We start from the raw sequence: 72089 nt of genomic DNA, 5'->3' as shown, positions 1-72089 counted from the left end.
CGCATAACTATGGCCAGTGGTAAATCTAGAAGGTTACCTTTTATTGCTCTGTTGGTCATTAATAAGGCCCGTATTTCACCAAGTATTTTTAGCCTAATTTTTTTTTATTAAGTTGTCTATAAATACTCATGTTTTCAAATGTTCTTGGAACCAGTTTTAACATCTTAACTTGTTTCCTCATTAATTAGTGGATTGAATAATATCTTTGAGCCATTTCATATTTTCAAGAGAGTTAAAAATGAATGCAAAGCCAAATAATGCATAATAAGATAAATAGCACAAACTCCTTGCCCTTGAGTACTTGACAGGAAAAACTAATACTTACGTGACTAACTGCAAAAACAAATTTTATAAGTTCTAAGAGCAGAGTAGGAGTAGTGAACACAAAGTTATTCTGAGTGAAACTTGAGAAGAAGCTTGAAAGCTGAGAATGCAGAGTTTGTGGTTTGGAAAGGCGTTCTAAACAGAGATGAAAAATACCCTGAGTGATAGAGGGAGGACTTAAGCCTATGTCTGCCTGACTCCCAGGCACATGCTGTTTTTCTTTTTTTTCTTCATCGTGCTATGCTCATCCTTATCCTTTTCAGAGGACTTGAATTTCTACTAATCACCTTTAGTTTCTCTGGCCATGATATCCCTCATTTAAGAAACAGGGTTGTGGGATGAAGGAATATAACATATTTACAGTCGCTAAGATTTCTTCTCATTATAATGTTCTAGTAATTATGAAGTCAAAATAATTAGCTTTTGTCTATTACCTTCAGAACATTTAAAAAATATTGCCAAGAAACTACTGCTACATTTTTTTTCTTGGATCTGTGTGTGGATGCACAATAGAAAACTTATCTCCAATGACATGTAAGCTTAAACTGACTTTTCCAATTAAAAAAAGTCAATGAATATATGAAAGTTCAACTTTAAATTATTATGCCTTTTGAGTTTTGGTTCAAGTCTAAAGCTTGTGGAAACAGATTTTTATGTTAATATAAAAATTGTTAAAGGGCTTCTTCTACTTCTCCTCATGTACCTTCAAACCCATCATCTTTTTATTCTACATATTTAAATCTATATATTGGGAAATTTATTTTTGTGAAGGTAGCAGTAGCACATTTATTTTGTCCTATTTGTGAAATGCCACCAAATCATGAGATCTTCTCCATGCTATCCAGCTCAGAGGTGCTTAGGAAGGGGCAAGAAGGATGGATGACAGGTCATATTAGACTGAGAATACGTCAAGTTTATCAGTTTTATACTCTTAAAGCGTCACTTATCCTTCTTGATACATATGAAAATTAAAATTTTTCATTCACATTCATGGTTGTCTGATTCAAATCTAGCTTCCTCAAGAACACCATAAGTTCTTTGGGGACAGGAAGTGAATGATAGGCATATATTAGGCACACAAAGAATATTTGAATTAATTAGTAAATAAATGAATAATGAATTAAAATATCCAGGGGAGTGTGTGTATGTGTGCATGCTTGCACGTGTGTGTGTGTGTGTGTGTACGCGTGGACACGTGTGTAGGAAATTTAAAATGAAACAAAATACTTGTAAGTGATTCAGTCTCTTGAATTTGTTGGGGAGGAAGACCTTCCTCTGCCCTATGATCCTTCTAGCTGAACTTAGAATCAAATTCACATGAGACAGATTAACAAGAGAAAATAAAATTTAATAGATGTGTCTAGAAGGAATCCACACAGGCATGAAATTCCAAACACAGTGAATTAACAGGAAACATATATGAGCTAAGGAGAGGAGTAGGGTTTCAAGATACAAAGGGAAAATGCCCATTAGCAAGGTGAGAGGAGATATTTGGGAAAACAAGGTTGCCCTGTTACATAGATAGGTTCCTTAGGTAAAAGGGAGTCTCCGTTAATAGCTGTCTTCCTGGTGGAGACTCTCCTTTCCAGTATAAATTTAGGCAATTGAGGGGGAGTGCTTTTCTTTCATCTCTTGGGTTTTTATTACTTTAACTCAATTTAATGCCAAAGTGACCTATCTCAGGAGCAGCCTGTCCTGGTACTCTACAAATTATCTTTCCCATTTCTTGTTTGCAGAGTTTAGCTGGTATATTTTAATATTTTAGCATTGTTTTATATATTAAGGGTTCTAGAGATTTTTTGAAACCTATCCACTATTTTCTTTGCATTCTGCTACTGCAAAAAAAGCTTGGGTTAACATTTTTTTTTTTACATAAAATATTTATTAAAATCAAAATTTTAAAAAGTCTGTTAAACTTTTAACATCAATCTAATTGTACTGTCTATGGTATATATCTTCCTTAATCTTAATGAATCTTCTCTTTGTGCCTGGTACCAATTATCACATATCACATGCTTCTACTCACCTTCTCCTTCCCTAATTACTCAAGTCTCACAGTATTTTAGTATTCACAGAACATTACTTATTTTTAAGATACTTTTCTTCACTTAATAATTCACTCATTCATTCTCTCGTTGAATAAAACACACAGAAAGTTGTGTGTAACATTGTGCCAAACATTAACAAAGTTATAAAGATAAATTGTATATATTCCTTGATTTATAGAACTTATAAATACATAGTTACAATAAGATAAAATATATAATAAAGATTAGATTTGATATTCAGACTACAGTTTTAAATTTATCTGATTTATGGGTTGTGATTATATATACTTTTTTCCTTACAGCACAGTTTTTTCTTCTGAACATTATGCTATATGGACATTTTATATAAGTGGTATATGAGTATAAATGAAATAATACATTTCTAACTTTAAATGGCCTGGGGACTTCTTGAAATGCAACCAGAGCTGTCTAGCAAATGAACTTAAAATCACATAGTTCTTTCCAATCAAATGCATGTATTCAGTAAGATGGAAAAATTATAAGCTAGAGGGCTGACGTCTTTGAACTTACAAGGGTATTCTTTCCTAGTATGAGACTGTTTGGACAAATGAGTACCAACATTTTCCTTTATTGCTAATATTATCCCACAAAGGACGTAGAATACTATTTATGGCTAGTTATTAACCTTTGCCTCTATACAAAAGAAATAGTTTCTACCATGATACAGTTTAATGAAAGTTCTTACTGTAAATATTGTTATTTTGGAGTCTGTAAAGCAATCAATTAATCCTACAAATTATTTTTAAAAATGTGTTGGGATTAGGGAAGATGTCACTGTATATAAACGGGGCAACAGAGCAATACATGCAGCATTAGATAATAGCTGTATGTTGCTAAGAGCAAGTATGATGCTGTATCTTAAATTAGACATAAGTAGTGAAAATGTAATTGGCAGATTCTGTGTAAATATGTTAAGTAATAAGGCCTTCTGGAAAACATAAAAAATGATTTTCCTAGACTCTTGAATCATATTCCAGATGATGACACACTAAACTTTCACTTGTTAAAAAGAAAGATTTTAGTAAAATACGCATTGGATGAAGAACAACAACAAAAATCATTTATGTACTATGTGTACTTGAGCAAGTTTATTCACCTGTCCATGCTACAGTTTCTCAGGAGTATGTACGCGATGCTGATTGTCTGTCTAGTGCTTAAGGCTGTCTTGAGGCTTACTAAAATAAGTGTGTGTAAAGAGCTTGGAGTCTTTTTGATGAAAAGTGCTACCTCTGTACTAAGTATTTTTGTTGTATATGAGGTGAATGGTAGATTAATTGCACTGATTTTTCATACCAGAGTTCAAAACTTTGCAAGAGAAAGTGAGTTGGTAATCTTGGTTTAGCCCTACCACTGGGCATGCTACAGAATTATTATTTTATCAGATTCGACTTTGTGGCTAAGAAATGTCTACTAAGGGGCATCTGGGTGGCTCAGTCAAGTTAATAAGCATCTGACTGTTGGTTTCGGCTCAGGTCGTGATCTTGTGGTCATGGGATCAAGTCCCGTGTTGGGCTTTGTGCTCAGCGTGGAGTCTGCTTCAGATTCTCTCTCTCCCTCCCACTCTCTGTCTCTCTGTCTGTCTCAAATAAATAAAGAAATATCTAAAAAAAAATGTCTACTAAGGTGATTTGAGGGTAGTATAAAGACAATTAGAATTTAATAAATATTTTTTATTCCTCTCAGATGTAGTTCTACCTAAAATCATGGTATTTATATCAGATTGATACGTATGTAACATTTTAGAGTTATAAATCTGATGCGTGAACTCTGAATATGCATTTTCATTGGAGGGGAAATAAATGTGTTTCTGGGTATTGCTGAAATAAGTGGGTGGACTTGGGGTATAGAGGCTGTTATGCTCACTTGTGTGGGAGAGCAGGAGTAGCTCAATTGATATTAATGTAATTCGAGAATAGTAATTGGCAAACTAACATTGTAGGAAGGAGTTTCAAAATTTTTGTGATATTATGAAGTGGTTCAGAGAGGAATTTGTATTTTGTTTTGAGAGAAATGCAAGATGTGAGTCAGGAAATAAGAGAATATGCAAGGTGGGTTGGACGAGCAGGAGATGATATGACCAAGAATAACTGTAGTGTCATTCCTACTTGTGTACTATTTTAATGAGGAAAGAGGCCCTGGTATGGGATGAGATCTATAAAAAAAAAAAAAAAGAAAGAAAGAAAGAAAACATTAAGGTAGTGTTTTTCAACTTTGGTTGTACATTAGTGTCTCTGGGAGAGCTTTTAAAAAGGTTCATGGTCAAGCCTCAGCTCAAGATGAAATAAATCAGAATCTCTGGTGGTTGAGACCCAGGCGTCAGTATTCTTAAAAGCTTTCTCAGTCATTCCAAAATTCAGGCAAGGGGCAGATGGTGATCTAAATGCTCCTAGATTCCCATTGCCATCTCCCATCCATCCCTGTGCAAACCACACATACCTCCGACTGGGTTTTTATCAGTCGGCACAGATATCCCATCTGAATGGAGATTTTATTTTCTTGTTTTTAAAGTAACATTGTTAACTTTGTTTTAATAAGTAATACAGGTTATCCAGAAATGTAGATGAGCCATAAGCAAAAGTGTTATACATGCACCATGTAGAAATAACTACTATTGATATTTTATTTATACCCTTCAAAACATAGATTTAAACAAAATGAGATTATACTGTCTATATTTTAATGTGCTTTTTATCTTTAATATATTGAATATGTCTTCATGTCTGTCCGTGCATTTCTGTAACATTGTTTTCACTGGATGGGTACACCATAGTTGTAGTTGTTGTTGTTGTTTTAAGCAACCACTGTCTGTTAGATATTGACTTGCTTTTCAGATCCTCAGTATTCTTTTTTTTTTTTTTTTTAAGTTGCACTTGACAATTTAGAGGATGGCGATATTTCAAAACATTTAAACTAAAATAATTTGTCCAATTTATGCTCATCTAATATGTGTACATTCTTATGTATCTCCTGTAACTCTGAAGCTTGAGTCTCCGAGTTAAATCCTACTCTCCCTTCTGTTTTTGCCCCTTCTCTTCCTTTTTCTCTCCTAGCTTCCCACTCCATTTCTCTATCTTTTTCCCTGTCTGGTTTTTTGTCATTGTCTGTCTTGCTCTCTCCCACATAAATAACATTGTGGTATAAGGACTTTCAGTATACATGAGATGAGGCAAATATTCAGGAGGTGGTAACTAAATATGTGTGAATATGGATGTTTTCTCAGGGACCTAAAAGTTATAGTATTTTTAATTAAAATAATAGAAGACCTCTCAAGAGTGATATTAGACTGGATTATGACCCCCTTAATATGGTGTTTGAGTTTTTTGTGATCTCTAGCTAATTTTATTTTATTTTTTTTTCATTTTTTTTTATTTTAATGATTTTTTATTATATTATGTTAGTCACCATACAGTACATCCCCGGTTTCCGATGTAAGGCTCGATGATTCATTAGTTGCGTATAACACCCAGTGCACCATGCAATACGTGCCCTCCTTACTACCCATCACCGGTCTGTCTTTCTTCCGCTACCGATCATCCTAGTTCTTATGTTCCATAGATGAGAGAAACCATATGATAGTTGTCTTTCTCTGCTTGACTTATTTCACTTAGCATTATCTCCTCCAGTGCCGTCCATGTTGTAGCAAATGTTGAGAATTCGTTCTTTCTGATAGCTGAGTAATATTCCATTGTATATATGGACCACAACTTCTTAATCCAGTCATCTGTTGAAGGGCATCTCGGCTCCTTCCACGATTTAGCTATTGTGGACATTTCTAGCTAATTTTAAAGTAAAAAATTGAATCAATAAAATTTTCAAAAGGAAATTTCAAAAAACACATCCATATATTTTTCTAAGCCTGTGAGATGGTGATGCTCCATCATTGATATTTCTTTGCTGTATCGTACATATATATGAAATCTTTGTTTCAACACATCTCCAGAACTTCTGTACTGATGTGTAGTATAGCTAGCTACATTAAATGAAGTTTGGGTTTAAATTCTATCTATTGAGTGTCAATTGTGAGTACCCTAATAAAACATTGGTTCATATTCTGAAAGTATTCAGGTAGTTTTACTATTAGAAACAAATGCCTGAGGGACACAATTACAGTTTTGTACATGTCTGTTATCATCTCATTATTTGGAGCTTACCCTAGAACTTTTTTAAAAGATAATTTGAGCCTTATTTCATTTATATTACTATATAATAAATGTATATCATGATAACATGACAGTGTAGGTTTGATTTCAGTAGAAGCTTAAAAATATAAAGGTTTTCTTTTTAATTTTAAAGTTATATAGGCTCGAAACAATTCAAACAATACAGAGGTATATAAAGAGAATAAAATAGAATATGCTTTCCTTCTTTGTTCCAGACCTAAATTTCTTAAAATAACTGGTGTTAACAGGTTGGCACATGTGCTGCCAGTTTTTTCTCTGTGTTTCCAGTAACACAAATGCACTTTTCTATCTTTTAAATTTTTCTACACATAAATATGAATATACTAAGATTATCACTCTGCAACTTGCTTTTATTTTTTAGCTTATCACTTTATTACAGTCAGTTTTCCAGATCAGTACATATGAATCTAACTTATGAAAAGCATAATTAGTTTATATTCAATGAGAAATATATGCTATAATTTGCTCAGCCATTTCTTACTCAAAAACATTCAAATTATTACGTTTCTTTTCTACAACAAAAGCGCTATAGCAAACACACTTTACAAACGCTGGTGGCCTTAGGGCATGCACATTTTCATTTTTATTAAATAAAAATACAATATATAGCTATCTATAATATCTATAATTGACTAGTATATAAACAGAAAAGAGTAGCTGGCTTTTGGGGAATATTAAGTCATTTTGTCTGTCCTGAAATCGTTCTTTTCTCTGTCTTTCTCTCTCTCCTGCTCTCTTCCTTGCTTCCTTTATTCCTTCTATTTTTCTTTGCATTATCCCCATATTTTTCTTTTGTGATTTATGTTTTTTTGTAGCTTGAAACCTGTATTATAGTTCCAAATAAAATTGGTTTTCAAAATTAGGAAAATCTCTGATCCTCTGTTGCTTTTAGACCAGTGAAGAAGAAAGAACTTGAGCATAATATATTTGTTTACCATGAATTTTTAACAGTTAAATTGCTAAAAGACAAGATATGAGATTGCAGAAGTAGTAAAATTACCCTTGAGATGGTAATTATAAAACTAGAAACAAGACCTGCTGGTATCTTGACCAGCTATGGAATCTTGGGCATCTTGAAGGAGTGGAAAATATGTGTTCAGCATCCAAACACCCGACTTCACAAGATGGCTCAAGTTCATACTAGTTGTATGATAATCAACAATTAATTGAATTTTTCTTATCTTCAATTTCCCCACTATAAAAGAGAATAAAATGGTTTTCGCGGTAATACTGTCAGGTTAGAGTTAGATAATACAGGTTATCATGCATATAAAGTATATTAAATACTGGCCTACATCTACTAAAGAAATGAGGAGAAAGAGAGTATCAGAAAACTGTTTATTTGAGTTAAATACCTAGTAGTGCAATTGCTGATTCATAGGGTAGCTCTATTTTTAACTTTTTGAGGAACCTCCATACTGTTTTCCAAAGTAGCTGTACATAAGCATAAATAGAATGGTTTCCCAATTATATGTACTACAAGAAATTCCATGACAAAAGAAATTCATAGTACATTATTCCTGACTGGTTTTTACAATCCACATATTAAGGCTGTCTTCATTCACTCATTTATTCACTGATAACTATTTACTGAGTTCTGTTGGGTAGTAAATCATATACGGAGTATACAATACTGAGCCAAGTGGATAGGAGATCTGGCTTCATGGGCTGGTAGTTTAGGAGAAGAAATGAGTATTATCAATGTGACATATAAATGTATAGTTAACCAATGGCTTTGATTGTTCAACCACAAAAAAAAATGGAGCAGTTTTGCCCCATATTAAAATTCTGTTATAGTGAAAAGACTGGTACTCACAAAGTACTGGAACAAATGTAATCTCTACTGAAATCTTTCAAAGTACCCAGGGGACATTCCATTCAGAGCACGAAGAAAACTAGAAAGAAAAAGTTGCAGACTGAATTGTATTGTTTGATTAAACCATTTGTTTGTATCTCCATTTTCTATCTGACAAATAGTAATACCTAGACATAATTCTGTAAATGAAAGCCATCTTTATCTGCCTCAGAATCACCAAGAGGATTAAATCAAGAAGAAAGTCTCATAAAATCCTACAGTAGTGGCCCAGTCACCAAGTTCATTTAATTATATACATTACATAATGGGACATTAATGGATAGCACTAATCCTTAGCTGTGATGGGTTTTCCTGTTCTGGATAAGAACTCAGAATTTGAAGAACTGTTAAAAATAATCGAAACCCAATATTCTCCCCATTGTTGCATATTAGGTGCACTGTTGCTGAGAGATGGGCAGATTGTTGCATATTAGGTGCACTATTGCTGGGAGATTGTTTTTGTGAACTTATGGAGCATAAGAAAATCTGTTTACTGTTTTCCTGCCCTACATTGTAGTAAATCACTCCATGACTTTGTGAAGTGACTTGTACGTTGAGAAGTTCTATATTATCAGTTTGTTCAGCAGTCATTTGAGAAATTGAAACAAATCAGATCCACCAGAGACTATCTCAAAAATACAGAATGACAGTTGATATAAATTTGGAGATATATGTGGCCTATGATCCAGAACTATTTGTCTTCATGGGGCATAACCTTTCTGGTGAGAAAATCCATTCAGTTTATCAAATTATAGACCAGAATTTTGTTTTGTGAACAAAGAGATTTGGGGAGTTTAAGGGATATTTCTTTGTTAGCTGGTGAGTTGAACTTTTTTACTCAGGATATTTCTTCTGAAAGAAGTAGAACTTACTTTCTAAGATCTATGCAGTCTTTTTCACTGAGTGCTACCATAAAACCCTTACTGAATATTTTACTATTTCTTAGATGCTAGAAAAATTTGTTGTTATGTGACCAATGACAAAAATACTGAAACTGCCCTGTGTCATGAACTTTTCATTTCCACTATACTACATCAGAGAAACTACTGGACACAATGGTTATTGGTTTCTGGGAGATGCCAGATATGAGCCAAAACCATGTCAATGACTCATCTTTGCTCTTTGCTTCTGAGAAGGAAAAATGTACTATGAGTTCTTGATTCTCAAAACTAAGACTGATTTCTCTGAATGGTAAACTGGAAATGTCACTTGAAAGACTTTCAAGGAACTTGAATTCTACCCTTAGGTTTGTTACTAATGAGCATATCCCTTAGCTTCCTCAATCCTAGTTTTCTCACATGTAAAATGAGAGGATTGAGTGTGTGAGTTCTAGTCAATTATGGGGCTGATATTATTTAAGATTCCTTATAGTTTGGGATAGTTTCTTCCTGAAAAGGAGACTACTTTGTGCATTTAGCCTCATCATGAAATGATATTTTTTTTACTAAGAAATATATAGATTTAGGGATAACTCAGGATATTCCTTGCTTTGTGGGTTATAGATTAGCCACAGTATCAGAAATGGGCCAACATAACTGACAAAGTGAAGAATTGTAAAATTTAATTAAGGATTTTACCTTTAATAATTAATTTAAAATATTGATTACTATAAATAATAATACTATTACTGTTATCTTCTGTAATAGCAAAGACTTTGGTAGCACTGATGAAGTAAATATAAAGTAGACATCACAAATATTTGAAAGAACAAAAGTTCACAATTATAAATTGTAGAATGTTTGAATGAAAACTCGTTGTACAATTTAAACTGTTACTGTGTCTTTTCCTATGCCAGGAAAATCCCACCTGTTCACAGTTTTACATGTTCACAATGGAACCCCTGTGCACAGGCAGGTGGAAGTTAGAGGTCATGGTCCCAGCTGAAGGGATCATCTCTGTTAATTTAGAGACAACATTGGGCATGTAATAGAAATATTAGATCAAAAACAAATTGTGCTTGCCCTGACAAGTTGCATTTATAAGCCCTGGAGAGATGGGATCCTCTCTGCTGACTCTGCTTTTAAGAAGCTTTGTAATTTAGTGCTAACCCCCTCAGTGGTAAGTGTTGGCCCACCCCTAGCTTAATTATTTAGCAGAGAAGGATTCAGCAATTTGGCTTATTTCATTGGTGAGTACTTTGTTGTTTTGTTTTGTTTTGTTTTCCCTTGATGGTATATTTTTAAGTATTTGGAATAAATTACTAACTGTCCAAGAATTTCCTCCTTTTCTTCTCCATCAGTTTTATGGTTAGCGGGATAATTGGGTATTTCATTTTTAACCAAAACATTTATCGTATTGTTTTCCAAAGCTGTCAAATTTTATTTAGCCTTTGGCTGTGTGACTTTAACCAGAGGTATTTGTGATTTACAGCACCATACATAGCATGTTTATTTTTGCAATTCATTATAATAGTCAATCCTTAGAAATGATAGTAAAATGTTTATAATTTTTATAAATAAAAAATGGTTTGTTACCCCATATTCAAAAGGAAAAAAATGTAGTGGCCTCCCTGTTGAAATAGATCATCATTGTTTGAAACAACACATGTTAAAATACTATTTATTTTTAATGATAGATGCATCCTACACATTCTCGATCAGCATTCCTCAAAGTTATCCATAGATTACCTGCATAATAAATTGAAGAATGTCTTTAAAAGGTAGATTTTTTTAACCAATTGAACTGCTGATTTAGAATTTGTGTCTTTCTTTTTCTAGCTTTATTGAGATATAATCAACATATGACATTGTATAAGGTTAAGGTATACAACATGATGATATGAAATATGTATATATTGCACAATTATTACCATAATAGCTTGAGTTAACACTTCTGTCCCCTCACATACTTTCATTTTGTTGATGTTGTTGTTGTGATGAGAACTTTGAAGATCTCTCTTAAAAGCTTTCAAGTATACAAAACAGTGTTAAGTATGGTCACCATGCTGTACATTAGATACCCAGATCTTATTCATCTTGTAACTGGAAGTTTGTACCCTTTAACTGCTTTCACCCATTCCTTCCTACCTTTCTGCACCTCGCAACTAGCAGTCTACTCTGTTTCTCTGAGTTTGATTTTTTTTGTGTTTTAGATTTAACATGCAAGTGAAATACACAGTATTTGTCTTTCTCTGTCTTATTTCACTTAGCATAATGCCCTCAAATTTCATCCATGTTTTTGCAAATGGCAGTATTTCCTTCTTTTTTTATGACTGAATAATATTACTCTGTGTGTGTGTGCTGCATGTGTGCGTGTGTGTGTGTGTGTTTGTACACTTTATCCATTTGTCTGTTGATGGACACTTAGGTTGCTTCCATATGTTAGCAATTTTGGATAATGCTGCAATGGAAATGAGAGCAAAGGCTTTTTTGAGGATAGTGATTTCATTTAAAGGCAGATTTCTTGACACTATCCAGAATTACTAATTAAGAACCTTTGGTGAGTGGAATCCGAGGCTCTGTATTTTTCATAAACTTTCCAAGTAATTCTCAGGAACAATAAAATTTGAGGGCCATTTGTCTATTTAAATGTCTGTTTTTTTTTATATAAAGAAATTGTGATCCTGCAAAGATATATAATCCCACCCCCCATTCCACAGCTAGTTAACAGCAGAACTTGAGTCAGAATTTAGATTTCTTTATTCCCAAGATAATTTCTGGAGAGAATATGCATCTCTACATTTTATCCTACATACTTGGTGGAAAATGAATTTTATAAATAATCTTTTATATAGTTAGGATAAAACTAGCATTTTCAAAAAATTTTCCCCTTAGGTTTATGTCTCACATCTTTTTTACAGACTTTCTCCCAGTAAAATCAGTCTGCTTTCTTTTCTTTTCTTTCTTTTTTTTAAGAAAGAGAGAGAAGTGGGAGGAGGTACAGAGGGAAAGGGAGAGAGAGAACCCTGAGCAGGCTCCACGCCTAGCATGGAACCAGCCATGGGGTTCTGATCTCACAACCCTGAGTCATGACCTGAGCTGAAATCAAAGGTCTAGATGCTTAAGTGATTAAGCCAGCCAGGTGCCCCTCTTTTTTTTTTTTTTTTTTTTTTGAGATAAAGCTTTTTATTCATGAGTTCTGATTGGATATGCCAATCTCAAGATTACTTGTCTTGTTCTAGTTTGTGTCTTCTCCATTTGTATTAAACAAGATATGCCAGGTCATGCTGTAACATGTAACAGTAACAAATGAACATGCCAATGTAACAATGGTATATCACAATGAGTTAAATTTTTCAGTCATGCTACATGTCCAAATTGGTTCAGCAGCCCTGCTTTATTCTGGTGCTATTAGTCCTATTCAGCAAATACTTCTAGTCCTTCCCTCTTAAGAACATGGTAAGATTATATTTACAGGCTTTTTTGTGATTGTGTTGGAAAATTGTCTAGTTCTTTATGACAAGCAGAAGTTGTGGGCATTACACTGGAACATTTAATTGCTGAATTAAACCTCCACACTTCTCTGACATTGCAAGTAGCAATGTAGATGATAATGACTGGTTCCTCAGCATGGCTCTCTGAGGCCCTGTGATGAACAAAGCTTTGCTAGAGATCCACAAAAGATACATTGCACAAGGGAAAATAAACTTTTGTTTTAGCCTCTGAGATTGTAGGAGTTGTTTGTTACCTTAGCATAACATGGATTGTCTTGACTATCCCCTTTTAGCCTGTTGGCCAGAGCTAGTCATAGGACTCCGACACACTACAATAAGGCTAACAAGTTTTTAATTTTTTGAGAGGGGAAAAGAGCTAGATATTAGTAAGAACTAGTAATGTGGTAGACATCATTGTGTAAACCTGATATTTTTGCTCTTTCGGAATTTTTCCATGATGTAAAACCTGGCATAACATAACAACTTTCTACATTTGACATGAAGTCAAGGAATCAAAATGAAGTAGACAAAAATGCCTATGATAAAATGAGAGCTACTAAAAGAAACAAAAATCACAAATACATTATTTTATAAGCCTCATAAATAAATTTTCAGAAATTGTGATGGAGTTAATGTCTTTAGTTTATTAAGAACTCTTGAAAATCAATTTTTAAAGCTCAGCACAAGAATAAGATTCTTTAATGGATTATGAAGGGAAGCAAGTGTTATATCCGTTCCTTTTGGAAGTAGAAGTCAACAAAAAACAATAATGCCCCCATCAAAGCTTTTGTCACAGGCAGGCTTTTAGGCCAAAAAGGCCACTGGCATTTTGTAGGTTCTCCAGATAGAGTTGTCTCTTCTTTTCTCTACTCTACTAGGTGTTGTGACTATAGATCATGCTATATTTTAAGAACAGCTAAACATACATACACATAAATTTGCTAACAGTTATTTAGAACCAGAAAAGGATGCTCATAAACTCCATGTACCAACCGTCATAAGAAGATTTTCTCATGTTTTTCTCATAAGAAGATTCTTCAAGCCTTTGTATAAACCTAATTGCTATTATTAAAAATCAATTTTTAAAAAAGTATAAATGATATAAAACACAGGAAAAAGATAGTTTACATCTTGAACACACAGCACTGATAAACCTCTGAAGAAAATGTTTACTAACATTCTCCTCAAGGAAATTTAAAAAATCAAGTATATATCCTACCCACCAAATTGCCAAAAAATGTTTTAAAAGATGTTAAAAAGCTAACAAGGGCTTAGTGGAATAGGCAGACTTGAGTGAAGTTGATTTAATTCAAACATCTGCAAATAATTTGAAGATTAATTTAAAAACATTTATGAAAATTAAAAATAGAAAATATATCCTGGGGAAACATTCAGAAAGAATACAAAGATACATGTTTGAAGATAGTCACTGTAGCATCATTTGTAAAACTAAAAAAAGATATATTGCTTATAAATAGGGGATAGTTTTAATAAATTATGGTGTACACATACAATCAAGATCTGTTACAGGAAGAGAACAGAGTATGTACAAATTCTCCCAGTAGTAGAATGTTGAATATACAGGAGAAATAAATGCTGTTAAGGCCGTGAAAAAGTTAGCTAGAGGGAAGATTATAGAAGGTAAGATAATGCAGGCCAAATCATAGACGGCTTGTAAGCCACTGTAAGAATTAAGGCTTTAACTCTGACTGAGATTCAAAGCGCATTTGATGAAGTGATCAAAGAAGTGACATGACCCAAATAACCAATTAAAAGTGTCACTTTCCCCATTGCATAGTGAATTGACTAAAACAGCAAGATTGGAGGCAGGAAGATTCATTAGGTGGCTTTTTCATAAAGTGAAATAAGGGATGTTGATTACTTGGAACAGGATGATAATGGTGAAAGATCTGAAATGATTTAAAGATAGAATATTTAAGATGGATACTGTGAGTGGGAGAAAAGAGTTGACAGCTGAGTCTAAGTCTCTAACCTGACCAAGTGAAAAGGTGCATGGAAAAGACCGAGGAAAGAATAGGATTATGAGAAAATCAGAAATTTAATTTGGGGCATGTTAAGACTTGCTTATTTTGCATCAAAAGGATATGTCAGGCAGTTGGATATACAAGTGTGACTAAAAATAGATATTCTGGAGTCATCAGTGCATACGTGACATTGAAGTCTTCTTAAAGTAATGACTCTGCATGATTATCTAGAGAGAGTACAGATGGAAAAAGAAGTATCCAAGGACTGTATCTTGAAGTACTCATACATGTAGAGCTTGATGAGATGAGCAGAACCAGCAAATCATAAAGAAAAGGAGCAACTGTGAGATTGGAAGAGAACTGAGTGAATGGCACCCAAATCCCACAATAGACGGTGTTTCAATGGGAATTCATGAAAAACTCTGAAATACAGATTATAGTCAAATAAGATGGCTAAAAGTTGACAACTTCATTTGACAATCTGGGGATTATTGGTGGCATTTGTATGAGCATTTGGCAGTGTGGTAAAAATGAAAGATTAATAGCAATATTTTAAGGCCGTGGAAGAAAAGGATGTGGAAAGAGTAAGAAAAGATTTTCTATAAAGAAGCAGAGACTAAGGACAATGGATAGCAGGGTATGTGGGGTGAAGGAAGGGTTTTATTTTTGCTTTTACATGAGAGATAATAAAGTATGCTTATATGCTGCTGATGATAATGCAATAGAGGGGAAAAAATTAAGTATACTTAGGAGAGAAGAAACAATGATTGTGAGATAAGTTCCTTTGCAGAAGCAAAGAATTTGGTCTTTATTGGGAATACAGACAGATGATCCATAATGATAGAATTGAATATAGGATATACAAATTGCAGATAGAGGAAAATTGATAGTTACAGTTATTGGTGCAAGTGGAGTAGTCTTCTACATGATTCTGTTTTCTCAATAAAATAGGAAGCTAGGCTGTCAGCTGAGGATGAATGAAGGGGTTGGACAGAAAAGAGAGGAGTGATAAAGGAGTTGAGATTGATGCAAATGAGAGATTGTTGTTTCACCTTGTAACAATAAAAATCACTAAGATCAATATATAATAAATCCTGTGGGATTTATTGAAAGACTTGAAAGACTGTTGCAGCTGGACAGATAAAGAGTTGAAGACTGGAAAATGAAATGATTGAAATAAAGATTATAGATGAGGCATAGTTATTAGAGATGAAAACCTCTAGATATGAACATGAGAGTAGGCTGTTTGAGATAGTGTGGATGACAAGATTATTAAAGGGCAGAGGGCCAAGGAATTGAGAAGCCAGCATTCTGGAAAATTACTAAGGATTATGACTGAAGTTGGGCTGGAAAGAGTAATAGTAGTCCATGTGTTAAAATCTTCAGGAACGTGGAAGAGGGAACCCAAGTTGGTGTCACTGCCTAGAACATAGATAGGGGGGCAGATGGTAGAATCTTACAACATTAGCTACAAATCTGGGCATTTCAGGGAACAGAGAGAAATCATGGTCTGAAAGAGGCTTCAGAGAGCCATGGGAATATATCTTAGCATCAGGCCTAGAGTTATAAGGGGCATGGGAGAGAAAACTCACAATTTGAAGAGGATCACTGGGGAAGCTATGGAAGGGAAGATCCAGGACCCAATTATTATTTTTTTTAATGATTTTTTATTATATTTTGTTAGTCACCATACAGTACATCCCCGGTTTCCGATGTAAGGCTCGATGATTCATTAGTTGCGTATAACACCCAGTGCACCATGCAATACGTGCCCTCCTTACTACCCATCACCGGTCTATCCCATTCCCCCACTCCCCTCCCCTCTGAGGCCCTCAGTTTGTTTCTCATAGTCCATAGTCTCTCATGTTTCATTCCCCCTTCTGATTACCCCCCCTTTCTTTATCCCTTTCTTCCCCTACTGATCATCCTAGTTCTTATGTTCCATAGATGAGAGAAATCATATGATAGTTGTCTTTCTCTGCTTGACTTATTTCACTTAGCATTTATCTCCTCCAGTGCCATCCATGTTGCAGCAAATGTTGAGAATTCGTTCTTTCTGATAGCTGAGTAATATTCCATTGTATATATGGACCACAACTTCTTAATCCAGTCATCTGTTGAAGGGCATCTCGGCTCCAGGACCCAATTATAACTAAATTGTTAAGGGGATGCTCAGAGAACAGGCTGAATATCTGAATTAATCTACTGGAAACATGAAGTCCACAGGGCTGAACAAAAGCAGAACAGCTTTAGGATTCAGGGTAAGTAGGAGATGGAGTCAGACTGAGATCTCTAGTGCCTTACAGAGAAAAGAGCCCTACTGGTAAAGGCTTCTTGGAGTCACTAACATAAACAGACATGTGAGACATGATTGTATGAGTTCTAGTCTGTGAGCCAGATTGTGGTGGAATGGCAAATGTGTATAGTAGGAGAAAGAGGATGGTGTTACTGGGAGACCATGATGCTGTCCTTTCTCACATCTGCCTAGGTTTGTGTGAAAGCTTTGAGAAGAGACAGTGTTACCGAAACAGGGAACTCTGCATATTTCTCTCAAAATGTTAACCATTGTTATTGATGTGGTGGCATTATGCATAATATTGATTTTCTCATTTCATTTAAAATTTTTAAATAATTACTTTTAATGAGTATTTATTATGGGATATACATATATACTTATGGAACAATGTGTGGGGTGAAGGAAGATTTTTGTTTTTGCTTTTACATTAGAGATATAGCATGCTTATATGCTGATGGAAATAATGAAATAGGGAGGTATTGCAATAGAGTATGCATTGATAATGTCCCATAGGTATATATGTATATCTCATATATGTGTATTTGTGTGTATATCCCATAATATGTATGTATGTGTGTGTATGCACATATACCTATGTATTCTCATTTTTATACTTAAGTCGAAAATATTGGCCTAGAAGAGAGAAGACACATTGAGAGCTCTGAATAGTTTTTTGTTTTGTTTTGTTTTGTTTTGTTTTTGTTGTTGTTGTTGTTTTTAGGTATAAGTCCTTACAGCACTATTTTATTTCAGCTGTATTTCAAATTACTTGGCTAATATTAAACCCATGTTCAGGGGCACCTGGGTGGCTCAGTCGTTAAGCATCTGCCTTCTGCTCAGGGCGTGATCCCAGCGTTCTGGGATTGAGCCCCACATCAGGCTCCTCCGCTGGGAGCCTGCTTCTCCCTCTCCCACTCCCCCTGCTTGTGTTCCCTCTCTCACTGACTGGCTCTCTCTGTCAAATAAATAAATAAAATCTTTAAAAAAAAATAAATTAAAAAAAAATAAACCCATGCTCATAGAGAAAATTATCAGCATTTCACCTAAAGTTGTTGAAATCTGAGACTGAATGGAGCTTAACAGTCATATTTATTGATGTGTCGTTTGTTAAATACTGAACAGATGTCTTATTTAGCTTCTCTGCAATGATGTCTGGATAGTTTTAGGAAGATTTCTAATAAATTGGAAGCTGTACAGAGATTTCTCCCAATACTGGTCTCTACATCAGAGTTTTTATTTCTTAGATGTTTCTTACATCTCTTAATTCCTGTAATCTGGAAACTTTTCAGCACTTCTTATTTCTTTCCTAGTCTTCAATGTTATTGGGAGGGTTATAAGTAGGAGCTCTGGAATTACTCTCATAGTCTTTGAATCCCATTGATGCCTAAAACATATGATTTTTGCCCCCAAGGAATTTACAATGTAATCATCAAAGAAAGACATGTTCCTAATATAAAATAGAAGTAAGTAGGTTAAAAATAATATTGGCTGAAGTGAAAGAAAAATATCATGGAGTGAATGACATTTGAGGAGGAATTTTATAAATAGTGTTTCAGGGATAAAAATGGTGTTAGTTAGAAGGGAATTTCAAGCAGAGAAATGACTTTAGTGAAGATATGAAAATGACAGATTGCTTTAATGTTTAAGGAAGAGTCTAAGATAGTGGGAGTATGCACTGAGTTGGGGAGAATAGAGAGATGTGGTTAAAAATATCTTGTTGGGACGTGAATACCAGCCTAATAATTCTGATTTGTTTTGCTATCCATTTGACTTTATGAGTCATTAAAAAGAATTTAGTATAAATGCTGATAGCTGGTATAGCTCATTCTAAGGTGGTTTCTGCACAGGAGAGGTACCAGTAAAACATTTTCATTCAGCCATTTATTTTACTACATGGTCCCAGACAAATGGTTTTTTCCTTGATTTTTTTAATCTTTAAAATCAATTGGCTAGTTAAAAAGGAATTAATTGGCTGATTTGAAACAAGTATAAATGTACTTATTATATTAGAGTATATACACCCATAGTAGGGACAAATATCAAAGTAATAAGAAAATTTGAGCCAATGATGTTCTCTATCTAACAGTTTTTGTTGGAAGAACATCCCTCTGTCATTAGGGAGGGAATTAATATTTTAGAAGTAGTGTTAGCAAACTTGTTCTGTAAAGGGTCAGATATTAAATATTTTGGTCTTTGCAAGCCAAATAGTCTCTGTCACAACTACTCTACTCTGCCTTTGTAGAGCAAAAGCAGCTATTGATAGTATCCAAATGAATGGTTATGGACACCTTCCATTTAAACTTTCCTTATAAAGTCAGACAGTGGGCCAGGTTTGGCCCCTGTGATATGGTTTGCTTAACTTGGTGTAGATTATTAGGAACAGATGTGGGAAAAGTTGAAGAAAACTATTACATCACTAAGAGACCATCATATAAGATGAATGTTTAACTAAAAGTTTACTCTAAACCAATCAACAGGAATCCATGCAGGAACCAGAACTGCCTGTGGTACCGATAATTCCAACTCAGGGCTGAATTAATAGTAAGCAAACATTCTATTTTTATGCATATCTCATATTGCAGGGCAAAGAGAAAAATCTGTTTAACTTAAATAAAAGATGGATGCAGTTTAATGATGAATACATCCCATAGGAACAAGCCCAGAAACTACCATAGAGCAGTTTCATGAAAAATAAAATTTCAAATAAGCAATGAGGATAGTACCAGGTACTTGTTCTCATTTTCTTTATGGATGATCTTATTTTTTCTGTCAGAAAATCCCTATGAGAATGAAATTCCTAGGGATAAATTTAATCAAGGAAATGAAAGATCTGTATACTGAAAACTATAAGACATTGGCAAAAGAAACTGAAGAAAACACATGTAAATGGAAAGGTATTCCATAGTAGTGAATTGGAAGAATTCATATTGTCCATTCTCCCCAAAGCCATCTACAATTTTAAGGCAATCCCTATCTAAATTCCAGTGACATTTTTCACCAAAATAGAGCAAAGAAAGTTTTTAATGGAACCACAAAACTCAGAATAGCCAAAGCAAAGCTGTCTTGAGAAAGGACAAAACTTCCTGATTTCAAACTATACTACAAAGCAATAGTAATCAAAACAGTATGATACTGCCATGACAATGGATGCATAGGTCAATGGATCAGAATAGATGCCCCAGAAATAAACCCACCCATATATGGTTAATTAATTTACTTCAAAGGAGCCAAGAGTATGTAATGGGAAAAGGATGGTATCTACAATAAATGGTGTTGGGGGGGGGGGAGAATGAGAAAACCTATGAGGTCAATAGTTACATCATCCCAATCTTATAAATAAGGAAACTGAAGCACAAACAGCTGAAGAATTTTCCCTGTCCACATAGCTAGAATTGGTAGAACCACATTTTTAATCCAGCCAGTCCATTTCAGGAGCCAATACTCTTAAACATTGCCTTAGACTGCCCTTAGGTTTAAGTCCCTGCACTTTTTGAAATTTGAGCTTGTCTGTGAAAACAAGTAAGATTTACTTAATCATGATAGGTAATGTTTGTTGATCACTTAATATATGCCAAAGCCTTTCACAAATTATCTCTGATCTTCCCAACACTACTTTGTGGATGAAAATGAAGACACAGAATCAAACCAAAGTGACATAAGCAGTAATTAGTAGGTCAGGATTCTAGCCTGGAGAGTCTGTCTGTAGAGTCTGTATTATTTAGAGCAGGAGAACTATTCTGAACAAAGACAGTAAAAGGATGTGCAGAGACTGGGCTTTCAATTAGAGAAGGGAGGTATTAATTCAGAAGGAGCAAGAGACTGATTTTTCCAGGCAGAGTAGTTCCCAGATTATTGAGCAAAATGATGGAGGCCAGATTTTTTATTTGTTTATTGTTTTGTTTTGTTTTATAAATAAGATAATTGAGAAGCACGGAAAAGTTGTGAATCAAGGAATGCAAGATAAAGTTGTGTTCAGAGAGACTGGTTTGATGGCAGTAAGCAGAGGAGACTAGAAAGGAATGTGAAAGCTAGGGGATCAACAAGAAATTGTGAGTTTGTGTTCCCTATAAAAGAATGGGAGGTATAGAAATTGATAAAAAGGAATTATTCTGAGTCAAACTTCAAAAGAAAATATGACTTGAGATTGGTCATTGAAGTTAAATGGTTTAAGATTAATTCAATATTAATTCAAATGCTGAGTTTGGGATACTTGACAAATGATTTCATCACAGAAAACCTGAAAAATTTTAGTTAAAGAAGTTAATTTGAATTGATGGTTATAAGTTTGGTTGAATTAGTCACAGAGGTAGTAAACAAGGGGATGTTCTTTTTGCAACTCAAAATCTACAGATGGAATAGAGTCTGAAGGGGATGAGGAATGAGTAAATCTGTTTGCATGTGAGAACACCATCAGATACCTCGGTAAGTGATACTTCAACTAAGTGATGTGAATTGAAGGCCATTTTTAGGAGAAAATAAGATGCTGGTTTGAAACCCAAAAAAAAAAAAAAAAAAAAGTCCAAGTCTGAAAATTCAGATTCAAGGAATGTTCAATATGATGTGATCAGTGAAATACTAGGAATACCTGATTCTTCGAAGAGAGGGAGGTCAGCATGAGAACTGAGGCCAGTGAGAAGGATGGTCTTCATTTGGAAGTGAGAGAAATAAAACCTGTGAGAAAGAGTGTAGGACGACTGTCAGAAATGTGGGAAACAGCAGGAAAGGCATATTTACTTTCCCCCTGTGAAAGGTAAGAAAGGCCAAGTTCAGTGCACCAGTGTGTGGTTAACAGTATCAAATACTATAGTCCAGAAAGATGGGACCTAGACTTTGTAAAACATTGGCTTCTGGTTACCTTCAAAGGAAAAGACAACTGAAATAGCCATCAACAGGTAAAAGGCAAAATGAACTGTGGTATATCCACAAAATGGAATATTACCCTGCAACAAAAAAGAATGAACTGACCAACCTTTGATCCATGAGACTACATGGATTGATCTCAAAATAATTGTGATGAAATATACCAGACTGAAATATAAAAATCTTCACTTTATGTTTCAATTTATAAAGCTAACTAATCTCTATTGACTGAAAGCACATCAATGATTGCCTAGAGAGAGTAGGATAGATTTATAACAGGGCACAAAAACCTGTTGGAGTGGTGGCTATGTTCATTATATTAATTGTGGTTTCATGTGTATATATGTATGTCAAAACTCATTGAATAATATACTTTAAATATGTGTACGTTATTATATGTCAGTTATACCTTGACAAAGCTATGAGACTTTAGAATAATAGTGTTCAAGTTAGATTTCAAGAGGTTACGTAAATTGCAAATGGATGTACATTTAGCAGGTATCCTAGACCACATAGTGCACGTTTTAGAATGTTGTCCATAAAAAAAAAAAAAAGAAAGAAAACTTGGATTACTAGGGAAAATGACAGTTTTTGTCTTTTTTAAAGATGGGCAAAGACCTAGTTTTTCCTCATCTTCTATTTACTTTCCCCCTGTGACTCCAAGGTAAAATATATGTGTCATTTGTTTTCTAATACTGTTTTTCCCCAGAAGCAGAATAAGTTATGAAGAGTTATGTTTTAAATATTTATTGAAAATGTAAACTGCTTCAGGCAATATAACACCATAAATAAAAGTGGCTAATTTTGAAAGCATGAGAGTGTACACAGTCTTAATACATCCAATTCTCCATCAACTCAAACTAGCAACATGAGAGCCTTCCATACAATCTGAAGCCTCCTTGTCATAAATTTGCCCTGAGGGGAGAAATTGGGGGGGAAGCTTAATGGAGAATTTTGTGTGTCTTGGGTGGGGGAAAATGTGTTATGTGTATAATCTCAAGTTGCAAATTTAATTATGATTTTTATGAAATGTTTACAGCCTAACTAAAAATACAACTTTTTGCGAATTGCTGCAATGTAGTTTCTCATGATATCTTTTTCCTTTTTTTTTTTTTTTTTTTTTTTTTTTTTTTTTTGGTTGTATGGAACTATTTTCAAACTATCCTAATAGCCATCGTTTTCATTTTCACCCCCCACACAGTAAGACACCACTGTTGGCTGATGATCATTTCTCTTGCATAGAGTAAGCTTTAATTTTACTGGTCATTGCTTCTAATGTGTGCCTGAAGGCAGAGATCAGGCTTCTTTATTCATTCTCTATTTCCTCTTCAGGTTGATAGGTTCCCCTTTCTCAATCATTAAGTATTGCTCATAAGGACAGAGAGATAAATGCTTATTGAGAGACTAAGCTTTAACTGATGGATTTGTCCTATAACATAAGGGGTTTCAATAGATGTTTCTTACATGCACACATCCATTGCATATTTTAAAGATAATTTCAATAATATTTCTTCTGTGACCTAATGGCCTTAGTCTAAATACATTTGTCCATTTAGCAAGTTGAGGGGGGGGGGGCAGCAGAGGGCAGTATTTTTTATTCCACGCATGTTGGGCTTTAGTACTTCGTGACTAGACAGAGTAAACAGTCTTATGCAGAATTAGATATTCCTGTATGGTTTTGATGTAAGTAGATTTCACTTCATAATTGTATAAAATTTTGCTGTAAAGATGAAATGAGGTGGTGGATTTAAAACTATTGACAGATTGCATAATACATAAAAATCACTCAATAGGTGTTAAATTACATTTTGTACATGAAATGGAGAAATAAGGATATATATTCATATTTGTATGTTTTTGTCTGTAGGAACTCTGAAATTAGTTGACATTGATAGTAGTTTTTCTTTTTACTTTTTTTTTCTTTTTAAGCACACAGTATGAACATTTATTAATATAGATCACAATCAGGGTAATAAAACAATCTTAGGTAAACATTAAAGAATGGAGATTATATGAAGTACTTTCTTTGCAAGAGAATTAAAATAGATAATAATCAAAGAAAGATCTCTGGAATATCTCCCAAATATATCCAAACTAAACTGCACACACATGGACGAAGAAGAAATCAACATGGAAACTAGAAAGTATTTTGAACAGAATATGAATGAAAACAATATATCAGATTTAATGGGATATCACTAATGAGTACACAGAAGGAAACTGTATACAATGTCTATATAAAAAAGAGTGACTCAGTGGCTCAGGGACCTGACCTTAAGAAACTGGAAAAAGAGCACATTAAACTAAAAGTAACCTAGAAAAGGAAAATAAACATCAGACCAAAAAAGATCATTGAAATTGACAACATAAAATAATAAAGAAAATGAATGAAACCAAAATGGGGATCTTTGAGAAGACTGATAAAATTGAAAAACCTCTAGGGGCACCTAGGAGGCTCAGTCAGTTAAGCATCTGACTCTTGATTTCAGCTCAGGTCATGATCCCAGGGTCATGAGATCAAGCCCCATGTTGGCTCCATCCTGGGCTTGGAGTCTGCTTAACATTCTCTCTCTCCCTCTGCCCCTTCCCACTTCTCATGTGCATGCATATGCTCTTTCTTTAAAAAAAAAAAAAAAAAAAAGGATAAATCTCTATCCAGGCTGAAAAGGAAAGATAGAAAGAGAAAGCAAGACAGCAATATCTCAAATGAGAAAGGTGAAATCACCAGAGATTATATAGATACAGAACAAATGATAAGTGATTTTTTAATTTTCTATTTTTCTTTTATTTTTTTTAAATTTAAATTCAATTAATTAACATATAGTGTATTACTAGTTTCAGAGATAGAGTTCAGTGATTCATCAGTTGTATATAACACCCAGTGCTCATTACATTACTTGTCCTCCTTAATGTCTATGACCTAGTTACTCCATGCCCCACCTCCCCTCCAGCTACCCTCAGTTTGTTTCCTGTTATTAAGAGTCTCTTATGGTTTGTCTCCCTCTCTGATTTCATCTTATTTTATTTTTCCCTCCCTTCCCCTGTGATCCTGTTTTATTTCCTAATACCACATATGAGTGGAATCATATGATTATTGTCTTTCTTTGATTGACTCATTTCACTTAACATAATACCCTCTAGTTCCATCCAGGTCATTGCAAATGGCAAGATTTCATTTTTTGGATGGCTGAGTAATATTCCATTGTATATATGTACCACATCTTCTTTATCCATTCATCTGCTGATGGACATCTGGGCTTTTTCCATAGTTTGGTTATTGTGGACATTGCTGCTATAAACTTTGGGGTGCAGGTGCCCCTTCAGATCACTGCATTTGTATCTTTAGGGTAAATACATACTAGTGCAATTGCTGGGTCATAGGGTAGCTCTATTTTCAACTTTTTAAGGAACCTCCATACTGTTTTCCAGTATGGCTGCACAAGCTTGAATTCCCAGCAGCAGTATAAGACAGTTCCCTTTTCTCCTCATTCTTGTTGACATCTGTCATTTCCTGACTTGTTAATTTTAACCATCCTGACTGGTGTGAGGTGGTATCTCATTGATTTGTATTTCCCTGATGCCAAGTGATGTTGAACATTTTTTCATGGGTCTGCTGGCCATTTGTATGTCTTCTTTGGGGAGATGTCTGTTCATGTCTTCTGCCCATTTCTTGATTGGATTATTTGTTCTTTGGGTGTTGAGTTTGATAAGTTCTTTATAGATTTTGGATACTAGCCCTTTATCTGATAAGACATTTACAAATATATTTTCCCATTCTGTTGGTTGTCTTTTGGTTTTGTCAACTGCCCCCCCCACCGCCCCATGCAAAAGCTTTTTATCTTGAGGAAGTCCCAATCATTCATTTTTGCCACTGTTTCCTTTGCCGTCAAAGACGTGTCTAGTAAGAAGTTGCTGCGGCCAAGGTCACAGAGGTTGCTGCCTGTGTTCTCCTCTAGGATTTTGATGGATTCCTATCTCACAATTAGGTCTTTCATCCATTTTGAGTCCGTTTTTATGTATGGTGTAAGAAAATGGTCCAGTTTCATTCTTCTGGATGTGGTTGTCCCATTTTTCCAACGCCATTTGTTGAAGAGACTGTCTTTTTTCCATTGGATATTCTTTCCCACTTTGTCAAAGATTAGTTGCTCATAGATTTCACTGTCCATTTCTGGGTTCTCTATTCTGTTCCATTGATTTGTGTGTGTGTTTTTGTGCCAGTACTATACTGTTTTGATGATTATAACTTTGTAATAGAGCTTGAAGTCCAGCATTGTGAAGCCACCAGCTTTGGTTTTCTTTTTTAACTTTCCTTTAGCTATTTGCATGTCTTTTCTGGTTCCATACAAATTTTAGGATTATTTGTTCAAGCTCTGTGAAAAAAGTTGATGGTATTTTGAATGTATAGATTGCTTTAGGTAGCATAGGCATTTTAACAATATCTCTTCTTCCAGTCCATGAGCGTGGAACATTTTTCCATTTCTTTCTGTCTTCCTCAATTTCTTTCATATGTGTTTTATAGTTTTCTTAGTACAGATCCTTTGCCTCTTTGGTTAGGTTTTTCCTTGGTTATCTTATGTTTTTTGATGCAATTGTAAATGATATTCACGCCTTAATTTCTCTTTTTTCTGTCTCATTGTTGGTGTATAGAAGTGTAACTGATTTCTGGCATTGATTTTAATATCTTGCCACTTTACTGAATTCCTGTATGAGTTCTAGTAATTTTGGGGTGGAGTCTTTTGGGTTGTCCACATAGAGTATCATGTCATCTGCAAAGAGTGATAGTTTGACTTTTTTTGCCAATTCAAGTGTCTTTTATTTATTTTTTTGTTGTCTGATTGCTGAGACTAGGACTTCTAATACTATGTTGAGCAACAGTGGTGATAGTGGACATATCTGTTCTGTTCTTGACCTTAGGGGAAAAGCTCTCAGTTTTTCCCTATTGAGAATGATATTCACTGTGGGCTTTACATCTATGGTGTTTATGATATTGATGTATGTTCCCTCTATCCCTACACTGAGAAGAGTTTTAATCAAGAAAGGATTTGTACTTTGTCAAGTGCTTTTTCTGCATCTATTGAGAGGATCATAGGGTTCTCGTCCTTTCTTTTATTAATGTAGTGTATCACATTGATTGATTTGTGGATGTTGAACTACCCTTGTAGCCCAGGAATAAATCCTACTTGGTCGTGGTGAATAATCCTTTTGATTTACTGTTGAATCCTATTGGCTAGTATCGTGGTGAAAATTTTGGCATCCATGTTCATCAGGGATATTGATTTGTAATTCTCCTTTTTGGTGGGGTCTTTGTCTGGTTTTGGGATCAAGGTGATGCTGGCATCATAGAAAAAGTTTCGAAGTTATCCTTCTGTTTCTATTTTTTGAAACAGCTTCAGAAGAATAGGAATAGAAAGAATAGGAAGAATAGAAATAGAATTCTTTAAATGTTTGGTAGACTAATTCCCCTCTGAAGCCATCATCCCTGGACTCCTGTGTTTTGGGAGATTTTTTATTACTGCTTCCACTTCCTTGCTGGTTATGCGTCTGTTCAGGTTTTCTATTTCTTCCTGTTTCAGGTTTGGTAGTTTATATATCTCTAGTAATGTATCCATTTCTTCCAGATTGCCTAATTTGTTGGTATATCATAATATGTTCTTAAAATTGTATTTCTTCAGTGTTGGTTGTGATCTCCCCTCTTTTATTCATGATTTTATTATATTTGGGTCCTTCCTCTTTTCTTTTTGTTAAGTCTGGCTAGGGGATTATCAATATTATTAATTCTTTCAGAGAACGAGCTCCTACTTTCATTGATCTCTTCTGTTCTTTTGGTTTCTGTTTCATTGATTTCTGCTCTATTCTTTATTCATTCTCTTCTCCTGCTGGGTATAGGCTTTATTTGCTGTTCTTTTTTCAGCTCCTTTAGGTGTAAGGTTAGAGTGTGTGTTTGAGAGCTTTCTTGTTTCTTGAGAGAGGCTTGTATTATTCTATACTTCCATCTTAGGACTGCCTTTGCTGCATCCCAAAAGGTTTGAACAGTTGTGTTTTCATTTTCATAATTTTTAAAAATTCTTTTATTTCCTGGTTGACTCATTCATTCTTTAGTAGGATGCTCTTTAACCTTAATGTAATTTAACTTCCAAATTTCCTCTCGTGATTGGGTTCCAGTTTCAAAGCATTGTGGTCTGAAAATATGCAGGGAATTATCCCAGTCTTTTGGTATTGGTTGAGACCTGATTTGTGAGTGTCTTTTATTTATTTTTTGTTGTCTGATTGCTGAGGCTAGGACTTCTAATACTATGTTGAACAACAGTGGTGATAGTGGACATATCTGTTCTGTTCCTGACCTTAGGGGAAAAGCTCTCAATTTTTCCCTGTTGAGAATGATATTCACTGTGGGCTTTACATCTATGGTGTTTATGATATTGATGATCACAGTATGTGATCTGTTCTGGAGAATGTTCCATGTGCACATGAGAAGAATATTCTGTTGCTTCAGGATGGAATGCTCTAAATATAGGTGTGAAGTCCATCTGATCCGATGTGTCACTCAAAGCCCTTGTTTCCTTATTGATCTTCTGCTTTGGTGATCTGTTGATTGACGTGAGTGGGGTGTTAAAATCGCCTACTATTATTGCATTATTATTGCTATGTTTCTTTAATTTTGTTATTAATTGGTTTCTATAATTGACTGCTCCCATGTTGGGGGCATAAATATTTACAATTGTTAGATCTTCCTGTTGGATAGAACCTTGATCATCTCTTATTACAGTCTTTGGTTTAAAATCTAATCTGTCTGATATAAGGATTGCCACCCCAGCTTTCTTTTTGTGTCCATTAGCATGATAAATGGTTTTACACCCCCTCACTTTCAAGCTGGAGGTGTCTGTGGGCCTAAAATGAGTCATTTGTAGATAGCATATCTCTGGGTCTTGCTTTTTCTTTTCTTTTCTTTTCTTTTCTTTTCTTTTCTTTTCTTTTCCCTCCCCAATCCAATCTGATACCCTGTGACTTTTGATTGGCATATTTAGCCCATTTACCTTCAGAGTATCTATTGAAAGATATGACTTTAGTGCCATTGTATTACCTGTAAAGTCACTGTTTCTATATATTGTCTCTGTTCCTTTCTGGTCTATGTTACTTTTGGGCTCTCTCTTTGCTTAAAGGATCCCCTTTAATATTTCCTGCAGGGCTGGTGTAGTGATCACAAATTCTTTTAGTTTCTGTTTGTCCTGGAAGCTCTTTATCTATCCTTCTATTCTGAATGACAACCTTGCTGGATAAAACATTCTTGGCTTCATATCTTTCTCATTTAGTACCCTGAATATATCATGCCAGTCCTTTCTGGACTGCCAGGTCTCTGTGGATAGGTATGCTGCCAGTCTAATGTTTGTACCCTTGTAGGTTAAGGACCTCTTGTTCCAAGCTGCTTTCAGGATTTTCTCTGTCTCTGAAATTTGCAAGCTTCACTATTATATGTTGAGGTGTTGACCTATTTTGGTTGATTTTGAGGGGGAGTTCTTTGTGCCTCCTGAACTTGAATGCATGTAGCCTCCCCCAGATTAGGGAAATTCTCAGCTGTAATTTGCTCAGATATACCTTCTGCCTCTCTTTCTCTCTCCGCCTCTCCCCTGTTTCTCTTTCTAATTCTTCTGGGATCCCAAATATTCTAATATTATTTCACATTTTGGTATCACTTATCTCTCAAATTCTCCCCTTGTGATCCAGTAGTTGTCTATCTTTTTCTCAGCTTCTTTATTCTCCATTTTATCTTCTGTTTCACTAATTCTCTCTTCTGCTTCATTTATCTTAGCAATTAGAGCCTCCATTTTTATTGCATCTCATTAATAGCCTTTTTGTTTTTTTGTTTTTTTTTTTTTAAAGATTTTATTTATTTATTCAACAGAGATAGAGACAGCCAGCGAGAGAGGGAACACAAGCAGCGGGAGTGGGAGAGGAAGAAGCAGGCTCTTCGCAGAGGAGCCTGATGTGGGGCTTGATCCCATAACGATGGGATCACGCCCTGAGCCGAAGGCAGACGCTTAACCGCTGTGCCACCCAGGCGCCCCTTAATAGCCTTTTTGATTTTGACTTGATTAGATTTTATTTCTTTTATTTCTCCAGAAAGGGATTCTCTAGTGTCTTCTGTTCTTTTTTCAAGCCTGGCTAGTGTCTTTGTAATTGTTATTCTGAACTCTAGTTCTGACATCTTACTTATATTCATATTGATTATGTCCCTGGCTGTCAATACTCCCTCTTATTCTTTTTTTTTTTTTTTTTAGATGAGTTTTTCCATCTTGTCAGTCTGTCCAGAGAAGAATAGATGAATGAGACAACAAAATACTAAAATAGCAACAATGACCCCAGAGAAATATACACTAAACAAATCAGAAGAGACCTCATACAGAGTAACTTCTTACGGGATATACTCTGAATAGAACAATGTGCTTTAGAGCAAATGTTAAGTATTACATTGCCCAGAAGTCCTCATCACAAAACAAAGGTTGGCTAGTTTCTGTACTTTCCTCAGATTTGTTTGTTGGCTGCTTTCCAGACCTGATATGCCAGCAGTACTTTCCCTCATTACGAATGCCACCATCTTAGGTCTTTAGTAGTAGTTTTACTTAAGCAGGGTAGAAACTGTGCAGATGGAGGACAAGGATAGGGGAAATTTTTCTGTTTGTACCTTTGTTATATTTTTAGATTTTGATCCATGTGACTATGTATTCTGCTTGAAAGTTAAATATAGTCTTATGATCTTTTTGTTGTTCTTTTGTCATTCTTTCCAATGATGTTTGCTTTAAATCCTAAAATGCCTCTTCATTGTCCTGTCTCTTGCAGGTTTTCTGAAGAGCATATGCTTTTGTGTTGAGTTGGGGTTCTTCAGATTGTGAAATGACAGAGAACAGGCAGGAAGTAGCACCTTTTTTGTCTATTAGTGTCATGAGCAGATGGGCCTAATATATGTTTTTCAGTAAAGGTTAAAAATAAATATGAAAAATTAAATAATGTCACTCTGGCCTAGATATGGGCACCACTAATTTTTAAATAATAGATCAAAGAGGAATCCATTCTCTGTGCCTCTGAAGAAAAATCTTATTTTATCAACCCCCATACTTATTTCTGGATCTAACCCAAAAGTTGTGACTGTGCAATATTTAATGAGGCCTTTTCTTTGTTCCTTTTTTTTTTTTTCCTTTCAACTTTATCACATAACAGTCCCCATTCTAAGACAAATCTTTTCTGTGTTGAAGTACAGGCTTAAGTAGATTATATGTTATTAATAATTATGAAATATAATACTTTAGTAGGATTATTAGAGGATGATTGAGAGCTTATTTACCAATAATAGTAATTTCTCATAATTACACCTAGCATTTCACAGAGTCTACAGGGCAGAGTACTTTAAATGTATTATTGTCTTATTTCATTTTCCCTGGCAACCCTGTATAGGAGTTAGTACTAGCCCAGCAGATTGGTAAACTGACAATTAAGCACTTAGAATATTTGCCAGAAATCACATAGCTGGTAAATAGTGTCAGATTATGGTCTTTTAAATACTAAAGCCCATGCTTTTAACTGTCATACTATTGTGTGTAAGCAGCTCTCAAATATATATATATATGCATTTAAATTTATTTAGCAGGCATTTCTGGAATAATTACTAATTGTTTCACTTTGCATGGAACTAGGGTTTCAAAGATGGCAGAAATACGATGCATAATTCATATCATGTACAGATGGCTTGAATCATCCAATTAATCATCTCAAATGATGATTTCTCACTGTCATGAGAAACTAACTGTTCAATCTTATGCTTTTCTGTGGTATTGCTACCCAAAGAGAGTAGGTACTAATACAATAAAACCAAATAATAGTGATGATCTCAATTAATTGCTTTATAGTCCTTCACAATCCATAATCACAAGCAGAATAATCACAAGCAGAAATACTAATAACAAAAAAGTGGATTTTCCTTTCTGGCTATATTGTATTTTACCTGTATTCTTGGTTGCTATTTTTAAAATATGTACTTTTCAGTAGAATGTATATAAATAGACAAAAGTTATATTTGCATAATGCCAAAAGAAACTGGTGATTTGACTTTAAAAAATGTAAGGTTAAAAAGTCATTTTGTTTCAGAGGAGGGGAAAAAACCAAGTAAGTTGACTATTTTTGCTTTTTATTTGTGGCATCATGTGAAGAAAGCTGAAGATCCATTCTCTTATAATTTTAATATGTAGATTATAGTTAGTATATAAATAAGATTAGTAAGAAAATAACACCTTAAAGACCTCTGTGTATTATTTTATTGCATGCAGCTCTGTAACTGTAATCCTAACAGAGTCCATGTTATTCTATGACACTATGCAATCTTTATTGCATTATTCTGGGTTTTTTTTTTTTGACGGGGGTAAAATGTTCAATGTAAGTAAAAGCTATTATCATCATCCTCCCCATATCATTATCATGTGAATATATTTAATTGTGTGTCTGTGAACTGTTTAATTAGATTTGTGAGGCTCTCATGAAACTGTCATCAGCAGAAATGAAAGTGCCAAACTTGTAAATTATATTTTTTTATATGTGCTAAAGCCAAGACTTCTATGTTTTGCTAAAGAAATTGCTCTATTAAAAAATAACAACATGGATCCTTAGAGCAGAGGGTGTGTGATTTACAGGAGTAGAAGCCTTGCTTAGAGATGGGATGCCTGCAGTATCTTTACCCTGTTTATTTGTTCTAGGTGATTATTGATTTCTCAAGTTGCTGCCAGTGTAACGTGAATACAAGTTGAAACTCATAATTGTTATGTTTCTAAACTTGCTAAAGTAATGTTTTTCTCCTGCTCTAAATATTTGAAGATGTCTTTGGATAGATCATTCTCTTTTCATCCATCTTTAAAGCACACATCCATCTCTGTAAATTGTTTTGAGCTTCTCCTTTAATAGGATGAAGATGAGTGAGACTTACTTTCCCATTTCTGACATGCTTGAGCGAGAAAACAAAGCTACTCCACCATCCCCCAAATGAAAAACCTCACTATGCTAGGTGGGTTTTGAAAAATAAAAACACAAATCAAAACCTTCTAACACCACATCTGTTCTTATTTACAGGAATTAGACAATACAAGCCACGGCTTAGAATCAGAAGTAAGCATTACATTTAATCTGTCATGCCTGCAGGTTTTTATGGAGTTCAAACATTTTAAAAGGTTTGGCTTGATAAAACTCCCTCATTATGTTTCTTGAGGTAGCACTGTCATCTGTGTCCAGTATCTCACTAACAACATTTCCAGTTCAGTAGGAGCAGACATTGTTCATTGCATTTTATTTGATCCCAGGCTATTTAATACTGGAAGATGTTGTGTGCATACTGTTTGTTCCTTTAGGACTTTAAACCATTGGGTTAAAGGTATACCCAATTATGTTATATCTTTAAGCAACTTGAAAGTGTAGATATATATAGAAATTTGCCACCAAACTATGCTTAAATGAAGTTAAGGTTGTGAAACACACTGACAGAAGATGGGAAATTCAAAGTTAAAAGTGACATTTTGTCCTTCCCTTGTGTAGCAGGAAGTTGATTACAGTACAAGATAAACTCAAGGAGATTGGGGATTTTACTTTTTTAATGCTGTTATAGATGCATCATATACAAGATAATAATAACTACTTTTAAAAGTCCTTATGAAATTTAAAAAATTTCATTTGAACTTCAAAACAGTCCTGTTGTACACATGGAATAAGTATCACTCTGTTTTTCCCTAAAGAGGGCTTAGAGAATCTAATAATACCTTCTTCACATTTGAAGGACAAATGGAAATTTAAGTGCATGTTGGGCCCAGTTCTTTAGATATCATCGTTGGTACTCTCTGTACTACGCAGTTTCAGTATTGCCAATAAAGTACATTGTACATCAGTACATTTGTATGTTTACATACACGTACTAGGTACTAGTACACAGCAAGAGAAAGACAAAAGGAATCAGAGATCAAGCAATGTGTATTTTTTGGATGAATGAGGTTGTCCTCTGTCCTATACAATTCAACTCTTGATGGTTTAAACATTTAAGGAGATTTATTGGCTGATGTAAACATAAAGTCCAGGGCCCTTGTTCTTTTGAGTCTCCAACATTTGTCCTCAGGTGTGCCAGATTTACTTGTAGACATCCCTCATGTTTGCAAAAGGTCAATGGCAGTTTTGGGAAATCTGTGACCTAGAGTTCCCAGTGTAAATCCTGACTTTCTTGTACATTGGCTCAAATGAAACTATCCTTAAAGCCAAGGGTAGGACACTTAGACTTGGATTAGCTACAGTGATCATCATGGGAAAGATTAATCAGAATATCCTGTTTGGAATTAGCCAGTTATGTCCTATCCCTTTTACTGGGGGTTGGTCAATTCTATCTAACTACAAAGATGTGCCAGTCAAGAAGAGGCTGTAAAGCAATCAAAAGCATGTATTTGGTGTTTTAAGGATTGCAGTCTGGAAGACCCATAGTGGACCAAAATTGAAAGTGTGCTCGGAATCGTGAGCTGGTAGTGCAAGTTTATAAAGGCAAAACCCACAAGGTTACATAAATTGTTTTTGAAAGAGTTATGATTGGTGCTGGCAGATTTTAAACTAACTATCTAATACATGGTGTTCTCTTTGGCTAACAGGTGTTATATTATCTCAGTGCTAAGTAGGAGGTTGTGTTCTTGGAGGTGGTAGGCTTACACTTGTAAGTTATAATTGACAAAAGTCAAAAGTTCATGGTATTCTGGGAATTGAAACAGGAGTTGTACACATGCCCTACTTCCTGAATGTCCTTTTGGCTCTATTTTGAGTGACTCTCTTAGCAATGTGTACTTCATTTTGAATCTTCTTTCACAGAAGTTATACAGTGGGGGAGGGTACCATCAATTCTGTGGAGACATTCACCATATATACTACAATTAAGTTTTAGTGTGTAACTTCTCTGTGTTAGGTATGTAGAATTCTAATTATTTGACTGCATGTATAGACGAATGAAATTAATTTATTTAAGTATATGGAAGCTTACTTTGATGTGATAGATAAAACCAATTAATGCATTCAGTTTTATCCATTAATTCATTCAGTTTTATCCGTGTACTTCACTTTCTATTATCTCTCCCCTAACAAAGCAAAACAGAGTCTTTAATGCATTTGATAGGTACCTGTTTGTTAATACATGTTTCATAACATTTGTTCTATTGTTTTACATTTGCATAAATAGTGTACTATTGATCATATTCTATTTCTTACTTTTGGACTTAATAATGTGTTTCTATGAGATATCTATATTGGTACAGGTATACCCAGTTCATTTCTTCTTAATGCTGTGTAATTCTCTAATATGAGCATATATCACCTCTTACTTAATCATTTCCTTAGTAATAGATGTTCATTTTACTTCTGGTTTTATACCATCACCAGTATCATTCCATCAAATTTCTGTCAACATCTTCTTGTAGACTTGTATGAGCATGTATTTGACTTATAAACCCAGGACCTGAAGTAGTTGTAATGTGGTGTTTATATATTGAATTTGACTAGGGACTGAGGAGTGCCTCTCTAGAATTCCCCTACAATGAATCCATGAAGTTCCCCTGTCCTCACCATCTAACAAAGTCATCATTATCCAGTGGTTTGCATCAGGTTCTAATGCAGGAAATGGAAATTCTTTTATGTATTTTATTTATTTTTAAATTTTTTTTAAGTAGGCTCCACACCCAACACATTGTGGGGCTTGGACTCATGACCCTGAGATCAAGTAGCATGCTCTACCAACTGAGCCAGCCAGGCACCCCTCGTTTATGTATTTTAAAGAAAGGGATTTATTACAGGTCATTATGTTCTTTCAAAAAATCATTGAGTGGATGCAGAAACAAGTCTAAGATGGGGTTCCAGGAATGACACCAGAACAATATTCAAATACCTTAAAAATGTACCTACAACCTCTGAAGCTACCCTGAAACTATTAAGCTTAAGAGCCCAGTGCTGTACCTGTGTTGTATTGTATTGTAAATTATGTAGATACGCTGTTGGATTATATGTACAAAAAATGAAATAATTTGGTATAAATCTAACAAAATATGTATAAGATTTATATGAGGAAAACTGCAAAACTCTGATGAAAGCTATCAAAGAAGAACTAAATAAATAGATATTCTATGTTCATGGATGCCATTACTTCCCAACTTGCTGTGTAGTTTCAATATATTTTCACCCCAAATTCCAGCAAGTTATTTGGTGGATATTGATGATTTAATACTAAAGTTTATATAAAGAGGAAGAAGAGCTAGAATAGCCAACTCAGTAATGAAGAACAAAGTTGGAATACCGATACTGTCCAATTTCAAGATTTACTCTAAGCTATAGTAATCAAGGCAGTGTGATGTTGGCAAAATAAAAGATAAAGAGATCAGTGGAACAGAATAGAGAGCCCAGAAATAGACCCATGTAAATAAGAGTCAACTGATCTCTGACAAAGGAATCAGGAGAAGACGATAAAGCAAGGATTGTCTTTTTAATCCTGGAACAACTGGTCATTCACATGCAAAACATGAATCTAGACACAGACTTACCACCTTTCACAGCTTTTTAAAATATCAGTATATAGTTTGATTATGACCCAGTGGTAGAATTTAGTAAATTTGAGGAGATCATAAGTACCATCATTATAAATAGGCAAACACTTTAAATTATGACAGCATATTTGAACACAAAATCAGGAAACTACATACTAACAAAATGATTTAACTATGTATATGTACACCTTATCAAACACTGAACTAACAGAACTAAACCATTTTGCAGACTTCAGAGATGTTTGGTGTTTAACTCCATTCTGATGAAAGCGCTTTGAATGTTTGCATAGAGACATAAAACTTAATATTGAACTGAAAATTGGTTATACATATGTATTTTTTTAAAAATTGGATTAAATTTTCTTCTTTTCTGATAGTTTAGCAGAATCTGACTTTACAGCAGGAAAAACTTGATGATACAGATTTTTGTGAGTTTCTCCTGTACTATAAAGCTTGTAAAAAGGCTCAGTCTCAAAAGGCTGCACCTACCTGATCTGTTACAGCACCCAGCTCTTTGTATTCTCCAGAGTACCAAATGTATGTCCAGGGGCACAGGGTGATAAGGGTCAATTCCATTATCATATTGCATAGTCGAGCTATCATGTCCAAACCAATGAATCTAGTTACACCAGCAATCACTTATGTGATAAAGATAAGAACAAATAGTGGGGCAGGGGTATAAACTGCATGGAAGATATTTTTGCTATTGTGCTTGATATCCTGGATGTACTGTTCATCTATTTTACTCCCCAACTGCTGCTGATAACACTAGCCAAAATTTTAACCACACATCTTTGTCACCCCTCAGAATAGCTTTACAGATTCTTCCTTAAGCTCCAGCTATTTGGCCTCCAAGGCATTTGGGATTAGCAGTGACTTGTTACAACCACAGATTTTTTTCATCTTTTTATTACACGTGTCTTTAACAGTTTCTGTGGCCACTAATTACCTTCTGCTGTGGCCTGTACATGGATTGGGGATATGGTAATTCTTCACCTTAATAGATTTTTATATAAGTCTTGAAGTATCCACCAGACCTTGACAAGTGATTTTATTCCCTTTCATCTCTTTATTATCTAGGCTCTCAGGACTAAGGCATCCAAGGAATCAGTATTTTCCAGTTTTGATGAATTCATCATCTATTTCTTTAAATTTTCCATCAAAATGTAGATTGGGAACTACCTTTAAGCCATGACCAGGTAGCAGAAAACAGTATATTTTGGTGAAACAGAAATAGATGTGTTTTCAAACATTCTGTAGTTCTTCATGTTGGTTCTCTGAAAACTTTAGGAAGTTTCCCAAAAATTTGGTGCCACCATTGGCTTCCCCAAATTCATGTGGGTAACTTCAGTTCTCAATGAAAAATGTCAGGCTTTAAAATGGCTTCAGGAATGTTGCCTCCCTGCCAGTTAGCCATACTCAGCAAAAAAGCTGAAGATTCTGAAGATCATCCTCTTAGACATTTGGGATAGGATATATACCTATATTAAGCTTATCATTTTTCCAAGGACAAATATTGTGGCTAAATCTCTCAAATTGACTGTCAGATGTTCCCTGAGTGTCCATCAATAACACCAAAACCATTTTACCATCAGGCTTATTGAAAAGGAAAATGACTGCATGTCTGAATTTTTGTGCTCTCTCATTGAGACCTCTCTATGAAAAAACAGTGATCCTTATCATCTCCAATTCAATCAATTCCTGATTGTGCATGTATTTTAACATGAACTCTTTCAGAAATGATTTTCCTTTAATAGATGCTCCAGCAACAGATACAGCACTGATCTCCTTGACCCTGAAAGTCTCTAAGGAAAGCACTTGATTTAATGTGATCTCATCTATCTCAGAGGAATGGCCATTTTTGGCAGTGATAGAACTTCACTGCCACCAGTCTCCAGACCACCATGGCCAAGAATTGTAGGGACTGAAGCAGCTCAGATGGATTTTCAGGAAATAAACAAACAAACAAACAAATGAATGGATCTCAGAAGGAGCCAGTGGAAAAGGCAGGACTTTTCACAAAAATTAACTCAAAATGGATTAAAGACCTAAGTGTAAAATACAGAACCATAAAAATCCTAGAAGATAACATACAAGAAAATGTAGATGATCTTGAGTGAGACAATGACATTTTAAACACAGGAACAAGAGCATAATCCATGAAAGAAAAAAAATTGATAAGCTGGAATTCAATGAAATTAAAAATTTCTACTCTGCAAAATACATTGTCAGGAGAGTAAAAAGACACATTACAGACTGGGAGAAGATATTTCCAAAGGGTGTGTCTAATAAAGGATCATTATCCAAAATACACAAAAACTCTTGAAACTCAGCAGTAAGGGAATAAACGACTTGATTTAAAAATGTGACAAAAACCTCAAGAGGTCTCTCACCAAAAGAGATATATGGATGGCAAATAAACATAAGAAAAGATGTTCCACATTATCATTAAGAAATGCAAGTTAAAACACTGATGAGATGCCACTATACATCTAGTAGAATGGCCGAAATCCAGAACACTGACAACACCAAACACTGGCAAGGTTATGAAGCAATAGAAACTCAGATTCATCATTTTTGGGAGTGCAAAATGACACAGCCACTATAGTAGACAATTTGGTGGTTCTTACAAAACTAAACATATTGTTACCATATGATCCAGTAGTCCTACTGCTTGGTATTTATCAAAAGAAGTTGAAAATGCATGTCCACACAAAAACCTGCACATGGATGTTTGTAGCATTTCTATTCATAATTGCCAAACTTGTAAGCGACCTTGACATCCCCTTGTAGGTGAATGGATAAATAAACTAGGTATATCTAGACAATCGAATATTATTCAGAACTAAAAAGAAGTGAGCTATCAAGCTGTGAAAGACATGGAAGAAAGTTAAATGTATAATCCTATGTAAAAGAAACCAATCTGAAAAGACTACATACTGCGTGTTACTAATTGTATGACATTCTGGTAAGGCAAAACTATGGAAACAGTAAAAGGATCAGTGGTTGCCAAGGGTTAGGGAAGAGGGAAGGATAAATAGAAAAAGATTATTAAAACTTCAGTGAAACACTCTGTATAATACCATAATGGTAGATACATGCCATGTGTATTTGAGCCCATAGAATGCCCAACACCAGAAGTGAACCCTAATGTGAACTATGGACTTTGGATGATAATGACATATGAATGTAGGTTCATCAGTTTTAATAAATGTACCTCTCTGGGGGGGGGGTGCTGATAATGGGGGAGGCAATACAAGTTTGGGGGCAACAAGTTTATAAGAAATCTCTGTACCTTCCATTCAGTTTTGCTATGAACTTAAAACTGCTCTAAATATAAGGTCTATTAAGAAAAAAAAAAAATCTTCTACAAGCTAGAAGAGGAACATGGCCTTGGCAACATCTTGATTGTTGGTCTTCTAGCTCTAGAACCTGGAAAGGATAAATTTCTGTTGTTTTGAGCCACCTATTATGTGGTATTTCATTATAGTAGCCCTAGGAAGAATAAGCATAGCATAAGTTATCCTGGGTGGTTTGGTAATTTTCACTATTAATCTATCTGGAATTATTATTATTTTTTTCTTTAGTTGGATAAGGGAGGGGCAGAGGGAAAGGGAGAGAGAGAATCTTAGCAGGTTCTACGCCCAGCATGGAGTCCAATGTGGGGCTTGATCTCACTACCCCGAGATCATGACCTGAGCTGAAATCAAGAGTCGGATGCTTAATTGACTGAGCCACCACTATTATTTTATAACGTAGGGTAGAGTATAATGCTGCAATGGAAAACATGTTTTTAACTAACATTTCAATTTACTTTGTGTTAATCTGTTCAAAATTTCTATATTTTGAATATTTTAATGAAATTGTCATGTCATCTCTTTTCATTATGTATTTATTAATACAATATTATTAGTGATGATAATGACCTCTTTTCATTTAACAATTTTTCCTTTAGTTTGTCTTTACCATTATATTTTCTCATATACAGCAAGGAGAAACCAAAGGACACTTTTAATACTTCAGATGGAAAATCTTTAGGCAAAATCACCCAGTTCTTTAAGCATATTTTTTGTCTTATACACTACTATAGGCAACCAAATTGCTAAGCTCGATTTTTCTATAAGATTTTCTTCATTTTCCTTCAAGTTCTTGTGTTCCATGCACTTTAAGCTTTTACCAGCACTCTCCTCAGTTCTAAAATCTGTCTCCTATTCTAGAATTGTGTTATTGTAGCATCCAGTTTCTTAGGTGCTGAAATCTGAATTTAGTTACTTATTACTGCATAAAAAATGATCATAAATTAGAAGCTTAAAACAACAAACATTTATTACTTTGCTGGGCTTGGATAATTCATTCACTTCCTTGCCATATAGCCCTCTCTATAGTCTTAGAGTATCCTCACAACATGGCAGCTGGCTTTTCCCTCAGGAAGAATGATCCAAGAAAAGGAACCCAACCTAATTTTACAAATGACATACTATCACCTATGCTGTATTCTACAGTCACACAAACCAGCCCTGGTACATGTGAGAGATAACTCCATAAGGGTGTGGAAGCAAGAGGTGGGGATCATGGATGCTGGAGCAGGGGAATCTTGGAGCAGTTATTAAAGCATGATCTCCATCAACACCATAACGAGTGGGCTTTGTCAAGGATATCAACATAAAATCTGCTTTATCTTCATCTAATAGTGGTCAATTGAAATGGATATATTGAGATCTATTATATCATAGAGATTTCTATGATTTGATTAAGTAGCTAATTGGTACTTATAATCAAAACTAACAGACAAATGATTTAAAAATGTGTATCAGTATGAGGTTTCACCTTTAATATATTCCCACTACTGTGACCCTTGAGGACAATATTATAATGAAGATCGTTTTTATACATGGCATCTTTTTTTTTTTTAAAGATTTTTTATTTTTTTTTTAAAGATTTTTTATTTATTTATTTGACAGAGATAGAGACAGCCAGCGAGAGAGGGAACACAGCAGGGGGAGCGGGAGAGGAAGAAGCAGGCTCCCAGCAGAGGAGCCTGACGTGGGGCTCGATCCCACAACGCCGGGATCACGCCCTGAGCCGAAGGCAGACGCCCAACCGCTGTGCCACCCAGGTGCCCCTATACATGGCATCTTCTTAATCTTGGTTTCAAATGAAGCATAAATGGGAGTGAAGTGCTTATTTGGACTAATGGTGCAGTCCAGTTATTTCAATTAGAGTCACCCAGCTACTAGTGAGCTGACCGTATTATTGGAACCGTTCCTTTAAACTACTGACCAAGTCTTGCCAAGCTCAGCAGGCAACATCTAATGTGATTACCCCCTAATGTGTTACAGCAGTTAGGAAGTCTATAAAACAATTTTAACCGGGCTTAGAAATACCACTTCTATAAAATGGGCAGACATAAAGTTAATTCTTTAATGCATTGCATTAAGAGAAAAGTGTACGTTCATCTCTGCAAACAATCCACTCATTAATCTGGAAAGTATAACATGAGAACACTACTGAAATCGATCAGATCAAATAGAATAATGACAGGTATTGTGATGGGAGCTCCACAAATTCTACTCCAAAATATATTCCCCTATTAGAGCTGCTATAAACTATGCTTGGATTTAGCATCTTGGCAGAAGATTTAAAAAGAAAAGACACATTCACAGCCATGCAATTAGAGGAGAATCGCACCAGCAATTAGTTGTAGAGTAGGTGTTACTTCTGTGTTAGCATCTATTTTCAGTTATTTATGCTTTGGCTTTTTTTCTTTGTTTCTTTCTTTCTGTGAGAGTTTGCAGGCAAACAGTACAGTCTGAGCTCATCTTTGATGGAATCCGAGAATGCTTGTGTTAGGAGGAATTTTAACCTAACCTTGCCAGTTCCTGTTGAGGCTTTTTTCCCTTTGAATCGAGTGATTTTTACTTCTGGAATTTGATGCCTCCTCTGAACTTAAGTAGCTTGAGTGGTAGAACTCATTACCTTCTGAGGAAATACTTTCTATAACAAATCACTTTGTTCAGCTATTCCTCATATGGAGACTCAGTTTATCCACCTGAGTTTCTAAATGTTGACATAAACTCTTCCCTTATTAACATTTACCCTGAGTCTCTTTCCTTTTGCAGAAGACAATCCTTTAAATATTTATGATAGACCCTTTTGTGTGTTTTTATAAGTGGAGTCACCTCATGAAGCTGAAGAATATTGTTTTATTTTAACTTGCTTTAGCATCAGGTTATCATTGATTTTCCTAAGATGGTATTGTGCTTGTTTTTTTTTTTTTTTTTTTTTTTCTTTGTGCTCTTGCAACATCAAGAAGGTGCTTCATTGCTGTGCATTTACATATCATGAGAGATTTGGTCCTTATGCCCACTGACATGGAAGGTGTAGCTTTAGTCAAAAAATTTTGGTAGTCCTCTGCAATAGTATACTTCTTGACCCACAGTGACACATGGGGATGGCTGAATGAAATAACTTGACAGTCTGCATGGTAATGTAAAACTGTTGAGGGCAAATGTTGACCCACAGGCTCATAAAATATAAGGTCAGAGGAAAGTCAAATCACATGTGAGGAGTGTATCTTCTTAAGGAACTGACATACCCACAGGTATATCAAACTGAGACAGGAAATTAAGATGGGGATTCTGTAAGTTAAGTAGTACATGTGCACGCATATTAGGCATTCAAAAGCATTTAGTAACTACTATAGTTGTGAGAATCTGAGTAGTACTCTTCTAGAATGTTGGGGACATTTTGGGGACAGTTCCTAAGTACCAGAATAAGAACCTCGGAGGTGGGGTAATAGTACATGTTTAACTCATTCAGCATTCAATCAACAGGCATTTATTGATCCCTTGTTTTGAGTCAGGTCATGTTTTGGGTACACGGTGCACAATTTTAGGCAGTGGCATAATCAGAAGCCTACCCTATTAAAGTGGTACAATGACCAGAATTAAGGTACAATATGCTGATTTTGAAGTTCAAAAAGAGTTTTGTATCTAGACTATCCTATTGATTTGAAAATGCATTTTACAATAACGATTATAAAAGTTTTATGAAATTGTTCTATTGTGTACAATTTTTATAGCTTTAAAAATATCAATGACATGTTACATTTGCCAGCTTTTCTAGGATTTGAATCCAATGACTAGACCCTAATTTATATTTTACTTGCTCTGATTGGTTCTCATCCAGATTCTTTGCTCTGTGTGAAATTTTAGTTGTCAATGGAAGGGAAATGGGTGAGAATGTCATAGAAGTGCAGAGCTTTTCATGTAATCCAACTCAGTGTAGCCAGGCTAATGCTGTCCATGAGCTTTGTGAACAGAAGCTGGTGTATACTAAATTTCTCAGGGACTATAGTATGAGGTGAGGCTTCTAGATTCATACTATAGAACTGAACGCAAAGCACTATAAAGGACTACATTTTCATAAGCCCCAGGTGCTGTCCACCAGTAGGAGATGATAATATATTTTTTAATAAAAAAAAATCCAACTTGTTTATGAAGAAAGGTATTTTTATTAACAGAGCCCCTAGACATTACAAGAGTTGCTAAATGATATTCTAGGATCTTTTAAAAATCATATTATAACAGACTTTCATTTCCAGAAAAATGGAATCGACATACTTTCCCACATATCTTCCTGCTAAGTAAAGCCAAAAACCCTAAACATTTTATACAAAATGAATATAAGACTCTGAAGGTGGAGGGAAGAAAGCATATTGGCTGAAGATCTTGGGACTGAGGGAGAACATGATGGCAAATTCCTTGGATTTTCTTTTTGAATCTCACAGCCCAGACTTAGAGGAAAGGAAGCGAGCCATCCAGGAAGGTCAATGGGTGAAAACAAAAATGGCTCAACAAAAGCCTGCTTTCTCGAGCTAAAGGAGTGGAAAAGGAGAGTCTAACAAGAAAGAAAACTTTTGGATAATACTGCTTTACTCTAGCCAAACGCCCCTGAAAAGACTGTAGTCCCACTTCCACCAGCAAAAGCCAAATGGGGAGCCTAGAGCACACTTACTAGGTAGTAATGAGGTGTTCTAACCTCCCACCAGGTGGTATCAGAGAAGGCAAAGTAGGAAACTGAATATCTCATCCATGTCAGGAAGTAATGAGCTCCCTTCTCCCACTGCAGAGTCTGTGGAGACCACACACGGAACCTAGACTTCCACCCCCAACCCTGTGGTTTAAAAAAAAAGAACAGACTGGAGCAGATGCTCATTTCCTTTGTTTTCCTTCCACACTTTAACCATAAAGCTCTCCTGTTTTAATTTTAATTAATCAAGCTAACTTTTAAAACATCAAGCAATTTTAAATTAAAAGAAATAAATTTTGTACTCTTCACAAAATCAGTGGATCTGGAAACTCTAGGCCCAAATTCAGCTGCAGCTTAAGAGCATTTGTCCCTTTACATGCTCATGCATTGTGTAATTAAACACAATCTCCGATACTCCTTGTGACCTCCCACACAAAGTATAAGTGTCAGTTGCCATTTGACATTGAGCTTGCACTTTTTTTTCTTATTTATAATGAAAAAATATCTCTTACCTGTTGCTCAATCAAGAATGGAAAAACTAAGCAACAGTCTAAGAGAGATTATGTTATTTTTTCTTATAGCTGCCCAGCTTCCCATGGATGTAACCTTCAGGCTCCTGTAGGTATATACATTTATAGTCCTCAGTATTACCTCTAGATCATTGGTTTCAACCTTGGCTATACAGATGAATATTGTGGAGAAATTTAAAAAATCTCAGCCCAGTCTGCTCCAGATTAATTATCGATTAATTATCAAACTAGCTGCAGGTGGAACCCAGGTATGAGTATTTATACCTTCCAGGGGATTTTGATGTACAACTAAGGTTGAGAACCACTACTTAGATATTCTCTAAAATCTCTCCTGTTTCATAAATTCTAAGACTTTAAATTCTGAAGTCAGTTGTCCCAATGTTTGGTGAGGTTCAATATATTGTGTGTAAGCTATATATTGGGGACCTGGGATTGATGCAGGAACATTAGTTGTGGACCTCTGCTTGCTGAGCTGAACAATCATACCAACTTTTTAGATGTGCAGCTAAATCTAACAATGAACATTCACACCCAGAAAAAAAGTATTGTAGATTAATCTTAGTTCTAGGGTCAGTGTTCTGTGTAACCCAAGAAAGTCATTTTTCATCCTGGGTCTCATTTTATTTTTCCATTTATGACTCAACAGCATATGCATACATTGCTGTACTCATGTCATATAGTTGTGGTAAAGACAATATAGAAAAATCAAAATAAAAGTACATAAAAACATAAACCTACTATAAAAAACATAAAAGGACTTATTTCAAACCTACTGATTTATACTTCAAATTCAGAAAGGTGATCACCAATTTGAAATTTTTATTGCAATGCTTAGGTAAGAAAATTTAGCCCCTGGTCACCCTCCAAGGTCCAGATTGCATGTCTCTGGTGGATCACAAGGTTGATAACTGAAAGTTTTATGGGTTCAATAACCAGCTATGAAAAGGCCTACAATGATCAGGAGCCAGTGGCAGAGCTCAGAGCCCAACAGTTTTTGTTATTTGTGTTCATACTTGTTCATTCTCTAGAGAAGGCCAGAATATTCTATACAAAACCGTGTTCAGTTCTCAAGTGCAAAACTTCCATGACTGGAAACACATCAAGGCTTTTTGACAGCAGATAACTTTTTACCTCCTCTCTGAGGGGCTCCTGTTCAGAACAAAAATGTAATATAGCTCAGAGTGTTATCAGAGCCATTATAAAATGCACCTGGGCATTCTGAGATTCATGCTTAATGCCTTTCTATAATTTGTGAGAATGTGTGCAGAGTCCTTATAGCATGCTAATAACAGTGTATTATGCCACCATGCAGCACCACAGTTCCAACTTATATAAGGATAAAGCTATGACGTTGAAGGCAAAGATGAAGACTAGAATTGAAAGTTAAAAAACAAGGTTTTATCGAGGCCATTGCTGATTTGGGGATAGAGTAATAGATAAAAATTAAAAATAGTAAAAACATCCAAGTGTATCTTAGACTGAAACTCAAGTGGCGTTGTTAAGGCAAACTTAAAAGAAACCTAATCATTGTGTGAGGTGTTTATTTACTTTTTGTAGAGAAAGGTATTGAAATAAGTCTATATATTCTAAAAAGTGGAGTGTCTACTAAAATAGGCAGCCTAAATTAGAACATCACCCATCTTCCAAACGTGTGTGTGGTTTTTTTTTTCCTTCCTGAAAAAATATTACCTTTATAAGCTAGAAACACCTTTATCTGAGACAAACTTCTTCTATCAACAGGACTTCAGTTTTATAACTTGACGCTGAAGAATGAAATCACACCCAAGTAGTTACTTTTGTTTGTGATGTTGCCCCAAATTGATTTAAAATCAGTCGTGCCACTTGGAGTTCAATGAAGGCAGGCAGTGAATCTATATGTATTCCAATGATAGATTGATATACTGATAATGAGAACCAGGCCTAAATTAAAAGTAATTTCGGATGGACAGATGTTTTCTGAAATTCATGAAGCACGGCTTCTTCCATAGAAGTAATGATGAGAATGGCATGGTCATGTGAAGAACAGAATGCAGAATTAGAGTAAATCTTCATCTATTCCATAAACAAAACCAAGGCTGATGATAAGTAAATCAAGGTATTTGAGTTTTACCTTTGAAAAGAATGTAAAATGTTACAGGTATCTCAGGAATTCCTGTAGACACTCAGTAGGACTTGAGAGAGAAATAATAATTATACAAAACAGTATTTTACTGGGTAAATGTTTCTTTGTTGAACTATTATACCTGAGTGAGAAGTAGTGACACCTGTTTTGTTTATATCCATTATTGTCTATTTTGAGGTGGCATCGTGCCAGCACAGTGTAAGGAAAACCTGATGATGATTCTCTAAACTGAATCCATTATACTATGAAATCACCTTTTCTACTACATTTTATGAATGACTATAGAAACTTCAAGGTTTTAAAAATGATTTATATAATCTAATCATTCATGTATAATTAATTCTAATAATTTGCATGAGTGTTTCGGGTCATTTTGGAATAATTAGCCATTGTTGAGGGTTTTTCCCCCCATCAATTAAACTAATTGCTTTTCACATAGGTGTAAATTGAATATTGATCCCCATTTTTTTAAACTCACTTGCATAAGCAAATTATGCCTAATTGCCAGCTTACCACATCATTACACAGTTATCATCAATTATACAAAAATATACTCTACTAGACTAATGAATTCTTTGTCGTGTTTTGAAGGGCTTTTTAATTGTAATTCTTGAAACAATGTTGTCATTAAAAAAAAATTAAACACCATGTTTAAACCCATAACACAATAAAGCACATTATTGGTTAACAAATATACCAGTTCCTACCTAGATAGTCATTAATCTTAGAATGTAGAGAATTCCTTGAAACACATGGAAAACTCATTATTGTTATTAAGTATAGTGAATATAGTGAATACACACAAACAAATATTAGACTATGTTGGTTCTTTTTTTTTTTTTTTTTTTACCTTAATCCTTTCTGTTTCCTCTCTTTATTCTTTTCTACCTGATGAGAAAATCTGAGAGGATCTGAAGAGGTTGGAAATTTCGAAGAATCACCAATAGGGAACAGAACATTTTTTAAAAAATCAGGAGATAAAATAACTCTATTCATCATTCATTCTATGCAATGAATTATTGTCTTCTGGTGGCTTTGCTGGGTATTTTGCTTCACTATTTTCTAGATTAGATCCTTTAAACACACACACACACACACACACACACACACAAAGACAGGAAAATAAATAATGCCAAAATTCTCCTTGTAGCTTTCTACACCATATGATGTAATTTTCACACATTAGCTCTTCATAGAGATTGGAAGTAAAACCTAAAGGATATATTAAGTGCTTTTTATATGTGGCAGTATGGTATCAGTATGAAAGTCTTATTTTAATTCTTAGATATCCCAATAATAAAAGCATATGAATATGGACCACTTTTTTATTGGTGCTCACTTCATGGAAGGCAGACTTCTCAGTTGGATGTCATGTTGAGCAACTTATGTTTCCTAAGGCTGTGTCTACACCCAAAAAGAGAAGCAGAAGATAAGAAAAGCTTCTAAATGATTCACTTGCTTAAAATTGCTAGACAGTGGGTCTTGGATTGCTTGTGGGCATTGTGAGAATCAGTTTTTTATTTGCTCTCTGTGGACCTAATTTTTCTCTTTTCCTCTTCCACAGAGGTGGAGGAGGGAAGAAAGAAGTAAATGTTGCTTTACTCTTCTTGATACCAAAATGGGATGTTTAAAAAAGCATTTAGGATTAACCAATTTAATGAAGTTTGGCCGTTTTCTTAAATTGGTTGGGTTTTGTGGTTTTGTTTTTTGTTTCTTTGTTTTTGTTTGTTTGTTTTTGATGGGTGGGGTAGAACATGGATGGGCTTCAACATATTTAGCATTATGCTAAATAAAATAAGTCAGAGAGTGAAAGACAAATTCTTTATGTTCTCACACATGTGGAATCTAAAAAAGCCAAACTTATAGAAACAGAGTAGAATGATAGTTACCAGGAGCTAGGTGGTGAGAGAAATAGAGGGAAATTGGTTAAGATACAAACTTTCTGGTATAAGACAAGTAAGATCTGGGGATCTAGTGCACAGTGTGGTGGTTATAATTGATAATACTGTATTACATACTTGGAACTTTTTAAAAGTATAGACGGATCTTAAATGTTGTTACTATCCGCACATACACAATTATAATTGTATGACAGGTTGGAGTTGTGAACTAACCTTATTGTGGTATTCATTTTGCAATATATACATGTATCTCTTCATCACATTGTACACTTTAAATTTACATGCAGTATATGTGAATATCTCATTGAATCTGGGGGAAATATTAAAAATAGCAAAAAAAATTATGTATATATGCACAACATGCCAGGAACATCTTAGATTTGGGTGTATACTGTTGAATGAAACAGATATGGTTCCTTCCCTCAAAGTATTAAGAGAAACAGACATCAATGAAATAAGTACAGCTTATACTTAATGGTAGATCTTAAAAGTTCTCATCTAAGAAAGAAATTGTAACTACATGAGGTGATGGATCTTAACTAAACTTACTGTGGTAAAATATACATATATCAGATCATTATGTTGTGTGCCTTATACACCTAATATAATGCTATATATCAATTATAACCCAATAAAACTGGAGAAAATTTAAAAATTACACCATATATTGTATACTCAGCTTATAGAAACTTAGGACATCAGAGGTAGAAGACTCCTTGAAAATAACATTTAAATTTTAACATTATTTGATACTCTTGGTGATTTTTGGTTGACTTTAAACCATGGCTTCAGTGATGACTGCCAAGCAATATCTACTTGAATACCTAGAGTGACAAGCGCTCATTACCTACTGAGGTAGCATAGAACATTTCCAGCGTGCTTTAATCATCACAAGATTCTTAGATCCATTCATTCCCAGTTCTGCAACTCTTTTGGCACCTGGAATGAATCTAATCTCTTCTTGCAGGTTTTAGTTTTGAAGATAACTCATCCCTTCTTTTCTATTGTCGACCAAACATTCTCAAATTTCTGTAAAACTTGTATAGTGTCAGACCTTTTAAAAGATTGCTGTCTGGATTTCTTCAATGTGTATTTCATTTTCTGATGGTATTTAAAGTTCGTATAAAGGAAAGTTATTTATGGAAATCATGAAAACAAAACAAAATCCCAAACAAGCAAAAATCTATTATTTTCCCTTTTACATAGTTTGAAGAGTGATCCAAATAGAAAATTAAAAAGTCACCTTGTGTAAAATATATGTATTAAGAATATTGGTACAGAATAATATGTTATATAAGTAGCCCTACAATTTGTGCTGTTGTTATTTCTTAAAATTTGTGTTGCACTGAATTACTATTGTATTTGGCAAAAAATCTTGGGATATTTAAAATCTTTGACCAAAGTAGCCCTGCTAAACTATTGATTCATGATAAGGTTATAATTTCTGAAATAAATATTTAGTCTAAAGATTGCTAACTAGTGATGAAAAATAACATTTAAGTTTAAACATTATTTGACACTCTTTGCGATTTTCGGTTGATTTTAAACCATGGCTTCAATGATGATAGCAGTATAAAACTGATCTAAGCTTAGGTGAATCCAAGATGAACTCAAATATTTTCAGTATAAAAAACTTTTTAATAAATTCTTACTTTCATTCCAAAGGATTAAAAAATTCACAACCTTTATTCAGAAACTGTATTTGGGCTCAATGTTATTCTTCCTTTCTAATGGTTATTGAATACCATCCTTTGTTGTTTATAACGACAACATATTCATATTTCCGAACATTGACTCAAGACATTCTTACATTAACTTGAAATAAAATTGAAAATAGCACAGGCCAGGCCTGAAAGTACTCAGCGAACACACATAAAGAGTAAATTTAAAACTCTCCACAACAGAAACCACACACTCTTGCTTTAATTGCTACAGAGAGGTCAGTGTCTCAAACAAAACAGGGGTAAGAAAATGTGCTTTTATAATAGGCTGATGCTATTGCAAAATAAAAAGCAAACTAAGGTCAGTCCTTCTTCCCCAACTTGCTTACTTTTGGTTACATCTCGGAAGTGATTTCAAAGCAGATTTCAAAGGGCAACATCTGTTGTTGGAACCGTGCATAAAGAAGTTTAGAGAGAACTAAGTTTATAGATAGCTGAAGAATTTATAAAAGCATGGGGAAATGCTAAAGAGATAATAGTGAATTTGGAAGATATGTACTGAACTCATTCTCTACTTGCATAAATAATTTTGTCAATAGGATGAAACTAAAGTGACTTAGAGATTCATGGCTCCAGCATGTCCTCCTTCAATATGCTGGGAAGGGTTTCATTCAAGACATCCCATTAATAAGGAAACAAACGGCAAATTTAGTTCTTTTTATATTAACTACAGAGATATACCTTTTGTTAAGAAATTAGAATCAGGGGCGCCTGGGAGGCTCAGTCCTTAAGCGTGATCCTGGCGTTCCGGGATCGAGCCCCATGTTGGGCTCCTCCACTGGGAGCCTACTTCTTCCTCTCCCACTCCCCCTACTTGTGTTCCCTCTCTCGCTGGCTGTCTCTCCCTCTCTGTCGAATGAATAAATAAAATCTTTAATAAAAAAAAAAGAAATTGGAATAAAATTTTTTACATAGTGTTAGGTCTAGTGGAGTATTTTGAAAATATTTCTGAATATTAGCATATAGCCTCAGTATTTTATACTTTTTTATCACCATAGAATTCTGGCTAATGCCTAAAGCAATTAAGTGTGGACTGGAAACTTTAAAGATATTTCTATTTCAAAATGTGCAAACAACTGGATGCTCTGATATTTATTTGTGAATGGTGAGGTGTATCTGAAATAGCATAGTTTTAGAGCCCAAGACATGGTATTCTACCTGGCCCTGTTTTATTTGGTGACTATCAAGTGATATTTTAAGATGTATATATTTCATTATTATGTTAAAAAGTCAAGTTGAAATACAGAAGCACCTTCATGATGTTTTTCTTCTTATTTGCTTTACAGACTAGAAAACAGTTTCAGGTTAAAAAAATCTTTGAAGATTGACCATATGTTTTTTGTTTAGGAACTATGAAAAGTAGAATTACAGAGCTAAAGCATGAGAGAAAATATGTCATGTGTGTAATAAATTACCTGCAGTGTCTGATAAGATGTCCTTTTTTGTAAGCCAAAATTAAAATTATATATATACTTACATTTGTATGCATACACACATTTTTTTCTCAAAGTATAAATGAATTAATTATTGCAAAGCAACCTCATAAATTCTCATGAACAAACCTAACTTTGAATTACAGGGAAGTTTCTTAGAAACTGAATGTCAAATATTAAAGAATTTTGGTCATCTGCAAAGTATATTAGTCCAGGAATATGTACTAATCTGGGCTAGAAAATCATAGAGTGAGAAAGAATGGGATAGGGAGGAGACAGGAAGACAGGTTAATCAGACATTTGTAAAAAGCTCTTCATTGGTTTAACTGGACAGTTTCTCTCCTATATAGAAGCAAAGAAAATATCACACCTAGTAACAGTAAATAGTTTCCAAAACAAAACAAAACAAAACAAAAAAAAGTTGCATCATGTCAGCATGTTCTTATAACAAGCGCTAAATAAAGTCATTATACCACTACCACAGTCCATTTTAATTTCTATTTGTCTCTCTCTTTCAATAAAATTTCCTTCAAAACACAACTCTTTATCTCAAGAATCTAATACAGTGCCCAACATGTAGATGAAAACCAAATAAAAATTCTTGTTGCTTTAGCCTTTAAATTTTAATCATCATACCTAGAACTCTTATTTGCATAATTATACAATTAAAATAACTAACTGGTGTGAAATGCTTTCCGTATGCCAAAAAGTGTTTTAAGGCATTTCTGTTTTAACTCATTCATTCATTTCAACAACTCTGTTGTTGAGGTAGGCACTTTTATTTATCCATATTATACAAAGGTGGAAACAAAGGCACAAACCAGAAAGGTTATTGGCCCAAAGTGAATGAGTGGCAAGTCAGCATTTGAACTCAGACCAATTGAATCAAGAGTCAAAGCCCATAACCATTACAGTGTACCATCCTTATTACTAAAATCAAGAAATGCCTTGGGGTCAAGGTAATTTTCCATAATTGCAGTTATAATTTACTCCATTAGCATTATGGTTAATAAACACATTATTATTTAACCAGAAAAATTGAATCCAGAAGTGGCAAAAGTTAGCAACTGAAAGTGTAGGCATGTTCAGAATTAATGTGGCTAATTACCAAGGTAAGCCATCTATTTTGAGACTACAAACCATTGAGTTATGTACAGTCAGAGATATCCAGATAATTCTGAGAATATGAAGGGAGGAAAAAGGGGCCAAAATGAAAGGAGTGAAAGATGCCGCAGGGTCAGACTTGCTTGACCTGATCATGTAGCTTAGGGCTGGTCCTGCCATGTTTAATATGCACTGATCATAGGTTTCATCTCACATACCAACTCTAGGTAATTGGGAATGGCTGCCTGTAACATGGTATTGAGATAGAGTGTGAGGTCCAGTCTGGTCTGTGTTAGAGTGTGTTCTGCTCTCCCTTTTCAAGGTCTGTGGTGAGCTTGGATAGACTATAATGGTCTACAGAACCCACATGTGTGTTATCCCTACATTAGATTAACATTTCTATGGCTTGATTCTTGACTCTTAATGTAGTAGAATCACTGATCAGTCCTGTGACAGAAAAAAATATGGCTTTACTCTGTACCGTTTGTTACTTGAACCGGGAATATATATCACCTTAAAGACTATACACTAGTGTTAACAGTAGGAAAGTATTTAGAGAAACTATTTTGAACACTGGCTGGCTCCTGAGTTTTTATTGACCAATATGGCATCATAAAAGCTGTAGGTATATATTACATATATATTATATAGGAATGCCTGAAGCTTTGTATCCAATCCCAGCTATTTTTCAATTCACTTTTACACCAAGAATTTCCAGTGTGTTCTGAGTTTAATTGCTTCCCTCCAAAAAGATAATTTGAGGGGCGCCTGGGTGTTTCAGTCCGTTAAGCCTCCAACTTCAGCTCAGGTCATAATCCCAGGGTCCTGGGATCTAGCCCTGCCTTGTCAGGCTCCCCGCTCAGCAGGGAATCTGCTTCTCCTTCTCTCTCTACCCCTCCCCCCGCTCATTCTCTCTCTCTCAAATACATGAAATTAAAGAAAATATATATTGCAATCCCGGCATATATCAGAAGCTAGAAAAGGCAAAGGATTCTACTCTAGGACTGTTAGAGGGAGAGTGGTCCGTAAGACACTTTGATTTTGGACTTCTAGCTTCCAAAACTGTTAGTTAATAAATCCGTTTTAAGTCAGCCAATTTTTTAATTCAATTTGAACATTTTATAAATGAAAACATGAATATGTAATTTGTGAGTTTGTTTTCATTTGCACTGCTATATTCTATTATATAAATTACTGTCCTTTTTAAAATTCATTCAACTACTGATGAATCTTTGGATTTTGTCAGTTTGGGGCTATTACAAATCATACTACCATGAATTTTTTTTTTTTTTTTTTTGGTGCATGTCTTTTGATACACACACATATGTATTTCTTTTCATTATATATTGAGGTATAGAATTGCTGGATAATAGGGTAAAAAGATGGCAAACATTCTAAAATCATAAGATTATTTTACTCTATTTCCAGTATGAGGCTGACATTTTCTCTAGAGTCTTGCTAAAACTTGATGATGTCAGTCTTTTTAATTTTAATTTTAATGTTTTTTTTTTAATTTTGTTTATTTGTCAGATAGAGAGAGAGAGATTGCCCGAGCATAAGCAGGGGGAGCAGCAGGCAGAGGGAGAAGCAGGCTCCTGCCGAGTAAGGAGCTGGATGCAGGACTCAATCCCAGGACTCTGAAATCATGACCTGAGCTGAAGGCAGATGCTTAACAGACTGAGCCACCCAGGCATCCCACGTCTTTTTAATTTTTAAATTGATATCCTATTATTGTAGTGGAGATATAGTGATATCTCATTATACTTTCTAAGATCTCTTTAACTTACATTCTATATTATGCGGTTATGTTTTGAAATGATTTAAGTCCATTTATTTTGGACTCAAGTATTAATTTATTTTTGGTGATGATCATCCTTTAATTAGGAGAATGAAAAATTTATTTTCTTATAGCTCAAAGGATGAACTGCCCCAACTCTAGAACTGATCAGCAAAATGATATTTTTCACTGTAGAGAAATTTTCTGTTAGTTTTTCACTGTCCATCTCTGTGGTCTTATGGTCATAATCATGTTAATTCTTTATTCTTTTTAAAGATTTTATTTATTTATTTATTTATTGGAGGGAGGGAGAGAGAGTCTGATGCTGACTCCATACTGAATGCAGAACCCAACGGGGGTCTTGATCACATGACTGCAATTATGACCTGAGCCAAAACCAAGAGTCAGCCGCTTAACCAACCCCAGGCACCCCAAGAATTACGTTAACTCTAAATTCCATATGTTCCTCATCCCGTCAAGTTGACATTAGATAAAAATTGACCTCCAGCTTGATACCTTTGTCAAACTCTGGACTGGCTTCATACTACAGTAGGTTGTGGGTGATTTGGAGATTTATAGCCTTTTTAAGCATGATTTTTGTATATTGCAAAGAAGATCTTTACCCCTCAAACTGCTTACTGTAAACATTTCCTCTCTTCACTCTTGTCTTGCTTGAGAGGCTTTTCTTTTCCTTCTGAAATCATAGATTCACTGCAAAATGAACCGAGTTTAAGTGCAGATGTTAAATAGTACCACAAATTGAATAATACAATTTTTAAACGTCACAAATATAATTTAGAATTTTCTAGGACAGCCATTGGTTTTTCTCCATCGTGTACCACAGTTGCAAAAATATTGACACTCTCCAAGACTGCCTCTCAGTCTACTCTGAGTGCTCCTCCATCATTTGAAAATAATTGGTTAAGAAAAACATGAGTGTGAGGTGTTGGGACTTAGTGGCCTGACCTTGAGGAACAAACTGTTTCTCTCCCTTCCAGGTACTTGATTTGGTTTCTCCCTATTTGAAGTTATATTCTGAATTTGAAAAGGTTACCTAAGCCTTAATTCCGAAATCCTTTTCAAAGGAGCTGAATAATACCAAAAAAAGAAAAAAGAAAAAGAAAGAAAAAATCATAAGAAGAAATCACCAGCTTTCTGTAATCATAGCTCTGACTTGCTTTAACCTAAGAGGTGATTAGGAGGAGACTTCCCTTTTATCAGTGATTTCCAAGCAAAATTCATTTTCTTATTGACAGAAAGACTCATGGTTAAGAATACTAACAAGTAACTGAAACCATGTAGCACACTTTCAAGGTAGCTTCACACATTTCTAGGTGTGAAGAAAGGCATTGGAACATTAAGGAGCTGTGACTATAACATCCCCCAAATGAAACTAGCTTTCTTTCAGCTCCTTTACTTTCAACTGAAAGTGAAAAATGTTTATCAGCTTATCAGCTGAGGTCAAGCTCTGGAAATGAGTAATAAATGTAAAACATAAGCAGCACAGAATTGTTCCACATCTAATCCAGTGGATGGGTATTTAACTTTTCAGAATAACTGAATGGCACAGAAAGGTTGGAAAAATGATGAACTCTTGCAAAAATTTCCCAGCCATCTTTTAAAGAAGAACCATAAATGGAAATTTGCTGTAAAGACTGAAAAAACTTATAACAATATTAACAAGGGGACCTGCTTTTGGCTTTATTGTGTGGGGGGAAGAAAATTCCCTTCCTCATTAGTACAACTTGGGCAAAGCTTGGTATATCCTCAGCCATGGAAAGAAAGAAAAGCTTTTGTTATGCCTGATGATAAGGGATTTTTTTTTTAATCATGTGTAATCATTTTGTGATGATGTAGAGTAAGTTCATGTCATTTCAGTATACGTACTGTGGAAATGAGCAATTTTTAGAAATAGCAAATCAAGTATTATTAGTTGTGATTAGTATGCCTCCAGAGAATTTCAAAAGATCTAGCTCATAGTGGGGACTTGGAAAATTTTTGTTTCTTTCAATATCAGTCATTTTTTTATTTGTGACCAACCAATCAATACTGATTTCGGTAGAAAAGGAATTTATTAAATAGATACAGGTGCTTCTCAAAATTATTGGGAAGCCTGGAGAATGTGGCTCAGGGAACTGGCAGTGAACTGGCGTATCGTATTTTTAGCTCAGTGAACTCAGCTTTTTACCAAGTCTTAAAAATTTTTGGTGATCCTCCAACACAGAAAGAGAGAATACACTTCTTGTTGGGGTGACAAAAAATGAGGAAGGTGGTATCCAGCAACAACAAGACCTAATAAATACCCATTAAAATACTGAGGACATGATTATATGGTTTCTATAATTTGATTGGTTAACAATGTATAAATAGCCTATCTGGGAAACTCAAAACCTTCTGTTTATCAAAACAGTAAGCTCTTCATCTATTTAACCCTTGGGGTTCAGATTATTGTTAGATCCCCCTCTGCTGTAGTAATCAACTTTCTAGGGGTGGAAAGCAAATCTAAAGGAAAGTCACTGACAACAGAGGAAAAATGAAATATCCTCTACCAGGTAAAGGGGGAGGGAAGTTAACAAGCTCAATGAATATATTTTTGAAAGACTCTAGAAATGCTTTTGTTTTATAGAAATGTTATACCCATGGACCCACTTCACTTTAACTTCCATACAATTTACTTATGATATTTTGGGAACCTAATGCCGTGATTCATCATTTGACTTACATAGTTAAGCTTTATTTTTAATCCCAATTCTTTTTTTTTTTAAAGATTTTTATTTATTTATTTATTTGACAGAGAGAGAGACAGCCAGAGAGAGAGGGAACACAAGCAGGGGGAGTGGGAGAGGAAGAAGCAGGCTCATAGCGGAGGAGCCTGATGTGGGGCTCGATCCCATAACGCCAGGATCACGCCCTGAGCAGACGCTTAACCGCTGTGCCACCCAGGCGCCCCTTTAATCCCAATTCTTAACATAAAAAATTGAACAATGGTACAAAGAAAGAGGCAGTAAGTTTATCCTACAGAACCAAAGCTTTTCCTGGGATAGATAGCTTGATTTGTTCATTGTCAACATGTCATACACACCAAGTCACACACATGAATTGTATTCATACAGCGTACAGAGAGTTTTCATCTAAATTCTATTATTTGAGCTTTCTTCTCAACTACTGGGGCATAATCATAAGAATCTGTAGCAGATGCACTTGTTTTCATCTTCGCATCTGTTTTACAGAGCACAGAATTGGACATAAAATATTTACCTAAATTATTTATTTGAATGATTGATAGCATATATCAGGCCAGCCTATTAGTATATCAAAAGCTGTATAATACAAAGTTTCATGTTTTAAACTCAGAAAAATTTCAATGAGATAATTATTTTCCTGTCACTAATTAATCACACAATACTGCAGGGATAATAAGGGGATCAGAGATGTTTTCTATCAAAGTAAAATGAGATTTATCATTCATAGAATAACATGTTTATTTTTCGAAGTACTTTCCATATGTTACCTACTTAATTCTCATGATAACCAGATATGGTAGTTATTATACTTACATTATTTTGCAGACAAAGAATCAGAACAGTTACAGTAGTTAGTCAAGTTCACACAGTTGTAAGTGGTATACATTTTATGTGTATTAAGATACATGGTATACATTATATTAATGTGTATGTATTATATATATGTAATATTCATGTGCATATTATGTATGTCATTGAAGAAAAATGATTTAGGGAGCTCAATGAAATTTTGGTAATAGATTTTAATTTTTAAAAATTCACTAAATACAACTTTTTCCCTACTTCATTAATGTCAGATCCTTAGGTTGTTTTCATAATGCAATCATATGTTTCATGGTGTTTGACCCATCTTAGTCTCCTACCTCAAACAAGTGATGAATCTGTACACTATTCCCTTTGTCTGTATAGTGCCTGGCATCCTAACCATTCTCCTACAAGAGAAAATATTCTCCAGAGAGGATCCCTCTGCTGAAACCAAAGCTGATGGACAGGTCTTGCTTTCTTTTTAAAGATCTATTTTAAATCCGATGCACTCTCGGTCCCCGGAGAAGCACACGTTCTTTTCCTTCCCCATTTCTTTAACACATATGCACTTACTTCAGCTCTGCCCTTCTTTTAAATTTTTGTTGCTTCCTCAGCTGCAGCTTCTGCATAATGATGTCATATTTTATTGTCATTATCACCATAATGTTTTTATGCAGGGAGTTAGGGAAGAAAAAATTAGGTAACATTATTCTGGAGTCTTGTTTTTTCTTGTTCTGACTTTTTCTCTTGACCTTGTGTCTACCTAACCACATATGTGACATGAAAATCATGTCACAGGTTTATTTGAATCTGTTTTATTTGAGTTGGGTGAGCCACAATTCACTAAGAATGGGCTCTTTCTCAGGGCAGAATTTATCCTGAATTAGCAGTGATGAACCACATGGTTCATTTAAACGGTGTCACGACTGGCCAAGAAAATCTTCCATTAATTATAAGACTTGTATACCAGATCTTCCACCATGGTTTCTGAATATTTTTGCATTTCCTCAATCTAAATAGATCATTACATTTTTTCCTATAAGTTTCTCAGGAACTGATTCTGGTTTTCTTAAGCAGGATAAATAAATAAGTTTATCGACATAAAAAGGGTAGCTCAGAAAATTGAAGAAATATTTGAAGACAAAGGCTGCTGATGGACAAAACAGAGACAGGTCCAGGGGTCTGGAGAGCAGGAAATTTTGATCAAATTTTTCAGGGTATTACTTACTCCTGGAATGAATCAGCTAAAACTATCTTCAGTTTTTCATCACCATGCTCATGGTTGAGATTCTCTGGAGAGTGGGATAGGGCAAATGTGAATTATGTGTCTACCTACTTGCAGGATACCGTGATGGACAATTGCACTAAATAACCAGCCCATCAGTTGGGAGTTGTTACCAGAACACAGGAAAATTGATATAGATCAGCAAAAGCAACACATTTCTATTATAAAGGTTAACAATTTAAAAATAGTTTATTACAAAGGTTATTCAATCTACAACACAGTTACAGTCTTAGTTAGATCAACATTCCCCCCCCACCCCACCTTTTAAAAATTAGACTATGATATCTATTCCTACTTTAGGAAGTTAATCAGTTTAAGACAGTGCCTTTATTGTGGCAGAATAAAGGTTAATCTGAGATTTTAAGCAATTCCAAGTAGAACAGAGAAGTTAGTTGATCTTTGCAGAATTTATTTGAAAGGTAAATGAAAACATCAGCTCTATACAAAATCATAAATTGGTCCACGAGTGAAGTGTTAATGCATACACAGTATCTCAACCTTCTCCTGACATGTGGGCCAGGTTACATTCGTTCAGACACCTTCTCAGACTCCCAGGGCACAAGTACTGAGAATACTAAGGAGTATGAGGGCCTTAGTTGCTATGCCCCCGGAGAGGCTCCCACAGTATCTAAAGTTGTAAACATGCAAACACATCCTGGCTTCTTCAAAGCGGCCTCCCTGATGTCTCTCTTATTGGCAGCAGAAAGCAGAGCAGAGCTGCAAATCTTGTGCAGCAATCTGGAGATGATGGCAGGGCAGCCTCGTGTGGGAGTCCTAAATCTGACATTCTGTCCTGTCAGTGCTGGCCTCACTGCATTTGCAGCCTGTCCAGTGTGTGGGAAAGAGAAGTGAAACAACGTCTGCTTGGTGTTTCTGGCCTCTAACCACGTGGTTGCATCCTGGTGCGTTTTCCTATTCATTTCTTTTCAAGAGAGCCATCAGCTAAGTTAACACTTCTTTGTCAAGGAAGAGAGTCTATGTTTTGTACCTTTGGCTTAATCTAATCTTAAATTTTTGTGGAAAAAATCATGTATTTGAGGTATACAAAGGTTTTGTTTGTTGTGTTTTAATAAAGGACCTTTTTTTGTTTCGTTTTCAGTGAGGAAGGGTTACCAGGCCAAAATTGCCCATTATCATTTTAAGTAAGATCTGCAAAATGTTCGGGATCTTAGGTGGAAAAATACTGAGTAAAAAAAAGTTCTCTTCCTCATTATAAACCATTTCAGCCTTCCTAGGCTAGAAAGAACTGGCTCTTTCTGGTCCATAATCTAGCAGAGCTCAATTTACATCCCTGTTAATATTCCCATTAAAAATAGTATAAGCTTCCAATTCAAGATGGATAGCTTTAGTATAATTATGCCTCTTGTCCTCTTTAAGAATTGACTGAAATAAAAATATTGAAGGAAAAGCAGAGCTTACAGAATGTAGTACACTGATTGAACCATTTAAAACTGCTATTTTTTTAGTCAAAAGTGGTTCAACATTTGCTATTTCCTATGTTTCAAATTAATATAAAATATACTAACAAGAAAGATAAGTGGAGGTGATTAATAACCGAATAAGAGCTAAAAATCACATGGCAGTGGGTTATGGGTGAATATGAAGAAAGCTACACATCCCATAATATGGAAGGCTGAGGATTTTGGAGCCAACCTGTTCTGTGGGTCCCCAGAGGCTATGGAGTCAGAGACAGTAAGCACAGTCAAGGGCAAATGGGAACCCGAATGGTCATCGTGCAGAACTAAACCAAATGGTATTCCTATGCCTAGTCTTAGACCGTAGGCATCTGATAGTTACCTGAGATAAAACCCCAAGTGGGGTTTTCCTGCCAAGCAGTAGTTTGAGGAAAGTTAAGACTCCAAATGTGGCTGTTAGTGTTAGTAACAAGATCATGGTTATTTTGGCATTTGATGGAGGAAGCTCAATGGCCAGCCGGCTAACAGGTCAGACCTTATTCTGCCCTAGTAGACATTCTGGTCAAAGTTCCAAATCAGTGGGCAAAATCAAAAGGAAAAGGAAGAACACATTACCCACATCACAATTTCTTAAATTTAAACCATGCTTCTGAGGAGAGCTAGCAGAATCAGAAAGAAGAATAAAGAAACTTAGATATAAAATCTATTCTAAGAGCAAATATAAGTAACTCAAAGAGCAGAAGAAAACTTAAAATAACCCAGTTTATAATTAAAGATTTGAAACAATCTTTCCATGGTACTTTTTGGATAACCAAAACATATTTATATAATCATAAAATGTGAAACTGCTTTTTAACATCAACCTAAGGACAATGTGTGATAAACTTGGTTGAAGGTGCAATATAAAATATTAATACCAAAAATGTCAACAATGTTAAAATTAAAGCATAACTTACAGAAGGTAGTACATTAACCTGGGAAAGAGTGGACAGAGAAAGGTGGAAGAGAGAGTAAGGGAACTAAAATTCTAATCTTAAAATGTCAAAAAATACTGCTGAATGTTAATGGAACAAGATTGAGGTTTAAATGTATTATTTAAGATTGAAAATATAATCAATAGAAAAATTATTGTGCAGTATTGAAGGAGAAAATAAAGAGTGTGCCATAAGTAGTTTTAGTTTAATCTTTATTATTCACATTGGGGAGTCAATAGATATTTTCTATAATTGATAGGTCAAGAAATAGTTGCGGATTTATATTATCTAAAGGCTGGGAGTTTTCCTTAAAAAGTGGAACTAGGTTTGAAAAGGAGTGGGGCTATAGATTGTGGCTTTTTTATACTGTGTTTTTCTGTACAATTTGATTAGTTATGAGGACGTGTATTACTCTAATAACTATTCAAATAGGAAAATGTGATAGAATGTGTAAGAATCACATTGGTCTTTATTGTATTTTTTTGATTTTACTTTTAATTTTTAAAACATTTGGTATAATTTATATGTATTTTTGGTAATGAAAATTTCTAAGAAGTACTCATATGTGCATTTAATCTGTTCTGAAAAAATGGTTTATCTAGTATCATTTGCTTTTATCTATAAATAAACTGAGTCTCGTTGAAATTTATTAACTAGCAGAAGTTTACATAAGGTTGGGTCATGCTTTAAGTCTAGGTTTTGGCCTCTCCAAATGAACCTATTTATATCACCCCACATTCTCTTCAAAAGTTTATTATATATTTATATAAAAGAATGTGGCATATGATCTTGAAATATAGGAACCTGAAAGATTTAATTCAGATTTCCTGAATGGAAACTTAAGACCCTGTATATACAATGACATGACAAAAATAGCTTTTGCAATAAATTAACACAGATATACAAGTCATCTTTAAAATATCTGGCCCCGTTGATCCAGTTCGTTTCTGCACACTTAATTATTACTGCAGGTAGACATTCTACAGAGTTCTGGATGCCTCTTTGTGGTTCTGTATTGCATTGATCCTACCATTGTTTAGATTTCGGATTCTCTATCAGACTGCTTAGCTTCCAATTCGTCTTTTCCCCATTTACCATCTGTGAGAGATTGTTATTCTCCTTTTGTTGCCCTCATTCCTCAACCATAAAGTAGAAATTAAAAAGGTACTGCAAAAAATATGGATGAAGGGCATTGAAAGGTACAAACGTCCAGTTATAAAATAAATAAGTAATTCATAACATGGTGACTATAGTTTATAACACAGTATTGCATATTTGGAAGTTGATAAATGAGTAGATCCTAAAAGTACTCATCAGAAAAAAAAAAATTGTAACTATGTGTTGTGACAGATGTGAACTAAACTTACTGTGGCAATCATTTTGCAATATATACAAATATTGAGTCACGGTGTAATATACCTGAAACTAATATAGTATTATATGTCAGTTATGCTTCAATAAAAATAAAGAAATAAAAATAAATAAGAAGGGCGAAAAGTACTGTAGCTGATGATATCATTCATCTTCCAAACATTTACTCTTCCCTTTATCATTACCAACAGAACTCCAGTTTGAGGTCTGGAAATATTTCCAGCTAAAAACTTGATCTAGTTCCCCTAAAACTAAGGATTGCCACATAACAGTTCTAGCTAAGATGATGTAAGTAGAAGTTAACTGTGGGTTGTGAAGAAAGTGTATTCTTTCATGATGGGGAAAGAAAAGAGATCTGAGTTCTGGACATTCCCACCTTTCTCTGTTTTACTTGCCTCAAACAGGGACGTAGTGCAAGGAGCTGGGTGTGCAATCTTGTGAACATGTGAGGAAAAGCCAGGAGAATTTCTTTCAGAAGTTCTAATTTTGACATCAACAAGACATCAGCTACCTGAGCTTAGATTTTGTGTGTGCGAAGTGAATAAATTAATGGATCTAAGTCAGTGTAAGTAGTTTTCTTCTGCTTGTGGCCAAATGAATTCTCAACTGATCCTAATGTCTTTCTCATAGGGTTATCATAAAGATTAGATGAAATAATATGTACAAATAATTAAGATTAGAAACCAGTACATAGTAAGCAATAATTATTGGTTACATGGGGGGAGAGGAGAAAATTTAAAGAAGCATAGGATTTTACAGCTTAAAAACCCAGTCTTTTTATGTCATTGCTGAGAGAAAACAAAAGATTCAAAACATTAAATGACTTATTCAGTATAACTCGTATTATTTTTATTTCTCCTCACAATTTGCTGTAGTAAAATGTGATGCTTATTAAGCACCTGAGAAGTAACAGGTGTCTTTAAGGCTCTGGGTACAGAGTTGTGCCTTCACAAAGCATACTTCCAGTGACACATATTCTGGGAGTAAAACTACAATCCCAGCCAGTTAGAGTTAAACTGCATCAAATTTTAAAAAGCGTTTATATTGAAGTTTATACCTTAGCAGAGAGGAGGTGGGCTAATTAACCACCAATTCTCTCTGCTAGTCATACCAATTAAGTTTACTGTAAATCTGCATTTATCACAGAATCAAAGAAATGGCTGGGGCACCATAGTTGAGACAGAAACAATGGCTATTCCAATCACCCTGCTACCAAGCTTCCATCTTACCTGAATATTGACACTAAAATGTATCAACTTCAGTTATTTTCCATTCTTGTGTTCCTCTGCTTGACTCACAGACCAGCAGGAGATGGAGAGAATGTTGGATTGACCTACTGTCCATTGTATATTCATTCTTTGGCTAAGAAAAGTGCATCACTTTGCCTGACAGTTCCAGCATATCGCTTACAATGGGAGAGTAGTAACTCTTTAACAAGAAATTACTGTGCTGTCACCAAAAGAAGGCAGAATGAATGGAAAATGGCAAAACAAACCATCCATCCATTTACTTAAGCCAGGGCTTTACCTTTTTTCAGTGTATTTTATCAATTCTCTTTCACATTCTAAGTTCTTACTTGGAATATATAATAAAGTGTTGCTTCTCTTCTTGGTTATAGAGACTTCTTTTTTTTAAAGTTTATGAATAAAGTGATTGCTTATTCTTAAGCAGCTGGGGCAGGCATCCAATCAGCATCTCTCTCTTGCTAGCAGGACTATGAAAATGATTAAGGAGTTTTCCCTCTAGCAGAGGAAAAGGTCTGCTAAGTTGGGAATCAGTTTGATATGCCAGTCTTCCACTGACCCCATCAGTTCTGTTTTCTTATACCCTTGATTTTTAAGGAACTTTATTTCCACTGTTATTTATATCATCCTTTGCTGTTGCTGTTGAAATTGATGATGTTTTGATTCCTCCTTTGTATTTTAATCCCTTATCTTCTACTCCATACTTAAAACTCAGGCCAATTGCCAATACTACTTGGACAATTCATTGATGTGTAACACTTTTCCTTTTAGCAATTAGCCCCAGAATTGTAAGTATGGATTAGAAGAATTAAAACACAAAGGAGAAATAGATCATTATTAGAGATGAAACACTATTTATGTGATGAATGCCATAAGACCTTTTGGTGCACTGCCCAGACTCTTCTCATTTCTCATTTCTGAGTGGCCCTCCTCCAGCTTCAGTGTGCCTTTAATTTCAGCCTCCTGCACCTGCAAGTCTTATTTGGCAGACTCTACTAGGGCTGTTGCAGACACTTTTTCTGTAGATATGGAGAGCCAGAGTGCTTGAGAGTTGACATCCCCTGTCACCCAAGGCCCTTAGCCAGTTGTTGGTAATAGTGGGAATATAAAGTCCTTGCATCCTGTGAGATCAGGGTGAAACTATCTTCAATAGGCCTTGATCTGAAATGTCACTCTTGCTGGTTTCTTCTCTCTTAACATCATGTGCAAAGTCCTGAAGCAAGAACTGGCTGTTTTTTCCAAGAACCTGAGAGAATACTGGCAGAGAGAGTTTGAATAAGAGGACTGGCTGCCATGATGATGAGGGAACTTAGCTGATATTTACTATATTGTCATTGCCGGTAAAGGAAGCATGGGTCATACATCTAATTTTCTACTGGGGTTGGGACAGTCGTTAGCCAGGTCATACCAGAAGAATTTCCCAGTTCTCTAACACAATCTTTAATCAAAAGTTGGGAATCACAAATCCAGAGGCATTGCACTAATACCCAAGAATTGTTATAAGTTTTAAGATTAGTTGGCTATTGCAAAGTCATGGTTTAGTTGATAAGGGCCCATCTAAGCTTTAACTCTTGGTTGAACACATCAGTAATGGGGTTTCTAAAAACTGCACAATCAGCAGAGACCTAGAATATAGAACATCCCAAATACAACCTATGGCAGGGGAACCAGATTGATCAGTTTGAACTAAAATAATCTTCATTTTCTTCTGTTATAATTCTGCTTCCTAGCAAAGAGATGAAACTTTGTAACCGATTATAGTCTTACTTATATTAGCTTACCACCTGTTTTTAAATTTCCTAAATTTTTTGAAAATTATCCATAGACAGAAGTTTTCATTTTTAATCATGTAATTTTCATCACACTAGGAAGCACATATTAAAAATAATCTAAAAATTTTTTGACGTAAACATAATTTTCCCAAGATTTAGAGTTCACACCATGGTTTCTTTCAGTGTTGACTGGACCTTTATGCTTACTAAAGCACAGGTAATTTGACTAGGTAATCACAATATAGAATATGAATATTAGACAAGATATGTTTTAAAAGCTGCTTCAGTATTGTGATACAAGAGAAAACAAGCATATGGAGATCAACTCTTTCATTAGTCTCTTTAGCTTTTAAATATCACATTTGACACATAGAATTACTGTTCACCAGATCAGATTTTATTTTAATTTGTGACTTATTAGTAATAATATATGGCTTTATATTTTTGTGTGTGAAAATTTCAAGTATGATTTAAGTGTGCCATATCCTGCAATTTCTCACTTAGAAGTTATAGATGAAAATCATATATTTTTTCTGCTTACTTGAAAATACTTTATACCAGAAAAAGATTAAAAAAAAAAAAGAAACATTCTCCATATGTATATACACATTTTTATGAGGAGAAGGGAGGGAGGGAGGAAGGTAGGAGGGAAGGAAGGAAGGAAGGAAGGAAGGAAGGAAGGAAGGAAGGAAGGAAGGAAGAAGGGAGGGAGGAAGAAAAGAAGGGAGGGAAGGAAAGAGGAAAGTCATGAAGGAGTTCTGGCAAAGTGCTATTTGTAACTGTTTCTAAATTTAATTTAATGATGTTCTTAAAAGTTTTAGCAGTACTACCTAAGATAACAGCTGTGAGGCCTCAAATAAATAAAATCTAAAAGGATTTAAAATAAAACTTAGGATTTGAAAATGAACAGAGCCTGAAGTGTCTAAATCTTTATCTTCCCAATTATTTTTGCATTCATACAAAGAAGCTAGCCTACTTGTCCATAATCTATATGATATACAGGGAAGCTGCTAAAGGAGTATGATAAAATCTCTGGCCTTGAGGAGCTTTATGAGAGGATTTTGACACTTTTTATGCACTGAGATACTGTAGTATAAATTACTTAATGGTATTATCTTATTTACTCCTAGCAACAACCATATGTATTAGATATAATTATTTCCACTTTATGAATGAGTCATGAAGTGTTGAAGAGGTTAGTGACTTACCCAATACAACATAACTCTTCATCAACAAACACAGGTTTAAAATCTGAATCCAAGTCCCTAAACGCCAAAGCTACAATATCTCCTCTAGCACTAGCCTAATAATTGTGATTTATGTGCTTAATAAGAAATCAAATCTATTTACAAAAACACTGTTAGATAATCGCATAATTTAAGCATTAAGTCTTTAATACCTGGTCTGAATTATCCTTCTCCTTTTGCACAGCCACTGACATAGCACTGTGGTGAGAGCAGAGCACAGGAGACCCCCAGAAAGAGGAGTGCTTTTCAGAATCCATCCTGCGTGCTTAGGAAAGAAATAACAAACTGTTAACAAGTATTTATTCTAAGTAGAAGAACTCACACTGAACCAAAATGTTATACTTGTAAGAGGATGACTTTGAGCATGGTTTTCCTATCTAATATAGTTCACCAAACATACGCCTGGTGATTCTTAGTCAACATTGATTTGGCACATTACTACCCTGTGAAATTCATCTAGATAATTGCCAACCTACTACCTTTTTTTTTTTTTAAACTGACTTTATTTTTTTTAAAAGATTTTATTTATTTATTTGACAGAGAGAGAGACAGCCAGCCAGAGAGGGAACACAAGCAGGGGGAGTGGGAGAGGAAGAAGCAGGCTCCCAGTGGAGGAGCCTGATGTGGGGCTCGATCCTAGAACACCGGGATCACGCTCTGAGCCGAAGGCAGACGCTTAACGACTGAGCCACCTAGGCGCCCCTAAACTGACTTTAAATCAAATCATCACATATATTTGAATTATACCAGAAAACAAATTAAGATTGCATATTATTAATTTACTAAGAAGTCCTGTGTCAGGAGCATCTTTTTGAATTCCAGAAGACTGATCAGACATTTTACTTGTAATTTAGTAGTTTCCTCATTTATTGATAGAAAAATATATATTATAACTGCCAAGAACCAATAGTAGGATTAAGAGGAGCCTCTTTGTCTCAGCACAAGAGGATGAGATATTTGTGCTTGCCTGGTAGAATGCTTTGTAGTTTGGGACCAAACAAATCCTCATTATTAGCACCTCTGTTTCTTCAACTTCTCTTTCTCTTTCTCTTTCCATCAATCTTATAGGGTTTGTTTCTCTCTTGTTCCATTCAAGGATCTTTGCTCTAATAAAAACCAAAATTTAAGAAGTTTTCTCATTCTGGATATACTTTTTACTGCCCGAAGTATAGCACAGAGAATTAAGTTTTCAAAATCCAAGTGATAAAAAAGAAAGGAAAAGAGATTAAAGAACATGAAAGTGCTACAGACATAGACTCAATAAAAATGTGTTTTTTTTAACTCTGAATTTTCTTTTTTAGAGGACAACCACATTCTTTACAAAGTATATTAATCTTGATCACTTCTCCCATTTGTATCAATTCTCCATTAAGTTATTGATATATATATTTTAAGCAACACAGAACCCCTCTTTTACTTCTTCATACAAAATAGAGATAAAACACCCTTTCCAGAGATATTATTCTCCCAATACACAGGATATGAAATCTTCACAGTAAAGTAAAAAAGAGAAAGGAAAGCTGATAAGCCAGTAATGGCACTTAGGAGAAAAGTTCGGACAAAGTTACAGGCATAAAACTCATCTTCCTTCTCTTCAGACAAAAATAATATTAATGGCAAAAGGAAATGCAAAAGTGCACTATCCCCTCAGTATCCACGAACAATCAGAGGAAGCATAGATAATAATGGACTCTTCCATTTCTTCTCACATGTATTAGTAAAAAACATCTAAATTCAGTCACAGCCTTATAACAAAAAGGTAAGGTATAAGAAAAGGTAAGGTAACATCTACCATACATTGCAATAGTTAGTATTCAAATGTAAAACAAGGCACAGTGCATCTGTCTATGGATCCTCTTTCTTAGTTTCTTTAACCAAATAAATTTATAAGTGTCTCAAAAATAGCATTGCCAACTTGTCCTTTGTCATTGCAAAATTTGTCAGTAACAGTCTAAATTTCAAATATCAGATTCATCTACTGCCAATACAAATTTGTTTAAATCATGCTCCTTTTTGACCATCTTTATGAAAATGGCAAAAACTGGTAATTCACCTGTATAAGACATAACAGAATGCAGCTAAAAAGAATATCTAATGATAGGAGGAAATGGTCATTTTATTTTGATAAATGGAAAAAAACAAGTTACATAATTGTATATTCAATATGCCCTGATTTTTATGGAAATGTACATATACATAAAAAGACCAGAAACTCATATGCCAAAATACGAATATTGATTATTACTACATGGTGGGTTTCCAGATGTCTCATATGGTTGATATTCACTTCTTTTGGTTTCAACAAAAGTAGTTGAATTGTTTTCTTCTATAAACATACTGTACTTTTTCTTCCCCCATGCCATTTCTTTCTGTGTAAATCTTAATTCTTTTAAGCAATTCAGATTTTATTGCCTTCATGCCTAACTTTTTAAGTATATCAGTTAAAGTGAACAATCTCTCCCTCCTCACAATTCTTTTTTTGTTTTTTTTAAGATTTTATTTATTTTATTTGTCAGGGAGAGAAGGAGCACAAGCAGGGGGAGTGGCAGGCAGAGGGAGAAGCAGGCTCCCTGCTGAGCAAGGAGCCTGATGGGGACTGGATCTCAGGACCATGGGATAGTGACTTGAGCCAAAGTCACATGCTTAACTGACTGAGGCACCCAGGCGTCCCAGTCTCCTCACAATTCTTGAAACCAAATTTAGGATCCTTGAAGGCAGGATCCATATCTTATGATGCTTTATATTTCCCATAGAGTAGAAAAATGGTTTGGTAAATAGTCACAGGTTTAAAAAGGAAGTCTCCAGAATATATTCAAATGTATGTATTTTCACATGCACACACATGCACAAGCTTTTAAGTGGAGGCTCTTCAGTCCTGTTTATTTCACCCAAGCATCATCAAATCCCAACCGAAAGCAATCTAGAGAATACTTGTATTGTGTTGAATCTCCTCATAATGTAAATGGACCCAAGTCTACTTGCCTGATACTTAGCAAAGCCAATCGGTGAGACATCAGGCTTGCAGCAAGGAAAGGGTTTACTAAGAAGGCTGCCAAAGGTGGAGATGGGAGACAAGCCTCAAATCTGCCTAGCCAAAGGGGGAGAGAACAAGTTTTTTATAATCATAGGGATCAAGATCGCATAGATATTGATACACAGGGCAGGGGAACCTATTTATGAGGAAAGACGGAGCATGCACATTGTACAAATATATATGTAACATACATCTCATGTTCATTTTGGGGTGGAGACTTAACACCAGAATGAGACAAAATTTCGGCCCTGATGTCAAGAGTTTATCTTAGCACAAGAAGAATGGGCTATGGGTATGCTCTTGAGAGTCAGTAAAACTGGATCGGCTCCTTAAAGTTACCTTGGGTAAGGAATGTCAGGCCTTGCTTGTTCATAGGCTAGAACCTTTCAGTGAACCCTTGAGTCCAGGCTTCCGCAGACGAGGATAGTGGATTTGTTAGTGAGGTCTGAAAAGACACAATAGCTGATTAGGGGGAAACAATTCTCTGAAAAACAAGCTGTAAACTTTCTCCTTGTTTCAACCTCATTAACCCTATGGGGCATGGTTTCAATAATAGCCATTCTACATCTAACTGGGCTCGAATATCTCCAGCCACAAAGAATTCATTAACTATATGGGGCTCATTCCATTGCTACATATGTTTTAAACATGGTATCATTACTTTAATGCTTAGGCAAAACAGATGTTTAAATTAAAAAAAAAAAAAAAAAAAACCCTGTACCATTCAATAGATATTAATACTTTAAAATGTAATATGATTTTAAGGTAAAAAAAAATAAACACAATTTCCTACTTTTTAAAAAATTTTGATAATTTTTGTTACATTCAATATCTACCTTAACTATTTAAAGTATGCTATTGAAAATTTTATCTGATTATAGAAAATAACATGAATACAATTCATGCTATTCTTCAATACTTAATGACATTTGTGTAATTTACTCCATCACTTGAGTCTTAGTCCTTATGTCCTGATATTTTAAAGATTAAGCTTATGTGAATAAAGACTGAAGTTACATTATCATTATGATAGACAACATGAACAATAAA

General features: G+C 34.9%; 1 pseudogene; it reads right to left on the bottom strand.

Annotated features, from left to right (window-relative positions):
• Positions 1-36883: 36883 nt before the first annotated feature.
• LOC103674298 lies at positions 36884-68262 on the bottom strand (annotated as a pseudogene).
• Between the last annotated feature and the right edge of the window lie 3827 nt (positions 68263-72089).

This window comes from Ursus maritimus, unplaced genomic scaffold (assembly GCF_017311325.1).
Source record: "Ursus maritimus isolate PB19 unplaced genomic scaffold, ASM1731132v1 scaffold_14, whole genome shotgun sequence".
In the NCBI taxonomy this organism is placed as follows: domain Eukaryota; kingdom Metazoa; phylum Chordata; class Mammalia; order Carnivora; family Ursidae; genus Ursus; species Ursus maritimus.
The sequence above is the reverse complement of the archived record's forward strand: the minus strand, read 5'-3'. Positions and strand labels throughout refer to the sequence as shown.